Source organism: Teleopsis dalmanni, chromosome X (genome assembly GCF_002237135.1).
Source record: "Teleopsis dalmanni isolate 2A chromosome X, ASM223713v2, whole genome shotgun sequence".
NCBI lineage: Eukaryota > Metazoa > Arthropoda > Insecta > Diptera > Diopsidae > Teleopsis > Teleopsis dalmanni.
The window spans coordinates 6748782-6820870 of record NC_051848.1 but is presented as its reverse complement, the minus strand read 5'-3'; the positions used below and the strand labels follow the sequence as shown (position 1 = coordinate 6820870).

General features: G+C 28.3%; 1 protein-coding gene across 1 annotated transcript; it reads right to left on the bottom strand.

Annotated features, from left to right (window-relative positions):
- Positions 1-18689: 18689 nt before the first annotated feature.
- On the bottom strand, positions 18690-63283 carry LOC119661972 (rhoGEF domain-containing protein gxcI). The gene is made up of 2 exons (XM_038071500.1): positions 62958-63283; positions 18690-19931 (listed from the first exon to the last, which is right to left on the bottom strand). The coding sequence occupies exons 1-2, from the start codon at positions 63043-63045 to the stop codon at positions 18781-18783; spliced, it is 1239 nt and encodes a 412-aa protein (XP_037927428.1). The 5' UTR covers positions 63046-63283; the 3' UTR covers positions 18690-18780.
- Positions 63284-72089: the final 8806 nt, after the last annotated feature.

The following is a 72089-nucleotide window of genomic DNA, read 5'->3' as shown; positions in this document are numbered from 1 at the left end:
CATTTGTTTTTCCAAGTTAATTTTAAACTATTTTTTTTTGCAAATATTATAAAAGTCGTACCGGATAAGTTCCTTATGAATCCATATATCACAACTGCAATAATTTAGCGGTCTTGAACAACTTTCTTTCTTTCTAACAATTTTTCTATTATTTTTAATATTTTTACTTTAAAACATACAAATAAATTTATTTCATATAAAAGCAATAATTAATTTAATTATGCACAGCAAATTTGTTAGCTCATTGCTATCCGCCGATAGATGGACAGATCAATTGATTTATTAATACCTAATTAGTAACAAAAGTGTTAATATGCAACCCAGCGGCAAGCTCAAACTATTAAAAAAACAAAGGAGGGAGCATGTAAAACAGTCATTCTAAACGGTTATGGCGATGAAAATATTTTGTGGCTAGCACCAATGGAACGTGTTAACTTCCGAAAGCGACTGATACCGCTCTAAAGCAACTGAACGGGAGCGCAGCAATTAACACTTTTTGCTTTGATTTGTTTGCGGTGCCGTTTGGATTACTTTAAATTAGAGCTTCGCTTCGATGACGTTTGAGTCGCGCTTAATCACTGAAATATCTAAAGTCACAGAAATTAGCAATTCGCGCAACCCGTTTTAGATACATTGTGAGAAACACACACACACGTACTCACACATACCTCGCTTGGCTCAGAGACCTCAACTGCGCTCACAGACCTCATCCGGGCTCAATTGGATTACTTGAGACGCTCATAGGAGACAGGGGTCGTGTTAATACATTTTCAAGTGTTTTTGCTTTCTTCATGTTCAATGCTAAGCTTAACAGACTCGGACATGTTTTGCTTATATTGAGATACAATTTAAACAGTTGTGCTAATTTTTAATCAACGTTTAATGTAGAGCTGTGAAATAAAAAAGGCAGCTGGAAGATTGAATAGACATACAAAAAGTGCCAAAATGGTTAATGTAGATGGTTTTCGATTTTCATCTTAATTTTTTATTATATTTATTTATATTTTATATATTATTTATTTATTTAGTACGTGTGTTTTTAATGATTTTTTTGTTTTTTTTTTTTTGTTATTTGAGTTATTTGAAGAGACTCACATTTTTATTATTTGCTCATGTGATCGCTCACATTTATTTCATTTGTGATTTATTGATTTCACGCAGGTGTCTAGTTTATTGGACAACAAAAACCGAAACAAATTTGTTTAGGGCTTTAGAAGCGCTATGGAATTTGTTGCGTCTTAGGTCGAGAAATAAAAAAGAGAGAAGATTAGTTATTATGATAAGAACCAACAATTACAGAGAATTTCATAACTAAGCATTATAAGCATACTGGAAATATCTTTTCTTATATCTCTGATTAAGTGACAAAGTGGTATTAACAATTATGAATATCCTTGGGAAATACTTCTACCGAAAACTCCTTACTTACTTATTGGAGTTCAGCCTAGCGCAGCCCTCCTCTCCATGCATCTCTGCTGCGTGCGTTTCTTCTTCAGTCTAGTATATCGAACGTGTTTAGTGATCCTTCAACTTGATCATTTCACTAGAGACACAGTTTAACTTTAATATCTCTAGCTGCCTCTTTAAACATCTTTCTAGCTGGAGTGCAAAGAGATTATTATAGTATGAAGAAATTTACGAGCTTCAGGTTTCATAGCAAAGATGCAAAGCGTTTATTATCTTTTGCATTATTTCTAGATCCTTCACTAAATATGTACGAAGGTCATTATTTATATTTTGAACCTTAGCAACACTGATTGTTGTCAGATATCATGTGATATCATATTTACAGTGATTTCTAAATTAAATGTTCGCGAAAAAATGGAACTAACGCGAGAAGATTGTTGTACGATGATTTATTACGACTTTAGACGTCGACACGAATATCACGACAAGAGTACATTGATTAACTTACTTCCATATTTGACGATGAAGTGCAATGTCCATCGCTACTACAATGATTTTAATTGTGGCCGCCATTCGCTCACTGACCTCACTGAAATCCGTGAAGTTCGTTCATAATCAGTTGTAAGGTGTTGTACTAAAAACCATTGATGATGACAAAAACAGATATTCGTACTGCAAGATCATCATGCAACATACTCTGAGATTGTGGCATTATTTCAGCATACATCATCATATACGAGTATAGCCGTGACAAAGGTTTGTTCTCGTTGGATCCCTCCAACCCCCATAATAAGAGAATATTTCAAAAGATGCTCGTGACGATTGGTGTACACAATTACTCAAGAAGTACTCGCACTATGGCGATGCTTTAAAAGACGTACGAGTATATAAGATTGTAATAGGTGACGACAGCACCGACTGTATGAATATGGGTTGAATCAAGATGAACCAAATCCAACAAAAGGTGTTCGCGCGTAAAGCAGTTCGAAACTTATGGTTACTTGTTTTTTCGGCAAATCTGGTAATATGTCAACTTTACCATTACAGGAATATAAAACAGTCAATTCCAAATGATACTCGTGTATGACCATTTGTTTACCGGAAGTCTTCGATGAAATACGGAAAACAAATAAGACAATACAAGTGTTTACTCATCTCGTATAACAACAGACTAAGAGTATTTGAACCTTCAATAAATCAAATTGATGGGTCTTCTGCATGATGGGGACAGTCCCGATTTGGCACCCATTGCTTTCTTCTTGTTTCAAAACGTTAAGAGTAAATTACGTGGAAAACGATTTTTGTCGGCAGAAGCAAGCCATTGCAAAAGTGTACTAATCATAAAAGAGAATACTTCTAGAAACAATAAAGCAATTTTCGACAATAAATTAGTATATTTTCATTATTAGGCTCAAAATATAAATAGTGACTCTCGTAGATCATTACTTATATTAAAATTAATTCATTTGTATGACAATAAGCTCCCGGTTTCACAGTAAATGTGCAGACTTTTAATTATCTTTTGCATTTTCAGAAAAGGGATTAAGTATTGCACTAAAAAATTAAGCCCAATTTTTACAATTGCTATTATGTAAGAAATTTTAGAAAAAAAAAGAATTTAATAAATAAATAATAATAAATCAACTGACAAACAACAAAAACTTGAGTCAAGAAAATGTTAAACACAATTGGTCAAACAGTTGACATATCTTTCCGAAAATAATAACGATAATAAAACCGAGGGGAAAAAGAATATCCCATGCCAGGTTCATGCAAGTATTCTCAACTTTTTGCTCCTTTGGGTATTTTATATTTTTTTATTGTCTTATCCCTTTTCCACAAACCGACCTCGTAAGTGCTCCAAAAAACTTGTGTTCAGAAGAAAAAAAAATTTATTGTGCCAATTCCTTGGAAAAAGTGAACCGCGGCTGTCACGGCCGCTTTTATATTGCACAACTCTGATGCTCATGCACATCGTACCGCAAGCAGTAAGTTGGAACGGAGCGCTGGCGCAATTCCATTCTATCATTCCATTCATAAGTCGCAGCATTTTAATGTGAAAATAAATCTTTTTAATAACAGACCCCAATCCCGAGTACGTTGCGCTGTCAGAATATAAATTAGTTTGCTGCATTTTTAATGCGACCGAAAATTTATTTCATTAATTTTTGATGATCTTTTGATGATTGCATCAATTACGTTTGAAATATTTTATTAAAAATATATATGTTTATGCTCATATAACAGCGCCAAATTAAAAACTGCTAAGGCAGTACAGTTTCTGGATGGTCGCAGTCAGTTGTTGAAAAACTATCAGTTAGCGCCACTAGAACTCGACTTTCGAAATCAAAATATTCAAAATATTTGGAATTAATTAGTTATAAAGAACGAGTAACTCTTCTCAATGCACTGGTGAAAGGCATACAGAATATTTTCGTGCAAAATGTGAACCAATTTTTGATCGGTATATGTCGGATAATCACAATTCAATAACTTAGTCTATTCACACATGCTCTCCAGACACTCCTATTACGCGCTAATGTTCTATGTTAAACTCGCTGAATGATTTGTTAGTTTTCCTGTTTTATAGAACATGTCATAATAATAATATGTCCGATACATGACTGAAGTGTTTTAAAAACTATGATTATCACAAAAGTACAATAGCAAATTATTACCATTATTTTTATTAGGACCTGCTCATTAAAACAATTCCACATAAATCTAATGCTTAGTATGGGTATACAAACTTTAATCGTTTATCATCAAATAGAGTTTCTATGATAGATATTTCTGTTTCATTTTGTTACTTTCAATTTACTGAAACATGTTAAATGTCTCTTTGTAGATTGTTCTTCTTTACGTTATTCTGAACCACCCATTGTTTTTTCTATCATGCAGATTTCATAGCAGCATTGCACGTATTATCTCGTTACCATAATAATTCCTGGTTTTTTTGCATATAACTAATTTAATTTAATATTAAATTGATTTTTAATGTCCGCTCCTAAATTCTTAATATAGGCCATTGTTTTCAATAGAGAGGTATTGCGAACAATATTAAATTACAATATAATTTTTTATTATTTTATTAATTAATTGAATGTATGATCCGATATTGCCAAATACCCAACATCAATGGTCTTGGAATTATTTCTTACATTTAATTATTCGTTAATTATATTTTTTTTCTTTTGAGATTGCAAATATCAAGGGTTGAACTAGTGCCCTGTCAAATTTGAACCTCAGAGTCAGTGTTCATAAGCCAACTGATCCAAAGTCGTACTTGGCTTCTATGTTTAAACTTGGAGTTTTTTGTTAATTTGCTGTAAAAATTTATTAACAAATTTACTTACTATTTTATATTTAGATGACTCTATTTTTTATATTGTTATAAAGTAAAAATAATGTTATAAAGATAATAATAAAATAACCGACGTATTTTATTAAATGTTTTTTAATAACTAATATATGCGTATATTATATAGAAATTTTTTTTATTTTTCAATCGATTTATGAAACCATATTATACCATATATAAAACTTATATCGGAAAAAGAAAAAAAAACCGTAACATTGGTTCAATACTACAATTTATTAAGGAAGTAGGACACAATAGATCGTTAGGTTGCATTCTATTAACATAATAATATTAATAGTGAATGGTTTTATTAATACTGAATGTGAATAACGAATTCAGTCTAAGGTACATTGATCAAGGGCAGCTAAAAGAGTCATAATAGACGAAGTTTCATGGTTTATGCCTATACTTTACAATCACCGCTATATTGAAATTATAAATATTTATTTTTTTATTTTACTTAAAATAATAATAACAGAATATATAAAATTTGTTAAATAAAGTGCATATAGTGCTATTACTATGCAATAATATATATATTAAGAGCACTTAAATAAATTGTCAAGTATTTATAATTAACATTCTCATTAGTAATACTTATTTAATTTCGAGCTATCTTTTAATATTTTGTATTAATATTAAGTTTACAATAAACATGACAAAACAAAACAATTTTAATTGGAATTTAGATTTATAAAATATACAAAGTATGTATGATTACTCAAATATATATTTTACAGATCATCTTACAAAACTAGATACTTTCGAGAGAGTTCTTGTGACTTCTCGGTACAAGGGTGGCAAGAGCTTGGCCATAACTATACGAATGTGCATTTTCAAAGTTGCGAGAGTTCGAAGGTTGACCACATCAACACAATTCCTTGCATAATCCCACAAAAAACATAGAAAAACTCTAGTCAAGGCAAGTCGTGTAATCAAGTAGGCCAACTCACTTTCGGTATATTTTTCGCACAACAAAGACAAAACAGAACATATTGTAAGGCTTGTGACTTCCGGCACTAAAGTCTTATGGTGCGCCTTAACGCCACGCGTGTGTCTTTTTAATCATTCAACCATTACTTACTAACTTATTTGACCATAACAACCCGATACTGGGTTTTGACCTGACGGAGCATATCTCTCTAGATGTTCCAACTGCGTGCGGACCTTCTCCAGTCTAGTACATCAAGTCCGGTTAATGCTCCTTCAAATTGACTACACCGAAGACACGATCTACATCTACGCATTGTTTCTCCACCTACCGCTTCAAATACCTTTTTAGCTGGAGCATCTTCATCCATCCTTACGACATGACCAAGCCAGCGAAGCCGGTGGATGTTAGTTTGTTGAATTATATCAATTATAAAGCTCGTCCAATTCGCGGTTCATTTGGATGCGGTAATCTTCGCCAACTCGTAGAGAACCAAAGATTTTACGAAAAACTTTTCTCTGAAAAATTTCTAGTGAAAAACTTCATCATTCTGTGATAACGTTCATGCTTCTGCACTACGCAAAAGCATAGGCAGGATAATCGAACTAAAGAGCGTAAGTTTTGTTTGTCAAGAGAGAGCTCTATATTCCAATTGCCTACTGAGCTCATAGTGGCAATAGTGATTCTTCATCTAATCTCCAGGCTGACATCGTTGTTTTTTGTTGTGGATATAATCTTAGAATTTTTACCAGTATCCGACATAAACTTCGACATATAGATATCTTTCAGCTCACTTAGTCGAATACTAGTCAAGTGTTTGCATTAGAACTGTTATGAGATTTCAATTTATAACCCTAGGCGGCCTATTTGTATAACAGAAAATTAACATTTCTATGTACATTTAGTAAAGTGCTACTTTTCGAACCGTGAATAATTTTCTTTGATAAGAGGATATTAAATTCAAAAAACATTCATTACTCATATCTTAATTCAAAATGACTAAGCATGAATTGCTAATCGAAAATGTTATGAAGTAGTGGTATGATTTCCCTTAGTACTTCCCATTTGGAAAACCATAACTCGCTTAGCGCCACGACGTTAGTATGAAATTGATCAGGTAAACTAGTCATGCTTATTCGGCTGAAAAATAAACAAATTGCCAATATTTCGGTTATTTGAGATTTACACATAAACATTTAGTAGCATTTTTAATTATCGGCAATGAGCAAAATGTCTCGTTTATTGGTTTTCGACCATGACTCGAACAGTAACGGGTATGAAAGCCCAACGACAAGTCAAATATGATGCGAAATTGCTTCACTGAAGCTGTGCAATTAATTGCAAGTTTGCATTTGCACGGTGACATTCGATAGCTGCAATTGCAAGTTATTCTACTTCTGACAACCCGGGCGATTCGTGGGTAATTGAGCGGTCAGTGCATTGGAACGAATGCCTATTAGTCCATTTGAATAGCCGCCTGTCTAGTCGTCCGCTTTACTGTGTGATTGCATTTCGTGTATTCAGATGCAAGCATGCATACTTCGCACATTAAACATAATCGTTCACAGTTTCTTCAGGCGCTAATTCGACGTGAGTTTGCAAGTGCGTTGGACTTCAGTTCACTCCTTGAGATTGACTTCTGTTTTCATTTACTCGTGTCATTACAGACTTCATAAGACTATGAGATATTTGTGTGGACTCAAATAAACATTATACATATGTATATGAACAAATAATTATTTGGATTCAAATTTAAGTTTATATAATTTGCTGATGTAAATAGTTGATTTTATTGCATTTGTTTAATAATAAATTAATAAAATTATTTTGAATTCTTGGAAAAATGGAAAAATTTAAATGATTTGTTCTCGTTTTATAATCAGTAGCAAATTTTCATTATCGCATTTCAGTAATTAACATTTTCTTCTAACTGACAGAAATAATTCACATTGGAAAGCGATTTAAATTTTGGGCCCTGACCCGGTGCGCCATACTACATATACTTAAAATGGTTTTATTTAAAACGATAGATAAAGCATAAGTTACAGTTACTAACTTCTAATACTAATATTACTAATATATATATAAATATATATACATATATATATATATATATATATATATATATATATATATTCATGATCAGCACTCCGTGGCAAATCGATATAACACTTTTGGTCTAACTACTATCTGCCTCTTTATATACTGATTGTTTACTTATGTATATACTAACAGACTTATTTGTAATATTTATTTATATTGGGAGTTCTTTAATATAATTTCAATCGATTTCATTCACTTGTAAACGACCTATCTAAATTGTCAAAATTTCGTATTTACTGACATTGATAAATAGAATAGCTTTTCCTTGACAAACAAGTATATGTTTGTAGAGCATATGGGCCCTTCTTTTATAAATCGAGCATCTTTTTCAACTCATGACATTCGAGGTCCGGATATTTGATTTTGATAAGAATCTGCAACCTCTTCAGATTTCTTTAATTAGGTCGTTTTTATATTTTGGTGCTTTTTCTATCAACTTTGACGAATACGCAATCTTCTTTCCCAGGCATTATTTAACTGTTTTCATCACATTTAAAAAAGTTTGAAACCGCTTTGGTAACATGTTTTCCTAGCAATGATAGGTATTTGGATTTGGGTCTTTTAAGATTTCTTTTTCTGAAGCTTTCGTAACTGTAATCATACATTTTGTAGCGTTTGGGAAGTAAGTCGTGACCCTTTCGATCTGTTGTGCCATGAGTTCTATCTGTTGTGCCATTAATTTTTTCCAGAAGATTCTTAAAAATTAATGCGGGTCTTCATCGCTATTGCTGGAGTTACCGTAAGGAATATTGAAAATTTTAAATTCGTGATTTAAAAATAGAGATGATTATTTATTTAATAAAAATACTTCTGAGAAAAATAACGTCTTGAAAAGTTTAATTTTTATATAGAATTTAATGATAATTTCAATTCAGAAATAAAAAGTAAAAAATTTTGTATAATTTTTCTTGGAAAATTGATTTAATAGTATTATGGTGCGTATGAGTAACGTGAAGGACGCCTGACAAATTAATTTTTTTAATTACTTCTATAAGCAACATCACACTGGAAATATTTATTTTTTAATTTATTTATTGATTAATTTGAATAAAAAAGAAAAACTTGTGCGAAATATTCCTTTTTTTCTTTTACTGAAAAATCGTTGTTCTGTGAAGGATAAATTAATTTTTAAAAGTACTTCTAAGGACAATATCGTTCTGAGATTTTTGAATTTTATGTAGAATTATATTACTAATCGAAATCGAAAATATTATAAATGTAGCATATTCTTTGAAAACATTTTCAATGGAAATATAGTACGCATGTGCTTGATGTGTTTTGCGAAAGAAAAAATATATTAAAAAGTTTCAAAAAATAATTGTATCCCGAATATTTTTATTTCACAGTAAAATTTGAAATTAAATCTAAATAAAATATAAAAAATGAAAATTTACGGTATTGTTTAAACAATTTCTTAAGAATTCAATTAGTTTTCTTTAAATCGCAGTAAATTTGATATCCCTACCATTTATAGAACTTGAGATATAGCCATTTGAAAATGTGTCTACAATGCCCATGGGTCGATCTCCTAGGAAAAATTATATAAAATTTTTTCCCGAGATACGGGTCTTCTTATTTCATGAAAGTAGCTCTTTAAAATCGGAGATCATATTTTTTTAACTTTATAACATATTTCTTAACAAATTTGATATCGTATGTGTATTCTATACTATCAAAATATTACAATTTAAAGTTCAAAGCAACGGTCACCGAAAAAAAATTTTCCCAGATGTTGTTTCTCAAATCTCAAATTTTATTAAAAGATCTTGAATGTGATACCTAATATGTTGTAGTACTTAAGGGGATTGAGAAGTGATGGTGATTCAAAGTAAATTTTTTTTGGAAACTTCTCAATCAAATATAATTTTCTTTTATGATGGATATGCCGATATGTTATTTGTTTATAACATTTTACAATTAAGAACAAGAGATACATAAAATAATAATACCAAGACATTTCCAATAGTAGGTAATTATAATAACAAACAAATATATAAAATTTTGTATATAAAATCATATAACACTTTAAAACATATGACAGAGAAAAAAAAATATCAGTGAAGCTCATAATCACTGACACGATTATTTCGAAAAGGTGAAATAAATAAATAAACAAATAAACAGACTTTATATTTGATTGAAAATTTTTCAGGGCAGCTTGGCTTGCATCAATCGGTAATTTAATGTGACTATCAGAATAGATTGTAGTGCACTGCAGCGCTAATATACGAAATGCATTTAAATTGTTAATTCAATTATATTTTTACTAATTTGCAAACTAAATTGTTTATTCTCACTGCACTGAACAGTTAAATTAAGAATGAATTTAAATAAATCAGAAAAAAGTGAAAAGAAGTTCGTTGACCCTGTAGTCACAACAGGTGGCAGCAACTGTAAACCTTAATTGGTCGCCTATTGATTTATTAGTTCCAATATTGAAATAAAATAGAATTGCACTAATTTAATTACTAATAAAAAACTATAACATGCAATTTAAATGTTGTTAATGATATTGGCAAAATAATCACACAAATTATTTAGTTTTAAGTGGGATATATACACTATTGATTTCTGACACGACATCGAAGAATGTCAATTAAATTAATAGAATTATTTTGAAATAATAGAGAAGATTTGTCGTTTGGAGCAAAGAATAACAATTCTACTGATCAAGTCAAAATTTCGTTAGTGATAAATAAAGACAATAATTTTAAATTAACTTTAAAAACTCAGTTGTTGTTTTATATTTTCGTAATACCTAGCTTATAGTGGTATGAGTTTTACTGATATAACCTGTCGATATAAGAATATAGATCGGAAACATATTCTTTGCAGGATGATCTCTCTATAACTTTACATTGAGTCTAAGTATTTCTTGTATTCCATCGAAATTTATAGCAATTATATTATTTATATAAAGTTTTCAGCTGTGGCATTTTAGCCGTCTGCCGATAGATTGAATCTATATTCACCATTCACATTACCGATAGACTATGTAAATAACACCCAATCAAATAATGCACAGTCTACGAGAGAGATCCTAAAGAATTATTTTTTAAATCCTCTCAAAACACTTGTGGCCTATACATTAGTATTTTTTCTTCTGATTTAGTTTATTTATAGAATTATATATAATATATAATTAATAATATATATAATATTTGGAATTTATAGCGAATGCGTTATCTAGGCTTCCATGTTTTAATATCGAAGACTTTGGTATAATATGAGAGAGTAGGCTAGAAGCAAATTTTTTCATTTTATAGAGCATATGACAAGTTTCGCCTATACGCGTCAGTCAAGAGAATAATTGGTTAGTTTTATAGTATGAATAATTAGCGAAATAGTGTCCTCTCCTATGTGAGTAACGTAATAACAACGCTCTCCTACCATAAGCCCAGTCAAAAAAAATCTTAATTTTAAAATCTTCGTAGTTGATAAAGGAAACTGTTTTTAAAATTCTACTATTGGAATGTCCGCCAGGTTCAGTAGTTGTGTCCTCTCCTATGTGAGTAACGTAATAACAACGCTCTCTCACTATAAACCCAGTCCAAAAAAAACCTTAATTGTGAAATCTACGTAGTTGATAAAGGAAATTATTTTTAAAATTCTACTATTGGAATGTCCACCAGGTTTATTAGTTCCTAATCGTCTCTAGTGAAATGTCTCAATCTTGTCAGGCATTGGCGTTTGCAAAGAAAGTGCCCTTTTATATTTATTAAAGCTGTTTTTATGTACTGGTTGCGCCACAAGCAAGATTGATAAAATGATGAATGAGCGATGATCGTACACTAATATTTCTAGTCATGAGGAATAAAGCTACAGTTAGGAATTAGGAATATTAGGAATAAATATATGTTTATATAGTACTGTGTAGCAAATATCTTTATTATAATGTAAATTGAGCTAGGGCAGTTCTGAGGTACAAGAGGAGGGTGACTTCAACACATCATAGTACCGCTGAATATTTGATGCATTTTTTTTTCGTGATGCATAATAAATACTAATACTCCTTGTAAGTTCACATTTACAGTTCAAGTAATTAATAATTATGCATGATAAAACTCATACTCCATGCAAGTTCAGATTTACAGTTCAAGTAATTAATTATTAATTAATTAAATATTTAGATATAAATGAAAACTTGTAATAATAATTAATTAATTAGCTTTCAACAAAACTGTTGAACTAACACAGTTGATATGTTTATTGTAATGGCCGTGTATTTTCTATTTAAATAATCGGCATTTCACTGTCTCATTATGTGTAGAGCTAAACCTGCTTGAAATCGTTATTCATAAAATCATAAAACATTTTATTGCCTTGGGTTCACTTTCAGACAATTTACAGCATCAATGAAATATTTTTCACTACGATAACACGTGTTCAGGGTGTGTTCCACTTTACGAGGTTGTTACACCTACAAACCCAAATGCGTCTCTCATTTTATTAAATAACTTCTGTATACTCGTATATACTATATCATTTAAATTGATTAAAAATACATCAACTAAAGGCAGATTTTCCACTGTTCATACAAATAAATTACATTACTCGTAATTACAAGAATTAATCTGATAAGATATGCTGCAATCTCACACTGACATTTCATCAGTTTTGTTTCTTGTTAAGTAGCTGCTCGAGAGTATATGCGCCGTATGGCCACCCGAGAAACCCGTATATGGGACCTAGTAAGCAATAATCAATTACCTAAACTATAAAAGGTAAAAGAATTATAAAATGAAAACAAAAAAGTAATAAAATTAATAATTAAAAAATCAAAAACAAAACAGCCACACTTGAGTTTCTGAAGCAGGTGCTGTCTTATCTACCAGCAATTCAGCAATAGCTAGGCAAGGCCCCACCTTTAATGCACATTTCCCAGATATTTTGATATTTTTCTATTAGATAATTCAGAAATCAAATACCAAATACTTAACATGGTCATAATCAGACTAGAACATTCTAAAAAAAATCCAAAAATATTTTCGCAATTTTTTTCCGTTTCTAGTTTCTCGAAACTTCTATTAGGTTTTGCGGATCACTCCTAAAGAATCGAAAATTACGTTTAGTTTTTTGGTATGACTCGTAACTGATAAGCGAGAAACGTTCTATCCATGACTGATGCCACCTGTTCGCAGGTGCTTATGTACGGAGCACTGTTAAGGGTAATCACTTGCCGTCAGCTTGATAATTCACTAAACTCACCTAAGCTTTCGTACCGTTTACTCACTGATAAGATAAGGAACGTAAAATTATAATTATTATTTTTTTTTGGATGTAGACTACAGCCGTAAGTACGCAACAAATTCGAAACAGGTGAGCCATATTTCGGCATTATAAATTCTTAGATATAATTATTATTACTATTATTATTATTGTTCTTGTTGTTGGTGTTGATTTAGTTTTGGTTTTGGTTTTGTAGCACAAATAGTTCAAAAAGTACGCGTATATAAAACTTATATGGAATTGAGGTGCTTGATAATGTTGTGAAATTCTTCATTAAAATAAAAAAATACAATGAAAACCACAATGTTTAATTAATGAGAAGTTAATTGAATAGAACTGATTCAAAAATGTTAAGTCATTTGATATCTACTATGATATGCATATATATTGACTTAAAATAAACTAAACCAATAACAGTATATTTAAGCTATTAGAATAGCAGAGCACAACTTTTATTAAAATTTTCAAGGCCTTCATGCTTATGCCCTACTCACTGAAATATAGTCCATGTATGAGTAATATTTGATTTAACAGTTACAGTTCACACTAACATAATTAACTTGACAGGTTTGCTACGGGATGAGGTTCGATATTTGTAACCGTTATACCTAAGATATATATTGTGTATTTACCAAAATTCTTCTTAATGTAGTGCTTCAACAAAATCAATCGATTATTTGCCCAAAATTCTATGCAAAAGTTGAAAATAATGCCCTTACGTTTTTACATTCAAACATAGAAATCTTACCAACGTCTATCCAATGTAAACGCAGAGTTAGTTTACCGGCTGCCTTTGTGGCTTAAGCGAATTATATTCTGTAAGTTAATGTGGTTGTCATCTATGCACCGTTTAATTTTAAAGAAAATAATAGACTTCTTCTTTTTTTGTTGTCTTTCTTTGTTATATCAAGTATTAGTCTTCTAGTTATATAAAATCAATCCATGGTATCACAACGGGTCATTATTTGTACTTAAGTGGACTTTGTGTATAAGGTCGCTTCTTCAACCTTACATAATATTAAACCTAAAACTAATCTATGGTCCTCAGTGGCTGACGTTTAACAAGATTTTGCACAGAAACACAGTTCTTAACTAATACTTACAAATACTTATAGGCAGAAATCGGAAATCAAATAAAAAAAAGTTTACAAAAAACTTGAATTCTAAATTAACGGAAACTCTGACTCGGAAAGTAAACCAAAATCAGATTCTATGTCCGGAATTTTTGAATGAAAAAATAATTACAAAATTCATTTTCTTCTCTTTAAATTAGACCCCAGCGAGTATAATATATCTATATCAACGCTTCAAACAACCCAATCCATCATATGTACGTTCTTTGACCTAAATGATTTTGTAATACAACATTAAGGTGTGATGGCGTATAATATCGATTAGACAAAGTTATAGTTATATTATCAGCAGAAGCTATTATGTTGCAGCCTAAAGCCTCTTAAATTATTGGGGCCCATTGCTCTATAGCAATGGGGACAGAACTGTGATTGAGTGAACTGATTGATTGAGATTAAGTGTTTATTTCCTTTTTCAATGCAAAAAGGATAACAGCTTTGTCATAGCTTTGCATAGCGCCTTGAAGACTGATTGCACAATTATATTGAACCAATTCTTTCTTCTTTATAATAGTTTTGCATTAAGTCATTTATTAAACTCAGATATTGAATTTCACTATGTTCCTTTCGATGTAATCTTTGTGTACCCACACTTTGAATCCTTATTCTTTGTTGGACTTCATTTATCTTCAAACAACCTGAAGCAGCAAATCGCACTAAGTAATGACATGAAAACCAACAATTTAAGAAAATATTCTCTGTAAACCTCAAGAGAACGTAGTTTAAATTGTAAGTTCTATGTATGGTATTTTGTGAGTTATAAAGCCCCAAATAAAAATCATAAAAGTTATAAAGCCCGAAAATAAATATATGAGCCATAGATCGACTGTATGCTTTTGAACTACTCCCCTTAACTTTTGTATATACGATAAGGTTGAAAAGGCAATTAGTCAGACGGAATCTGCCAGTCATGCTATGACTTTTCATATTCTATGTAAAATTACACGTATTTGGTATCTAAAACACTAGGCCTTATCATTTAATGCCTTATCCGATATGTGCAAAAGTTCTATGAGGAGAAACTGAAAAGTTGCAAGCCCATGTATAATTCTTATTTGCGAAAAAATGTTTATCATTGTTGCGATTATAGAGTTCAATTGCACCAAAGATTCGAAGTAGAAATTTCGAACTTCAAAAATCGAATTTCGATTTTCGATTACGAAATTAATTTTGTTTTTGTTTAGTTTGCTTTATAGATATTTGTTTTTTTCACTATTTATTTTCCACTTTCAAATTGAACTTTACCTTTTATTAACCGGTGTACGCCAGCTATTAATATTTTGCTATGATAAGAATTCGAATGTAAAGGTTAAAGATGTTAAGTTGATATATATTTATAGATATTTAAATTTATGAACGTATAAAACCATATAAATCGTAATAATCTAATATTGAATAATTAAAACTTTAAATTTATAAAATATATAAATTTTTTATAAATATATTTTTAAGTATAGTATATAAATAATATATATTAACAATAACATAACATATATATGATATGGAAGATATGACTGTATATATATAAATATATAAACTATTATATGTAAAATAAAATTAAATATTATATATAGGAAAATATAAGATGAAATATTTTAAATATTGGGGCTCTCTGGTTCATGTGGAAGACTATTATGAAGTATAGACAATGTCCAAAATGATAGGCTCTTGATATTTTAGCATGCAATTACGTAGAATTGATTTCGGAGACCGTTAAACAATAATAAACTTTCCTTTCTCAATAAAAAATCGTCTTGGCTGTTGAAGTGATTTAAAAATGAGTCTTAGTTTCTTCTTTCTCTCTCTTTTAGAGTCATTTGTTGTTTTTCTTATTTTTTGGGATAAACTCTTATATTCGGAAAATATTGTCTTCAACCACTGAAAAGTTTTTCTAAAGAGAATTCCTTAGGACATAACACATTTATTTCCAGTTATTCAGTACTGATTTTCTTAAAATATTTTAAAAGTTATTTAGAAGATATCAGAGAGCATGTAAACATAATTATTTTTATTATAATTGAGAATTTAGGTTTGCACTACAACCTACGAAAATTATTTCTGCACCTTTCCAAGTTTAAGCATCTAATACAACAGCAATCTGCTGTTTCCTTGCCTTTATAGCAAAGGATCATCAGATTTTATCATTATTTTAATTTAGAAATAGTTTTTTATATTATTCTTTTAGTTTCTACCTTTATTTGTTGATTGACTGCCTGAAAAGATAAAGGTACGCCGGTGCATCAACATATATATTTTTTTAATTGATATCAGTAAAGCATAGACTTCAATTTTGAAGTCTACAAAAATAGCAGTCTGCAACATATTTTTTGAATCTCTGTTCAATTCTCCCAGCATTTGTTCTGCCGTTTTCTATTCTTAACCCATTGATCTATTCCATTTTTCCAGCATCTGCTCTGTCGTCTTCTATTTTAAACCAACGGGTATATCACATCTATGAGTTCCTTTTTGCAGTTATTATGTGATTGGATCTCATGCAGCGCAGTAGCTGAAAAAACATGCTAGTAATCCGTAGACGACTATTGTATGATAGTCATTTTGTGAGATCAAATTTTATGAATCAAACATCAGGTATGTCGGTCGAAGTGTTTTTCGTTTCTGCATATAGTCTTTAGAGTCCTATATACTTTTACTAATTTTATAATAAAATTAAATGTGCTTGTTTCATATTACATATAATCAAATGCCAAGTCATAGCAAAATATCACGTGAATTCACTCAAATTCTAATGGTAAGTAATTAAGATGTACATCAATCATCTAACTCTCATAAGAGTACCTATACTAAAAATTTTTAAAGAACCAGTCTAATCTAATACATTTTTAAAAATATAGATATAAATATATAATTTTGTAAACGGTTTGGTTTAATTAGATGAAATGCGAAAGAAATTACTACAAGCGCAATAATACGTATACCCGACAGGCCAACATATAGAGCTAGTTTGTTATTTTGTCCTACAAGAAGACTCCATTCCTTAGTCAGATAGAACTGTGATTATTAACCGACTATACAGGGGAATATCTTATGTTATGTGTGCCCGAAAGGCAATGAGGTTTTTAGACTCTCTAGTTTAGCTTTCTAATAGAAGGCAGATACTAACACATGAACTTCTATGCATATTTTATGTTAAAAAATCTTCAACGTGTAGATTATTCTTGCCTTCAGAAAGCTATAGTCTTTGTAGGATCCTTCTAATAAATAAAAAAAACAACATTAGTTTTGTTTATAATTCTGAAACACTTAAAAGCGTGTCATAATTTTTATTTTACATTTTTTATTTTTTAAAATTCCAACTGATTTTCATTAAAACTTTTTTTAAATATTTTTTTTTCATTTATGGCACTTTAGCTTATACACTAAAAACAATGAGATTACAATAAAAATTTGTTTATTTTACAATTACAATTTTTTGAGTTTTTGTTGTAATAATAATATATAATAAATAGTGAGTTTAAAGTAGTATAATAAATACAATTATTTGTACAAGCCAAATTGAAGTAAAGTAACTGCAGTTAGCATAAATAATATATACTCACATATATATATATTTATATATATATATATATATGTATATATGTATCTAGATGTATGTGTATATAGTTTAAAAATTTGAAAATATTTAATTTGATTTGATTTGATTTTATTTTATTTTAATTTATTTTATTACATTTTATTTTGGTTTTGTTGAGTTTAGTTTAGTTGAAAACTTTAAGTAGTTTTGTTGTTGTTTTTGTTTATAATTATTTGTAATTTATTGTCATTTAAAATTTTAGAGAGAAAAGTACGTCTATTTTTAATTAAAATGGTTTTTTTTTGTTTTTATTATTTATACATATATATAACATTTACACAATTATTGTCTTTAATTTGTTTTTAGGTTGAAGTTTGAAATTTGAAATTTGAAATTTTTGTGTGTAAATATTTTTTCCTTTTTCTTGACATATTTTGCTAATAACAAGGACTTGCTAGGATTTATATGGCAAAAAAGTTTTTAAAAGTTTTTTTTTTCACAATTCAAATTTCATTATTTTGCATTGCTCGTAGTGACGTCATTATACAGTATTACTTTCTTATTTTTTATTTTTGTACTCTGCAAATATATATCTGCCAAAACTGTTTTTGTAATATTTTTTTTAATATTTTTTGAATTGTAAATTAAATTGATTTTAATATATAAATTTTTATTAAGATTAACATCACATGTTATGGTAAAACAGTTTCTTTATTTAATATCATAAAAATTATTTATTTTATTTTTTTTCCATTGTAATACAAATACATATAAATTGAAAAACAAATTTAGTTTTAAAACATAGCAAAAAAAAAAAATTAAATAAAATTATTAAAGCTTTGCAATGCAAGTTTCTTAAGTAGACGAGGGTAGTAAGAAAATAAAGAAAAGAGTTGTGAAACTCAATTTTTTTATTAGTTTTTTTTTGCAAAATTTTTATTATTATTTAGTTTTCTCAAAAATTTTTATAAAATTCAGTCAAACTTGCAGCTAAACATTAAATATTAAAAGTAAAACTTAATAATTATACAAAAGTCTTAACAAACCACATAAAAAAATATTCAATATATAGACCACACCCCTTACTTTATTCGTCTTTCTTCTTTCTTATCTTGCCTTCAGTCTGTATGGTTGCTGTGACCGCATCGAAGCAAGAGGAAATCGAAGGTGCCGATTGATCCTCGCTATAGTCATAGCCGGCCATACGACTCAGAGTGAGTATGTAGGAACAGGCCACACGGAGCACCGACAGTTTGGAGAGTTTCTGTGTATTCGAATAGGATGGCACAGCCCGGCGCAGTGTCTCGTATGCAGCTGAAATGGTATGTACACGTGTACGCTCTCTGGCATTGGCCTCGATACGGCGTTCACGTGTCATATTCTTGTAGTTGCGTTGCTGAGGACGTCCATTGACCGTTGCTGCTACGCTGGCGGCTGTGGCATTGGGAGTGTTGCCAGTAGTGAGGTTAGTAACGTTATGCGCGCTTGCATTGGCAACTGTTGCGGCTATGGCCGAACGCTGTGCAATGCGTGCTTGTAACGCTGTTGTGGCTGTTTCGAGTGTACCCTGGAATTTCTCACTTTCCGCCAAGACACGTTGCATTTTCTTAGTTATATAAGTTTTGGTGGGACTGCCAGCAGTACCACTTACTGTACACTCTTGTGTTTTCTGTGTTTCTACATTATTGTTACTGTTGCTGTTGCTGTTATTGTTGTTGTTGTTGTTGTTGTTGCTGTTAGTGTTGTTGTTGTTGTTGTTTTGTGTGGGTTTCTTTAGCACTAATGCCAATGGTTCCTGCTGCTCAGCCATATCGTTAATTGGTGCTCTATGTAAAGTGGTAACGCCTGGATGTCGTACATAAACATGTGCTGGATTAGGCATCAGTTCGTGTGGTAAGACTTGACTAGCATCCCAGGGTTGTGGTGGAGGTGTCGCTGCTGCTGGTGGTGTTAGCACAACTGCAGAGTCTGTTGTTGATGTGTACCGTATGCGCTTCTTAAGCGGTGCTACTGCTGTTGTTGTAGTTTCTTCACGATTGCACACAACTTTTGATGGTTCGGTACTTTTACGTTTGTTACGCACCAAAGCAATAGGTGAGACCTTAACTTCAACTGAATCCTCGGAGGCGTCGGTTGGACTGCTCGGATCGAGCCGTGAGTGATCAATTGAAAAATCATCGCCACCTTCTGAACTGCCTGAACAAAAGCCGGCATCGCGATCGTTTGAATGGGGTGAACCTGAAAATAGTCAAGAGAAGAAAAAAAGAGTTGTTTTTTAGTTAAAGTGGCTAAATTTCGAGTAGAAATTTTAAAGCTATTAGCAATATTAGATTTGTTAAGAGAAGTAACGATAACGAATTTTTTTTTCTTAATATTTTGTATAACTTTTTCGTTTGTGTTTTGAAGCGTTTTGGAAGCGTTTTGAAGCTTAGAAAGTTAAATAGACAATTTAGACATTTTTCCTAGGAAATCTTAACAGGTTTTATTTAGTTTTTTCTTTATATGATTGTTTAACAAAATTAATGTTTATAATGAAAAATTCATGCAAATCTAATGCTTCGTGTTTAAATTTGCATATTAAAATTTGAAACCGTGCGAGCAAAAATCCCCGTTTGACACGTTTGAGAGCTCACCAGACGCGTAGGCGTCTGAGGTCTTCTTTTGTCATTTGCCATTTGCCATTTGTTGTTCGGTTGTTCGGTTGTATCTCGATGAGATACTATTTTGTAAACATGCGTTCGAATGCTTTTTATTGTTATTGTTTTTTTCGTGTGTATTTTGTTTAAACAAATTAAAATAACAATACGTACGAAGTGTCAATGAATTCCTCGAAAATATATCGCAGCTGACATATCTGCGCTACTCTAGACAGAAAACAAAAACAAAAACAAAAAATTTTGTAAGTCAGGGTTTGACTTTGAGACGCATGGCTAATTTATGTATAACCATTTGACAATACAAACTAGTAAACTAATAGCGCACAAATTTATTTTAATAAAAAATTATTATTTTTAAAATGAAAAATATATTAAAAACTAGTTAAAAAATAAATTTATAAAATTAATATTTTTTCTTTTTCCTAAAATTGTTTTTATTTTCAGTGTTGTATTTCGCGACACTGTCGGGGCTTCAAAAAAATGGCGCCACTGTTAAATGTGGGTGCGCATCCGTTATGAACTCAATCTTTGATAATATATTTTCAAGAAATTTAATTTAAATGTATATATAATATATATTTTTGTTCAAATTTTTTATAATATAATTGATTTAATTAATTTTTTATTATATGTCTCTTTTTAGTTAATTTAATTTCGGTTATTTTTAGCCTTGCTGCACTGTCGAGTGACTTTTTCTTTGAAACAAGTTTTGCTGGCTCAGTTTTTTAATAAATTCATAAGAAATTTATTAAATTTTTTAGCTACGGAAATATCTATAATAATGTCTTGACGTACAAATACCAAAAATAATTGTCAAAAAAAAAAAAAAATTTGTGAAAGTTTCAAAGTTTTGCGTAAACTCACTTGCACAAAAAAGAAATAAATTTCGCCTTGTTTTAGATTATAATTATTGAATGTCTCTGTATTTGCATAAATTATATTAAAAATAAATAATTTAATTTAAATCTTTTTGCCTTAAATAGCTATTATAAATTGTGTAGTCTTAAAATAAATAATTCCTGTTATACGATTAAATATATTATTATTATACATAAATAAATTTACCTTATAACTGAATTATATCTTTATAAGTTAACTTTTAAAATATATAAATTTTTTTTTTATTTTGTGAAAAATAATTTTTTTTCTATAAATATTTTAAATAAATATATTTTTTTATACAAATAATTTATTTTTTAAATAAATAAATTTTTTTTATATAAATAAAAAATAAATAAATTTATTATCTAAACAAATTTTTTATTCCATTATTATAAATATTTAACTTTACATAAAATATTTTTTTTAATGGAGTTCATTTATTTTTTAAAAAATATAAAATCTCATAACTTAAATAGGAAAAAAAATGAAATGTAAGTGAGCTCTCAGTGGACAAACTATAGGTAATGTATCCATACCTGTAAAATTTGGTTAACGGAACCATTTAAACCATCTCACCGACTACCGGTTGAGAAACACTCAAATATAGAATGTCGACAGTAAAAAATGCTCAACTTAGAAGGACCTCTTAAAATAACTATTATTAATAGTAAAACATATATTAATCAAGAAAGTCTTGTATTTGGTTTGTGAAAGTCAAAGCGACTAATTGGTCCAAATCAGTTCTTACTTGTACATCCAGTTGCTGTAGTAGGGACATGCGTAAATGAGAACTGTCGAAGGAAAGGTTCAACAATAGTAATACTGGGTATCACAAAATATACAAAATATACAAAAAATTTCTTGAAACATCAATTATTGTAGATGGAACATTTATTAAAGCTCAGTGATGGCATTAATTTTAGATCAATTGATTAGTGAGAATCAGTGTTCGCTGTCCAATCCTAAATATACTTAATATATAAGGATTTTTTTTAAAACACTTATTGTTACATATGGAACGGCACATACAATAAAACTTAAAGATAGCATTAAGTTGGGTTCCAAAAATAAATTGTCTAGATTAGTTCTAGCTGTGTAATTTAGTTGCTGTAGTGCCTGTACACTGTCTAATAGTTGAGCATATTAACCGATTAGTCATACTCTTACAATTGCCGTTGAAGTTATAGTTCCAAGGAGAAAGACGATTGTGTTACCCGTATGTTCTGCCACTGTTCGGTACTTATGAGTAGGCGTTCATCCACAATTAGAGAATCAGTAGCCTTTCACTTTTATTATTTGATTATTATATCGTCTTATGATCATAACAGCAAAAAATTTATATATTTCTTAATTAAAATTTTGTCTTAAGCCTGATTAATATGTTAATAAAGAAATTCTAGTTATTAAATTCTGGTTATTTAAAAACTTCACAAACTTGATATGAACTAAACTTTTACTTAACCAATACACTAATAGACAATACGAGTAAATACGTTTTTTCATTGTACGACTATGGCTTTTGATAGATTTAACTTCCTTAAGTGGTCTATTTTATATTCTCTATAGAAGTGCATTTAATCTATTTTTAATCTAGAAATTCTTTTTCGTACTATGACACTGAAATACACTAAATTAATGTTTAACTGACGTTTTCTTTCAAGATACAATCTGCCAGTAATATCTCTTCATCTATATTAGTTCGCAAGAGCGAAAAACAACTTAATAACCCGAAAAAATTATGTGGACCTCGTGAAAATGATCTGCAGTGTATAAGGACTGCCATTAATATATCTCGAATTATATAATTTTTCATAGCACACAAATTGCAATTAAATCGCACTTTTCACACAAAGAAAAAAAAAAAGATGCATATACAGCACATGCCATACTTTAATGGCCCTTTCAGATACTTTTTTTTTGACTTTCTGGCTTATTTTTTTTCACTGTCCGTTGATGGCTGTTAATTTTGCCGAAAATTGCTTATGAAAAGGTGTAACATAAAATTGTTGATTGCTTTAAAAAAAGTAAATAAATATGAAAATTATTTTTTACCCAAAAATGGATGAAATACTGAAAAACTGCATGTAAAACAAATTAAAACATTAAACTTGCTTCCGCATATTAATGACTTGCAGCAAGTTAAACTTGTAACACAAAAAAAAATATTAAAAAAATTATGAGAAAAAAAATAAATTAAATAAAAATAAAAACAGCAGACAAAAAAAAGTATTTCAACTGAAAAATATAATTTCAAGTTCAAAAGCACAAGCCAATAACCTAAAAAGATATAAGTTTTTTGAGCACAAAAATTAAATAATAAAATTTTTTTTGGTAATATAAAATTGCTATAATAAAAAATTCAAACAATGAAAAATTTTGTTATATTAAACACAATTTAAAAAAAAATTATAACAAAAAAAAATCAATTAATAAAGATACACTAACACAAATATTTTGCGTACGACAAGTGCAGCAGCAACTTCTCGCCGTAACAAAATTATACTACGGCAACGCAATTAAGGATAATTTAAAAAATATGCAAATTTCTTTTGAGATACTTTTCGGTTGTTATTATAAATACCGAAAAAAAAACGTCAATGGAAAATAAAAAGTGAAATACTTATTAAAAGGTGACTTATTTGCATATAAAAAATATATGTCAAAAAAGCAATCATAAAAGTGAGAGGCCATTGTGAGCAGCTGTTTGTGGTTTAATTTGATTTTATCAAAAAATTTTATTTTAATTTTAATTTTAATTTCTTATTTTTCTCTAAAAACTCTAAGCACAGATTAAAATACATTATTTCCAGTTTCTTTTGCTTTTTTTTTTTTTGAACTCGCTAAATTGAAGTGAATTACGCTTAAATAAGAACATTCCATTTTAATAATTATGCAAATTAATATATTTTTTTTCTTATAAGTGATGAAATATATTGGAAATGCTCAATTATTATTTTCTACTTTTAGATACATATTTAAAAAAATGTTAGAATATCTTTATAAAATAACTATTGTTATAACAATTTTACAAAATTAATTAATTTATACGTCAGAAGGATTCAAACAGTAATGAAGAAAAAACAACAAAAATTTTAATCAATTTATTGAAAATTGACAATGTTATACTTGTACCTATCATCAGTGATCTTACGAAATATTCGAGTATTTATTTAATTAGTTTATAGTGTGTATGGTATATAATTTATTGGACTGCAAATGCTAGACTTAGAGTTCGTGCCTTTAGTTAATTTAATTGTCTCCAAGGCAATGCATCACACTTGCACTCTTTATAACCCACACAGAGATGTTTTTTTTTTGCTTACTGGCTTGAATCTAATACACAAAATTTTTCTAAGTTATTAGAGGCTTCAGAGGCTTATTAATTTAAAATATTTTTTCTAAAAAGCTTAAGTAAATATTGTTCTCTCACTGAAGAAGTGTTTTAACTATGTCAAAATAGATCAATTATAGACTGATTGCAAATTATAAATTATCTATCTGTGATTTTAAAGTTTCCTACAAAGGAAGTTTAAAATGTACATTTCCATTCTTACTCTCAGACCAGTTGCAAATAGAAAAATGAGTGTGACATGCGTATAATGAGAGCTATTTCTGTAATAATTCTTTTAAATACAAGAGAATGCACGATTTTCTTGTGTGAAAACGTAAGAAGCTTTTTCGTGTGTTCTTGCGCCAGAAAGTAGTGAGTAGAGAGTAGCGAAAAAGTAGAGAGTTTTTAATTAAGAAACCCGTATACAACAACAATAACATCAATAGGTTGAGAAGTAAGTGTGTATTAACTCGCGTAATATGAAGTGTTTATACCTCAAAAGGTTGAACCTCTTCTTTACTAAAATTCTTTAACTTTATCGTGCGCTCATATGTATATAATCAATGGTTTGTCTATTTAAGATCTTTTCTCTTAAATTACCTGAGCAACATGTATAAGCCTTTCTAAGTCAATTCTTACACTTTATCGACAGACAATATCTTGTGCATGCCACCAGAAGCGCATGTCATATTAACACAAATTTAATCCACATATCGCAATTTACTTCTGTCGTGTGAATAGTTTATAAGCTAGTTTAATACATCTATTGATATACATACATTGATATAATAAGTAAGTATAATAAGTGTTTACGAATCCTACGAAGATTTAAAAACGTTATATCTTTATAAGAGTTAATCATTAATTTTGTATATCTGTAAGTTTTAAATTTAATATGAAATTCTTAAATGAAAACATAATAAGGAAGCAAAGTTACATTCAAAAGAACCGAACATCGCTTGCCTACACATTCTGAACAGTTCACTTTTTAAGTGGTTTTCAAAATTTTTGGCATTTCCCATGCCCATCAACAACAATAATTTCGGTATATATAATATTTAAGCCACTTTTCGGTCGGGTTCGTTAAAAATGCATTAAGCATAAATTGTGTCCTCATATGCGTTTATACATAATCGCTGACGTACATACACACATACGTAGAAGTGCCTTAAACAGCCTCCTTTGCCGTTTCAACCAAAGGCGAAAAAATATATTTAAAAATAAATGAAAAAAAATATTTTTTAAAACAAAAACACAATCACTTTGCCACTTGGCTACAAATATTAAATATCAAAAAAAAAAAACTCAAAATAAAATATTATGCTACCTTCTTTATAAGCCACACATTTATATATACATATGTATGTATATGCATACACGTATTTATCAGCTAAAAATTGTGTGTGTGCATATGTTAATGCCAACATGTCCTTCCGAAAAGGTGAACCAAACTTAAATGCAAAGCTTTATAACCATTTTTTTTTTTGGGTATTTATTTTTTTTTTAGTTTTGTGTGGCAACTTCATTTGCTGAAATTTATTTTTAAAATGTTGTTTGCCTTAAGCACAATTTATATTGTAAACATTTAAAAAAATTTTAAATATGTGTTAATTTTTTTTAAATATATTTTTTATTTATTTTTTATAATATATTTTTTAAAATATTTATATTATATTTATATTAAATTTTTAACATTATTTATGTTGAAGCTAGTTGAGCCAGTGCACTTGAACACTTTTACTCTCTATTAACTGCGAGATAGCTTCAAAACCCCTATTTACGCCTTGACTGGATTATTGGATTATCACTTCATCAGACTAAGCAATAATTGAACTCAGATCTGCATACCTCCCTTAGGTGCCTGTAACCATTCTGAGATTCGATAACGCGGTGTTGGTCAATCTGCCAGTTTTCATAAATAATTTCAAGGCTCTATCCATCATGTGTTACTTTTTTATTAAAAAATTTTTACAAACCATTTTTTAATAGAATGGAATAGAATTAATACTTATATATGTAAAATACTTGTCATATAAATTTAATTTTTTATTTAATTGCACCCTAAAGATAAAGAAAGATACTAGCTCGGAATTTTAGGATTAATAAAATATAATTTTTATTAAATAGTTTAAAAAAGTGTATATTATTTAAACACAATGTATTTTTAATATTATAATATTTTGAATATATATCTTTACTATACTTTTAATAAACACAATATCCCTAGCTTGAAATATTAGAGATAATAACATATAATTTTTTTTAAAAAGAGTGAAAAATTGTGTATTATTTAAACACAATATATTTTAATATTCTATTATTATAATATTTTTAAAATATATTTTTAATATGCATTTTTTTAATGTATATTTTTAAAATATTTTTTTAATATATATATTTATTACATTTTTAATAAACACGATAGCCCATTCGAAATTACATATCTTAATTTTGTTTAATAAAATGATATATGTATTTAGAGTTATTTAATACTATATATAACAATATAAAAACTATATTCCTTCATATAGATTTATAAGCCACAAATATAAATAATAAATATAATATAAATTTTGAAAGTAATACACATTGTTATATACATATAAATAGTTTTTATATAATTTATAATTTATAATTATAATTTATCATTTTTTTAACTTGGCTAGAAAAGTTTAGATATAAACGTGAGTATGCTAGACACAAAGGAGCACCAATAGGTCCTTTCTGTTACCTTAGAACACTTGTCTTCACTCGTTTCAGAACGTTTAATTTTATTTTTTAATAATTATTCTGAATGATTATAAGTTTTTTTCTTACCATTTATTAATAATAATTATTTACTTTCATAATGTTTGTATGGATGTCAATATTTAGTGTGAATCGAAGTCCGTAAGAGACTTTATATAAACTACCGATGGATCTTTTGCGTTCTCGAAGGGCTCTTGTTTAAAGATAACTTCGTTTTCTGTAAATTTTTTAAACAAATTTTTTTAATAATTTTTATAATTAATTAAGACTTTATTTATAAATTTTATTATAACAATTTATAAAGTTTTTTATAATTATATAAGATTTTTATTATAAATTTTATTATAACCCTTTATAAAGTTTTTGCATTATTAATATAGTGCATTTGTTGTTATTAGTTTATATTGTTTATCATACTTTTCTAATATTTCTATTTATAAATACTATATATATTATTAATTTTCAGTAAAATAATCTTAACACAAAGCAGTTTTTTCATATATGTTATTAATATATTAACATATATTAATTATTAATATATATTAATTATTAACGTATATTATTATTTATTAATATATTTAAATATTAACATTATTAATACATGTTATTATTTTTGCAAGTATCATATTAAAAAAATTTAAAAATTCATATATTTATATTTTAAATAATTTAATTATATTTTAAAATTCTTTTTTTTAAATCGTCAGTATGTAAGCATTATTTATTTATTATTATTTTGACCTATATTTCAATAAAATTTAATTATAATTTATTAACAATCCGGTTAAATTAAATTTTATTATTTATTTATTTAATTTAAAATACGAGTACATATATATAGCAGTTTATAATAAGTGTGTTATACAGAAAGTAAATTAAAAAATTGTTTATATATTTAATTTTATAAATTTATATAAAAAAAGTGTTAAAATGAATTTATGTATAATGTATGCTAAATTATAATTTGTAAATTTGTATTTTTAATAAATACAAACATATTTATTTTTAAGCTAAAATGGTATATATAAATTGTAGAAATAAAGATTTGAGGAAACTCTTTTACCTTTTATTACAAATGAAATTTTTCAAATAAAATTATTATGCCGCACCTCATCCCCACAACAATTTCTCTCTATTCTATATTCATATAAAAATGAAGGTATAGGATAAAATGTTGACATTTTCCAGAAAAATTTTTACTCTTAACAAAAATGTAATTTCATTTGAAAATATAAAATATGCACATAATTCGGTTAAATTTTCCCAGCTATACAAAGCCAATAAAAAATTATAAAAAAAAAAATATAATTTTTTTTACGTATAAAAATTTATAATAACTCTTAACATTTTCTTCCAACCGCACGTAATTTCACTGACCCCTAAAAATATTGTTACAACACGACGGCACAGAGTGAGGGAAAGGCATAGAAAACACCTGTAAGGGATCAAGTCACGTCATCTTATTGAAATATTATGTGAAAATAACGCAAATGTCACAGCTTCTTAAAATTTTGTTAAAAGGAATTTCTTGGCTAAAGCCAAAGAAAGCAAACGATAACAAAGTACGAGTACAAGCGACCAAAGAATCAACCAACCCACAACTACTACAGATACTACAGGTACTATAGATACTATAGATACAACAGATACGAATTGAAAAAAAAAAATGATAGCAGATATAAAGAACAAGCAATCATAATGAAATATGCTGTAAGGCAAAAAAAAAAGAAAACATATTGAATGTAAGAATAATAATAATGATAATAATAATACGAGTGATAATAAAAGTAACACTGCAGTGAAAAAACTTTAACTGGAAAAGAGAATTTCAAAAGAAATTTTCCGCGTTTAATTATTTTTTTTTCTTTCACTCAGTCAAAAATTTTCCTTAGATTTTCCATAAAAATGCAACACATGTGCATATGATACTCACTACCTAATCCACCTGGTCAAATCCTACAATGTACGATAACGAGCAGCACCCAAAGACCAACCAGGAAAGAATAATAAATAAAGAAGGAAAATAAACTATTAAATGGAAATCAAACAAAAAAAAAAAAGAATAAAACGATATAATAACAAAAAAAAAAAGAACGGGAGAAAAATCTTATAAAAAATAAAAGATCTTTTTTTAATAAGTGGAGGATATAATATTCCCACCTCAAAACTGTATACGTGTTTGTCTGGAGTAACTGAAAGATGCTGCATTCAAAGGGAGGCACGGCACTTTGAATGCAACAATGCATCAGCAATAGCAACAGCAACAACAACAACGTTAGCAACAACTGTAGCCAAGTAAAGCTGCTAAGCGCATTTCTGTTCCCGTACATTTGCTTATACGCTTGATTGGTTTGTTAGCTGAAAAACTATCTGAATGACTCTCCGTCCAACTGGTTGACTAACTGAATGAGGGACGGAGTGACGGACTGACTGCTTATGACCTTACGGTTATTGCTGCCGCTATTATTACTACTGTTGCTGCTACCTGCTGCTCCTGTGGTACCTTCCTTTCAACAGGTTTCATTATTTCTTAACATAAAGTGCCTAACCACCACTCTCTGGCATGTGTGTGCACCCAAAAGATATAAGATACACAATCGGCGCGGTGCATTTGTTGCATTTGACTTTCCCGCACTTCTTTAATTTAGATTTTATTGCATTTTAATCTTTATTCATGAAAGGTTTTGTGAGATGTACGATGTACATACCAATATATTACATACTATATATGTACTATGTACTATGTACAAATATAAAAACAAAACCAAATAAATGTACGGATTAGTGGAAATTTGGGGAACTTTATTTTTGAAGATTCTTTTAAGTCGGCGGGTATCTGTAAATGCACTTGCAATCATCTGATTGGTTTTTTATATTAGAAAATTGTTGTTGTTTTCAATTATTTATAATATATTATTCTAAAATTAATAAAGTGCTATATATGTTAATTCTTTTATATTTTAAATTATAAAAAAATATGGTTCACCATAACAACTGCATTTTTACTTCTAAAATTCATACTTTTATTTATATAATTTTTTTATTTATGTTTGTTATTATTATTATAATTATTTATTTTTATATATGTAGTATAAATTATAATAAAATGTGTTTTTGCTTTCTAATTCATGTTTTTGTTATTCATTTATTATTATTATTATTTATTTGAATATATCATAGATTATAAATTTATAATAAATTATTTTAATACTAATTTTAATATTTTTATATATTAGAATATAAATATTCTCAAAAAAAACTATGTTTTTGTTTTAAAGTTTAATATTAATAGTGAGATTTCGAAAAGAAGTGAACTACAACAACAAAAATTTTTATATATTATTTTAATTAATTGAATTTTTGGCTAAAGTTTAATATAAATACAATATTATTTACTGAATACTAATAATACTAATATAATGTTATATAGTTTAATACCAAAAATAAACAGAATTTTTATTTATATAGAAAACTGTATTAACTATTACAATATCAGCAATCCCAATCTTAAATGTAAGTGTCATTCAGTACTCAGATGATGCAATTTTTTATGCACTACATTTGAGATCAATGAATAACCGAAAAGAATTATAGAAGTCATGGTGCTCTAACTGCAACTTTGACAATTGTTATAGTTTTTGTTAAACGACCTCGTTTAAGATATAAGTCACTCATGTGTGGAAATCTTATTGTTTTCATTTCTTTTTTTTTTTTTTGATTTTAATCTCTTATTTAAAAATTCTAACAATAGATTTTTACCTTTTTGTGTTTTTACTTGTCGTTATTGGTACATTGTTGTTAAAAAAATTGGGTGTGTCAAGTAAAATAATTCAAATCCATCAATAGTGCTATGCATTCCATTTAAGATTAATAAGGATGTGTTATAATTGTAACCATTAAAAAACTATGTATACCTGTTATGTTAAGAGTTGAGAAGATATATAATCGCACATTATTAAATCTTTCTTAGATATTTCTTACATATTAATTTTACACATACATTTTTTAATGTATTAAAATTATGGTTTTAAATTTCACTTTTTTTTTTCTTTGAAATTAAATGTATGTTTACTCAATTTTCCATTTCCCGAGGTACTGTCGAGTATTGCTCCTCTCTAGTTTTTTAGATGTAGAGTTTTTGAGTTTCCGAGCGATTTTTTCATTAATTCAATGTATTAATCCAATATTTTCCTGGCGAATCTCAATATAACATCCCATATACAAATCTCATGTAATTTTATTATTTAAGGTTTGAGAAAATAAAAAGATTTGTTTTAACATAAACAAAATTCAAAATCAGTGCTAAATCTTTTTTTTTCTATTTTCATAAACAATTCTCCTAAGAACGGCTTCCGATTGAGCTATTTACGGCCTATATTTTTCACTAAAGTATTTTAGTTTAGCTGATATTAGTCCTAAATCATCGTTCTCCTTATACATCAATGCATTCTATGAGAACTCTTTATGATTGAACTATTTAGAGCCCAGCTTTCACACTAATATGAAGCTATTTACTGTTAATAACTAAGAGTATAGTTAGAATTTCTACTAAATCTTCATCCTCCATTTGCATTAACGGGTACTTTGGGAACTCTTTTTGATAGATCTGCTTACCGCTTAGGTTTCACACTAATATGAAGCTATTTATCGCTAGTTTAGTTATTTTAGCTTGTATTAACATTATTAATTTAAAAATTAAATTTATATTTCATTAACTACATATGTTTGTTATTCTTTTATCATTTAAAATTAAAATAAAAATATTACATAAATAATATATGAACTTATTATTACTACTACTTGTTAGTTTTTTTTTTCTTTCTTTAAACTATAAATAAATATAATTATTCTTATATTAGAAATACTACCACATTATATCTGTTTCTAATGGATCTCAAAGCATTATTAAAAAATATGAAATATCACAATATACATATACGGTCACTGATAAACTAGTATTACTTTCCCTTATTAATAATATTTTTTAATCGTTCTCTTTTATATGGCTATAGAAAAAGTGTTTGTTTATAACAATTACAAAGTTTATATGACATTTATGCCAAATTCAAGCTCATGTTAACATCAATCAAATGAAAACTACTTCACTAATTAACAGTCGCCAATCAAAAAGTATCTTGAAACTGCAATCTCACTTGCCTGGGAGTTGCCTGCAGTTTTCTTAGCTGTAAATGGTGTCGTTAAATAAAAATTACTGTTTTTTTTTGCTGTTGTAAAATAACGTATAAATTAAAATCAAGAGTTCAATTTAAAATAAGTAAGTAAATAAATAAGTGCTATTAATAAAGCAATTAATTTAATTAACATAACAACGATTTGTTGTATTTGCGATTATAATTACGACATCTCAATCTCAATCCCAAACTCAAGCTCAACTAAGGCAGAGATTGCGGTAAACTGCATCTGTGTACGAGTGATTGCAACTGAGTTGGATGTGTGTGACAGACTCTGATTTGCACATTGACATAGCAAATATTTGTTAATAATTTTATTAATAATACTACATATTTATACATGAAGTATTTTTCCTTTTATTTATTTTTTTTTCAAATCATTCCGTTTAAGTACCTTTAAAATGTCATACAATGTCTTCCAAGCTGTTGTAGTCAACATCTATTTACATTGGTTTAAAATAGAATTAAATAATGAATTACTTAATTAAGTGCAAATTCATATTATAATTAAAAAATTAAAAAATTTTTTATAATTAAAAAATAAGTTTTTCAAAATATTTAAAAATATTTCTTAATTAAAAATTTTTTTTTCGTATTGCAAAATATTAGTTTTCAGTAATTAAAAGACGTTTTATGGCAGATTACTAGCAAAACCGCTTCTTTACTCTGCTCTTCGTAATTAATAGTATACCTATTATCGCATATAATATACGTGCCTTGACTTCACATATTTCTGGTATTTGGCCATAAAATTGTACTTAATTTCTAATCTGAGTTAGCTTAAAATCAAGTTAAGCCTAGCAAAGTTGACAACTGTAACTGTGTCTTCTTTCGCTTCGGTGACGTTCTCTCATGGATTGACTGACATCTGAGGTGTCGTAATTCCCAAAGTGTGAAGCAGTTGAAGTGGAGATGTTGCAATAATTGTCACAAATCTACAAATTAGTTTTTAGTTTATGTTACGAAACTTCATTTGAAATAAAAGAATTAACTATTTTTCAATTAAACATAAGTTAATTTCGAGACAAATAAGAGTATAGATGGATCTATTGAAAATAAAAAAATTAACAGAAATCAACTCAAGTACTTGGTATTTTTCTGTTATACTTGGTATATTAAGTACTTGGTATTATAATATATAGAGTAACTTGGAGATTCAAATAACACACGTATTTTACAATAATCTATTAAAATAATTAATATATAAAATGATATATAAAATTAACAAATCTGTGGCATAACAAAAAGTATTAACCTTATTATATTCCATATTACTTTATATTATACGAGGAAGATATATCAATTAGACAAGAAATTAGTCAAGAAAGTCATTTGATTTCACATTCCTCAGGAATATAGAACGAGTCGAACGCATTGATAAGTGTAATTGTCTGGTTAATACTAAGGTTCAAAATATTACCGAGTGTACCAAAAAATGAGGCATCAAATAGTGGAAGCCTGGACATAAATACAACAGATGCTACTGTGCATCCCCTTTAAGCATCAGCAGACATGTACTACAGGAAATTTAACAAGGCAAGCTCCACGGCTTATAGTCAAGTGTTCCGTTAGAACATTTATTAACCTAGTTATTTCTTCTATGTACCAAGTCGCAGCTTCTACATTTGGCGCCTAGGGGCAATATAGCTCTTGATCTGACTGCTAAGAAAATATGAGCCGAATTTCTATGCTATATGTAATATACCATAGTATACGAAGTATATTATAATATATGATATATGCAATCAACTTAAATGTACTATTTAATATTGCAAACATTTTATAAAGTACATAACAGTGTATAGCCTACACCTAAATATTTATAGGCATATATGTACAACTTACTTGTTTATAGTTTTGTATGATAAATTCAATGACTTGTGATTAGGTAAGTGTGTTTAGATTTATCTCTCTGTAACTAATTGCAAATTGTAAAAATTAGCATTATAAATACACTTCAGCACTTGCAACTATTAAAAAGCCATAACTCAATTAATCTTAAATATATAAGTATAAAAATATGTATATAAATCTATTGATATTACTGATGTCAAGCACAAAGTATCTTGTAAATATATAAAGTTAAATTATTTTAGTAAATAAAGTTTTGTTTTTCTTGTCATATGGAGAGGATGGTTAAGGAAGAAGACGTAGAAAGGGAAAGAGAGAAAGAGAGAGCAAATAGGCAATTCAATAAGTTTTAAAAAATTTTTTTTTATATTTCCAGCTTATAATTATTTTAGTTTGTTGTTTTATTAGCAATTATTTTTATAATATTTTTCTTTTATTGTATTTTATTTTTATTTTTAATTTTAATTTTAATTTTTTCTTACTAAGATTTATTTTTATTGGAAATTTGTTTTCTAAAATTATAATTAAGTCATATAATATAAATGATTTACTATATGTAAATTTTTATAAAAATAAATTTTCTAATGAAATTTCTTTTCTATTAATCACTTTTCTATATAAAGCAGATACAGTTACAAAGCAGTTCATTGGACATAAAATGTTTATTTCTAAATTTTTTTTTTTTAATTATTAATTTTTTTTTCTTTAAATTTTTTTTTTATGTATTATTTTTAATAGTTTTTGATATAACTTGTTTTGTATTATTTTTAATATTCTTTTTTATTTTTATTGAATTTTTATTAAAAACGTGCATGAAAATTATAGTATCTTGAATATTTCAAGTGAAAATATCTTTAATCATGAAATTTTCAAATCTAATACCGAGTATCAGCTCAGAGGCGTATAGTATTTTGGTGTGAAAAAGGTTATCAATTGTGAGTTATTTTTTTTGTGTCTAACACGTTTCTCAGCTTCATGACTTATAGATAATTTTGTTTTTTTTTTACTATAAATTTACAGAGCATGTGTTCCTCTCATTATACAATCTGACTGAACGGCAAGACAGGCTTGAATTCTTGTACGTACTTCAATACATTATACATATAGAGTATATTACAATCTTATCAGTCTGGGAATTTCTGAAACGTATTTTTTTATAGTAATTGTACAATATTTTAATTTTAATTTTACTCAATTATTAGAATTATTTATGAATGAAATTAGCTGCGCATTTCGATTATGAAACACACTAGAAATCAATGCCAACGACTAAAGTTCGAAGTTCTTCTACCCAAGTTTATATTCTCAATTTCATATTAAAATAAATTTCAAACTATGAGTTTAAAATTCCGAGCAAGTTCAAGTACTTAAACTTAATTTCTAAATGACATAATAAAAGATGGCAGCTAACTCACCATTGAGCATTATTATTAGAATAGGTATATCACTTTGTGTTTAGTTTAGTCTGTGATTTCATGACCAGCGAATTCCTAGTAACACAGATTAGTGCGAGTATCTCTGCAAGTCATATCTTAAGTATTGCACCACAACAGGGCATTCTCGAAATTCTTCACATCTCATATTCCGCAATCTACAGCAATCTACAGCTCAATTTAGCAATCAAGTAAGTTTAAGCAACTTAAGTTTTAATTAATTTTCAAATGTGCAGATGACTTCGCTGTCACAAGTGTCGCAACTACCGCAGCGGCCACAATAGCCGCAGCTCTCCAATATCCACAAAGTTTAAATTCAAATAAATTATGGTTGGCGCCAAAGCTATTGACAGTTTTAATTGATTTTACTGCTGTTACTATTATTTATTGTAATCGTATCTGTATCTCGTGGCGCATGCAAATGTAAGGTAATTGAACAATAAAGAAATCAAAAGTGCAAAGCACCACAAAAAAAATCGAAACATATACTCTCAAATATATAATGAAATTCTAGAATAAAAAACAAAATCGTAAGAAAAGTATTTTACTTAAGAAGTAAAAGCATTTGCACATGGTGCCTATGAACTTATGCCGAGTTTTAGTCACAATTGTAGATACAGATACAGATACACTTTTCTATTGAACTGCTTAATTGCCTTCGTTGTGTTTGTATGCAGATGGCGACAATTTTTTATTAATTGAAATTTAGTTTAGACTTTAACCTTTCATATATTATGAGTAAGAGAACTTCTTGCGAGTTTAGGTGGCTCTCAGATTTCTTCATTCGCCATATCAGTCAATGAATAATATTCACACACTTATTTATTTATAACAAATGAATCTCGGAAAAACCAATTTACAAATTAACATTTGTTTAAATATGAAAAATGGTTTTTTTTTCGGAAATATCAAAGAGATTTATTATACTCGTATTAATAAAAAAAATTTAAACAAAACTTAAAATTAAAGAAAGTATTTATTGGGAACCATACTAATGGAAGCTATGTACAACTAGGATAACTAGGATATGAAAAACTCACCATAAAGACCACAGTCTATGCTGTGGAATACCATGGACAATAGAATATTAAAAGTGAAACTATAGCGTCCTGATTTAGCTATAGTTTTGCGATCTGCTGTTGATATCTTATGTGGATGTGAATTTGTGTATCACCGTGCCATACGCGTCGACATAACAGATATTGTGATTTAAAAATTTGATATACAAAAAAAGAATTATTAGGGTCTACGCTGTGGAAAGCTATGTACGATAGAGAACTGAAAGGGAAAGTATGGTATGAGCATGGTATTAACGAATGGGGCCTACGCTGTAGAATATCATGTGCAATCGAATACTTAAACTTTCTGTTTAAGAGTATCTATCTCTCTTATAGATAGTTAGTTACTATATATTTGCTACCGATATAGTGGTGAAAGTGATAGTAGACAAGCGCGACTTAACTATGTATACGTTTTACATTTATTTTATATAATTGGTAACTGATTTTGATAGTATAATAAATTGAATAATAATAATAAATTGAAAAAAAATTAAAAAAATATTTAAAAAAAATATTTTAAATAATTAAAGTATTTTAATTAAATTAAAGTATTTTTTTATAATAATACATTTAAAGAAATTTTAATTAATTTTAGTTTTATTTGTCATATCTTTTGTCATCTCATATTAAACGCATTTTGGAAAAAATATCTTTACTATTCAGTATAAACATTAAGAGAAAAAAGATTGAAATTACCTATTAAAATCTTAATATTTCTCATTTAAAAAAAAAAGCGAAAAATTCTTTGCTTCCTTCAAATTGTTGACAAAAGACATTATCAGCAACATCAACATCAACATCAACAACAGCAACAACAACGGCAGAAACAAAAACAACAGTAACAGCAGCAACAGCAGCAGTAATAGCAATGTTGCTCATGTCAGTATATTTGCTGCTGTTGTTGGTTGGTTGTAAGAGTTCGTTGCGATAAACTGATTGCAAAGTCAAGTCAGTCAAGTCAGTCAAATTGACATATTGAATCGTTTCACTTCTTGTAGTTTTGAGATTGCGAACAGCAGTTGTTTTTTGTATATTTTGTTCTTTGGACTTTCTGTTTTCGGTTTCGACGTCTTTATCAAACAGATGTGCAAATGTTTCATTTTGTTTCGTTGCCACAAAAAAAAAATCCAAAAAAAACACTTAATTTTTTATATTTAAAACAATTTTTCATTTTTTGTTGGTTTTGTGTTTTTTTTTCGTTTTTTGTGAATTTATATGAAATATGAATTATTATGGTTATGCGAAGTCAGAACTGTCAGAAGGGGAAACGGAACAGATTGAGAGACAGCACACACTCATACACACGTACATCGCAGAAACTGAGTCTACATATGTTTTATGTATGTGCAAATTATGTGCATCATTAATCTTTTTGGCACAGAAGTTGAAAAGTTCAACTAACAAAAAAAGCTTTAAAAACCAAAAACAATAATTGACAATAAATTAATCATTAAATTAGTAAATTAAAATTTGCTAACAGTAAATATATATGTTATATATAAAGTCAAGTTAATTTATTAACTTTAACTTGAAAAAGTTTTTACCAGTTTTTACTTGCAACAACTGTTCAGCTCATAACGTATTATAAATTGACATTTTGTCGAAGAGTCGACAGTTGTGCGTAATTTGTGCGTCTACTGATTCATTTGTTGAAGTTTGGAGAGTTGAAGAATAAAATATTTTTAAAAATAATTGCTACGTAAAAATTTTTCAATATTCAGTATTTGTTTAAATAATATTCACTTATTTTTTTGTGTCTGAAATGACATTGTAAATTATTAATTCATTATAAATTAATTTTATTTTGTTTAAACGTTTATATTATTATTTATAAAATAACTGATATTTTAATTGTTATTAAAACAAAACAAAATTGCAATTAATACAATTTAAACAACAATTTACATGCATATATTTACATGCATATAATTGAATTTCTCCTTCACACTCCACACATTTCTCCTTACTACACCATAGTAGAGCAATTGACTAAACATACATCAAGAAGTATGACAATGTATTACAGAAAGAAATTAACCCCAACACTGTAACTAACATATAAAGAAAACAAAATGCATACAAGCAAAAACAAAAACAAAAACAACTATGAAATAACATTAGTAGTAATAATAACTATAAAAACCGCAAAAACATAGCAACAGCATTAACAACAACAACAACCACCACAACAAGAACAATTAGGGCATTAAGCTGTAGTGTAAAGTAACATTTTCATTAAAATGATGGCACGTACTCTAGTTACAATTACACTCGTTGTTGTTTTAAATGTTGTTATTGTTGTTATTTTGGTTTAAGCTTTTTCAGTTGAAGAGTGTTTCTTGTTTTTGTTGTTAGTGTAATAAATTCGCTTGCAATTGAAAGAGTTGGAGCGAAATACCAAATCTTACCAAAGCTATGTGCATTGCAATGATATAAACAACAATGACAACGACAACAACAACAATATGAACTCTGCTGTAAGCTCTACTTCATACTTTTGCCCTACGCAATATTATTTCTGTTAATGCTGTTGCTGTTGTTGTCATAATAGCTGTTGGTATTGGTATTATTGGTGTTATTGTTGTTGTTGTTGTTGCTGTTATTGTTGTTGTTAGCTGATTTACAAAATATGTCTATGTCTATGCGTCTCGGTATGGAATTGAATCTTAATTATGTGTGGCGCTTATAATTAATTTGGAAAAATGTCTGCCGCAGAGTTAACGTGGTTATCGATTTATTGTTGTTGTTGTGGTTGTTGTGGTTGTTGTTATTGCTGCTTCAATTGTTGTTTGCTTCTGTGCTTCTTCTCATAACAAGGCAATAATTGATTTCATTATTGTTGTATTAAAATTTGCATTACAGCCAGCCTGTATGCAAGTTGCTAATTGATAGGTTTATTGCCAATAAAGCTGGTAAATTTGAAGAGGCGGCAAAACGCGGCAATTTCAAGGAATTATGCAGAGATTGTAATGAAGTTGAGGAGAGTAGGCATGGAGAATGCTAAATTGTTTGCCGTCTGTCTATTGATGTGTTGCTTCTTCTATTCATTGTTTTGTTTTGTTGGTAATTTGCAATGATTATGTGTTTACGTATGCCAAATTAATAAGAAATGAAATTTTTTTTTTGTTTTAAAATGGCAAGGGAATCGTTGAATCGTTTACATATGTAATATGTTTTTTATTATAATTTTTCTTAAAAAAAATTTTATTGAATTTTTTTTATTTCAATAAAATTAAACTCAAAATATATATTAAATTTTAGAATAATATATGTAAATATTTATTTAAATATTTATATAAATTTTTAAATTAAATTTTTTACTACAATTTATTTAGTTTTAATAAATAGTAATATTTTTTAATTATTTTAATAAATTTAATTATTATTTTTGTTTTACTTAATTTTTATTTTTATTCATTTTTTGTTTTTGTTTGTTTTATTATAATTACTGGTCAAAATTAGTTAACATTTATAATTAATTATTTTTTTTAAATAAATATTTTAATAAATTCTAATTTACATGCATATATTCTACACATATAATTAAAAAGATTGTATTTCCTTATAATTATTTTTTCTTATAAAATTGATTTTATTTATAATTCTTACTTACTTAATTATTTTTAATATATGACGAAATTTTTTTATTTCATTTTTTATTTTTAATTATTCTAATATTTAAAAAAATAATTATTTTATATTATTATTTTAATAAATAAAAAATTGTTAAATAAATTATATTTATAATTAATTATTTTTTTAATTAAATTTTTAATAAATAATGAATGTTTTATTTTATTTGCTTGATTTTTATTTTTAAATGTGGCTCATTCATAAATTACTCATACGTAATGCATACAAGTTAATAGCTGTTAACTTTGAAAAACAGTTATTGTAACTAATAACGCACTGTAAAGCTACCGCTGTTATTGATCTGTTATTGTGCGACTGTAAAGTATGTTAATATACATGAAATTTATTTATTTTTTTTTATTTAATTTAAATTTGAAGTATATTTCGTTTAAGAATATTTAGACATTTTTCAATTTTTTAGTTAACAGTATTTAAAACCTGATCATATACAATTTAGGTAATTCTATGGAGAGCTACTCTTTTTTCTAAATTAAGATTTTATTCTAATATACATATATGAAATGAATAAACTTTCTTAATGCTTATTCATTTCTTTATACAATTATGTAATTATTAGTTTTTACTGTATTTAAAAACGCCTCAGAATTACTTATTCATTTGTACCTGATGAGATATTCTATGCCTAAATTAAATACTTTCAAATTTATCGAAACTAGGTTAAGGATCTTAAATTTCTCAACCAATTTAGTTACTTGTATGGTATAACCTTATACTAAAAATAGAATTGTGAATTATACAGCTGTTAACTTTCCATATAAATGCTAAAAATAATAAAAACTGTGATAATAATATATTTTACTTAATAATACAGTATAAACTTAACTTGCTTAGCACTTTAAACTTTACCGTATATTTATTTTTGTTAAGAAATTTCGCAACGCTTTGTTTTTCAAGCTGTAATGTAAATGTTAAATCAAAAAGAGTGCATTATTTTACTATTAATGTAAAAGTGTATATGTACATAACATAAGTAATAAATAACATTATTTTAAATGTAAATGTGCATAGCATAAATAATTAATAATAAATTATTAATAATAAATTTCGCTTGTATATATTTTGATTTAAACATGTTGAAATTAAACAAAATAACATTTTTTATAGTTATCTGTAGGAATTAAAAGATAATTTAGATAGAACGTTTATTAAACGTTTCTATCTACAAAAGTTTTAACAAATTTTTTTTAAATATTACAATTATTTTCAATCTTCAAATATATTTAATTATATAAATTAAATATTTTCATAAATAAATTTCGTATATATTTAAATTGACCGAAATATAAATATCTAATTCAGCAATTTCTCAAAAAATCATTTTCATTATATATAAGTTTGTAATTATAATGATAAAGGAAAATCTGTAAAATATAGATTTCTTATTCAAAAATTCTTCAAAAATGCATTTGTCGGCAATTTATGTGTAAATACTCGTATATTTATTAAGGAAAATTTGTGAAATATTAAAATGGTTTCAATTTTAAAAATATGGAATATTAAAAACAAATTCTTGGAAACAAATTTTTTGCCAATTATAGTAAATGAAAAGTTTTAACTTTAATTAAATATATAAAATCATATTTCTTTGATACAGTAAAATCTTTAAAAACAAATTCTTGGAAACAAATCTTTTGCCAATTATAGTAAATGAAAAGTTTTGACTTTAATTAAATATATAAAATCATATTTCTTTGATACAGTAATATCCTTAAAATACATACAATTTGATAGCTAATGGCATACTATTACCCCTACCCATACCCATAAAATCAATATTAGTTAAAACGATAACAATGTTTCCCATTACAAATACATATAAAATAAGCCCAAGAAAAAGGAATGAATTTCTTAACAGTAAAAGGAACTAACACCTATTTGCTTTAATTCAATAACACAAAAAAACAATAGCAAAAACAAAAGTAAAGCCAACTAACTACATATAACAATTTATAGATAATACATACCACACGCACATTAGCACACACACTAGGCGCACACACTGTTGTGCATATGTACACATGTAGTTGAGGAAAAATCAATTTCCATTTAAGCTTTTAGGCAACACAATTCACATATCGTTTTGCAACAGTGGCACACAGTGTGGCGCCTTGATTGCAACTCCTTTTAATTTAATGCCACCGTGACCATTGGGGCTACTGCCACTGTCAGCACTTCACACACGCACTATGTACCGTACATACATTTATATGTGTGTGTGCTTGTGTGCTTTCAATATGCTCATTTACACAACAATCTATTAAAGTTTAAACAGTAGGAAGCATGAACTTATAAAAAGGCCATACCCAAAGTAAGCGAGCGTGTAAAGTGCATAAATAGACAGAGAGACAAACAGACATAAGCCATATTTATAGCCTTTTTTTGTGTTTATTCTTTTGTTTTTTATTTTCATTTGTATAAGCGAAGCATTTAAAACTTTATTTTATCGTACGAGCTGTGTATTTACAAATATATATGAGTGTGTGTATGTGTTTGTGCAAATGTATTATTCCTAGGACAGAGAGAGCCAGTTAATATACATTTTTGCCTTATTTAATTGTAAATGGAATTTTATGTTGCACCATATTGGAAAAATGGGCACATTCCTTAAGCTGTTGTATTGGCACTGTCAATGTTCAGTTACTGCTGTTGCTGTTAATGTCACTGCTTTGCTCCTGTTATTGCTACTGTTGCTATTGCTATTGCTATTAATTTTATTGTTGCTATTTCTGTTAATATTGTGCTATGCTGTTGTTGTTGCTGTTATTGTTGCGATTGCATTTTTACTACTACTTTATATGAGACTGATTTGTTTGCTTTTTAAATGTTTTTTTTTTATATAAATTTTATGCCAATATTGGGAATTATGAGTTACAAGTTATTATATTGCATTTAAAAATAAATTGCATAAACTTTTGTTGTTGTTGAAAAGTTTATTAATATTGTTGTCTATTTTATATGTCAGTTATTAGCAATGATTTGTGGACAGAGCTTATAGGTTTCATGTTAAACATCATTGCATGTTTTATTCATATTTCACTGACTACTAGTTACTCGTTTGATTACTTCTTTAACGAGCATTTAATATGGGTATTTGGTGGTTTAATTCATTTTTCTAGATGTTTGGTTAAAAATATGTATAGAACGTGGCAATATTTATGTGTTGGGAAACATCTGTTGTGGCATTTTCAAATGCCTAAATATAGAGTATATATACTGGAATACTAGTTAAAATGCAGAATCGATTAGTTTTTGAAAATATATTGAGCAAAACTTAACAGTTATATAATTTTATACAAAATAATGGAACATTTTTTTTATATATTTTTTAGTTATTTAATATTATTATCATAATATTTTTTTTTTGAGTTGACCACTGTGAGTTCCCAGCTTACATAAACTTAACTCCTTCCTTTCATTTCAAGAGACCTTGCTCTACATCTGGACTAAGTTAGTATTACTTCAGGTCAGGATCCCTAATAGTAATTCAAGCACTGGTTCAGATGGCTATTCCTTTACTTTGTCTTTGTGAGCAGTTATTGCTTGCGCCAGCTGACTTCTACTCAGATCTACTTTATTCAGCCTTATTACGCTCTTGTCATATACCCGTTTTAGTAATAATTTTAATAAAAGCAAACTGATAAGCTAAACAATAGGTTCATCCTAACAATTACAAATATAGTATTGTTTTTTCTAATAATTTAAGCTTAATTAACTCCTAGACTAAAGATCTAGCTGGGTCTTACAACTACAAAATGTAAAGAAAGTCATCTTTATTTACTAGAACAAATTCAAGGTTGCTGGCAGGCCAGCTAAGAACGATCTATAGTGACGGAATATTATCTGCACTTGAAAGAAGCTAACATAATAGCTCTACTATAGTCAAAGTGTTCCGCTCCTCAATCAACTGTTCGACTAATAAATTAGTTTGATTTCACAACTTCAATAAGTGGCTTTTACTTACCAAAACAGAGTCGTCGTTTCTGATATATACACTGAGATCGATCTGAGGTAGCAAAATATCATAACTGCTTGAAAGTAGCTAATATGATACTTCAACTGTAGTCCATAGCTCTACTGTGATATCAAAACCTAGTAAATTTTACACTATTCTAACTGTCAAACAAGAATAAATTACTCGCTATACACAAACAACTCGCAATTCATTATAAGCCATCAACTTTTTTATTACTAAACCACATAAGTGCTATAAATTCATACATAAAAAATTGCACAGATTTTACACAAATCTGTAATGTTTGTCGCTTTGTACATTTGTTCGTTGGTTCATTTACTCGGTACTTAAACTATTTCAAAACGCCAATCACATTTATTATTAAAAACGCACAGCTGCTCAAATCAAATAAGAAACCAACCATTTCGTTCGATACTACTTAACACGCCTTCCCACAACAACATGCCATACATAATTTTTTAACTTTCATATCTTTTTTTTCCATAATTCATGGAGCTATCAGTGGCAAACATCTTTATACGAGTACTGCACATTCCACGAGTAACGAGTAACTCGAACTCTTCAAGTCTAAATCACAAAACAATAGAGAGCACAGAAAAAAATCAGATGCTTTTAGAATGGGAAAAAAATTATAGCTATTCTGACAGGAATGAATTTATCAAGCCATAGCTAAGCTAAGCGTGAATCACACATTAATAAAAGAAAAATATAGCAAAACGAGAAAAACAAAAAAGAAAATGAATGGTTTTGCATAGGAAAGTAGTAACTTTGCGTTGGATTTTTATCGAACAGATGGCGCCAAAATCCACAAAAAAAACCCAAACCCACACATAAATGCGCCGGGCAAATTGTGGAAAACTCAAATGCTAAGGAGGTACTTACCCAACACCAACACTAACACCAGCAGACATCACTACAGTATCTTCACTACATACACTAAAAAAAATAATATGCAAGATATAAAATTTGCAAAAAAAAAAATATTCCAAAAGGAAAAAAAAAACAAATAAGAATATTTCTTGAGAACAATGCAAAACCAAACTAAAAAAAAATCTACGTAAGTAACTAAACCCACTAACTGACACGACTCAGACATAACGACTTTTAGACCCGCACATAATAAAGGCTCCGCCGGATTGTGTATTATTACACTGTGTACGAATACTAGCTACTGTAGTTATTTGTAGGGGTAAAAGGAAAAAAATTTGCAAAAATTTATATAAAAAAATAAACAAAAAGAAAAAAAAATGGAGTAGAAACGACCAACTCAACGAGCATTAAACAGCAGCAGCTGCTGCCATTTAAACTTAAAGAAGATAGTAGAGAGATATCGCATAAAGCACACAAATCACTTACATAGCACAGAACGAGCCAACGAGTAGCACAACTAGCAACCGCACAAAACCACATTACACACCACACACCACACACCACACACCACAACACACCATACAGTACCATACCATACCATATCAAACCAAATAACCAACCGATTGTCCATATACTTCTCGTATTTAGCTTTGAATTGTACTGCGGATCCATGACGATGCTTGTAATCGCATGGATATTTTCATGCGTCTCCAAGCGCAAAACAAAAACCCCAACTAATGTGATTGCCAAATGGCGCCCAAAACGCAATCATTTTCTGACGTTTTTTTATTCGATTTATATCTTTTTTTTTTGTTTTGATGTCTTCGCTCTAAAAAGAGACACTGACTTCTGTTGACGTTAGAAGTAAACATTGCCATAACCTCAAAATTGTACACACCACCACTGCTGTAACCAAGTAAATATTAGACACTGGCGTATTAAATGGGAATATTAAATATGAAAATATATTGTTTAATTGTTTATATTTAACAAGATCTAATCCAATAATATATGTAAAATAGCATAACATTATGGCGATTAGTTAGAGCTAGAAAGCGATAACCAACTTATGAGTTTTTTCCATATTACTTTCGGAGATATATAAAAAAATATTTGTGCAAATATGTAGGGATAGCTAAGTTAAATAATCACGAAAAGATAAAGCCACTATTTACAACTACAAAAGAAATAAGAAGTTAAGAATTCTTTTAAAATTTATACCCTCAGATCTTTTAGTCGCTGTCCTAGTTTTTATGAAATTAACAAAAAGCATTTAGAACATTATTTTCTAGAGAATTAGATAAAGATGTGAACTTATACTAATTGAAAAGATTTGTAGGACTTGACAAATGGTTAAGCAAATACCATATTGGTCATGTCGTGCTAGTCTGGTTATATCGTGCAAATTTCTTGCATTTGCTTCGACTAGAAAGGTGTTTGGTGCAGTACCCGCTGGTGGAACCCACGGCAGAAAATGTTTGCATCTTTGGTGGAAGGTCTAGGTTATAAAGAAGCGCCTAGAAGAGATATGCTGAGACTGTAAGTATATATAAAGTAATGGTAGAAGTCATATGCCCTATTGGGAGAAGACGATAGCCATAGTGAAAATTAAGTAATCTCTAAACTTTATAAAATTCAAAATTAACATCGTTTTTTGCAACATATTATATTGATTTTATGAAATAACTATTAGTTATACTAAAGATTATAGCAATACCTTATATATTGTTTTGTACCGTTAGCGAATAACAAATTTTGAAATTTTCTTCACATGTTATCTTGACTTAGGTTTTTGACAACAACTCTGAAGATGCATTTCCATGAATTGACATTTAGAACAACTAATCGTTGATGCCACACAGTTTGCATATCCCCTTTAAGATTAACTAGTAACGCACGCTATTGACTTCAATAACAAATACAAAATACAAAAAACAAAAACAAGAACAAAAAATTTTGACAACCAGTAAAATACATCATCAGTAGCAATTCAAGCGAAATGACAAAGAGACTTTATGGCAGACGGAAGCAAGAAATTTGTTTTTGAAATCAAACCAAATAAAAAAAACAACAACGACGTCAAGTAAAGTACAACCAAAAAGGATAGCGCAAGCACAATCTACAAATAAACAAACAACTAAAACAAACAAACACACACACGCACACACAAATATACACGCAGACAAATATTTATAATGCAAAATGTGAAGCTGATGAATTGATATATAAACTTCATTCAAATGCCTTAGTACATTAGTACACACATACACACACACGTATATACGAGCATAATAGCAATGTACGCGTAACAACCGAACCCGCAGTGGATTTTTTTTTTGCTGTGAGTTTCAAGTGGGTGGAAAGAGGGAGAAGATTGTTAATAAAGTTGATGATGCAAATGTATAACTGTAACCGTACTTTCTTGTTTGCCTTCCTTCATTGATGTTGTTGTTGTTGTTGTTGTTGTTGTTGTGTGGTTGTTATAACCATACTTGTACCCATATTGATACCCAAAACCTTATCCGCATTGTAATCATGCATATCCAATGTATAATTGTGCTACAACAATACAGACCAACCGACGAGTGTCATTGATTGCTTGTACAGCTGTGATATGCGACGACTGCGACGACGATGACGGCGACGACGACGACAATATATTCATCCGCAAGGGAAATACCATTAAGTGTTTTAACGGGTGGGCAGAAGTGTACTATAGTCTGTAGTACAATGTTGCCTTTTGTATTTGTGCGTTTCGATGAGTTCACTTTGTGTGCAAGTTTATTTGGGTGCTTTTCTTGTATATATAAATGTAAGTGTGTGTGTGTATGTTTGTGGGTATTTTAAAAAAGGGGTGGCAGGCGTACATAAAAATAATTTGTAATTTTTTCCTTCAGTCATTCATACATTTATGTAAATGTGTATGTGGATGTTGTGTATAGTTTTCGTAATGTTTTTTTTTGTCAGTTTTATTCAGCCTTTATTTGAGTCGTTTTTCCTGCTGGAGTGTTTGTTTTTTTTTTTTTGATTTTCATGCTTATTCAAAAGAAATGCAGAACTTTTGCACGATAAAATGCAATAAACACAACTTAAACAAACAGCAACAAAGGATGCGCTCGCCTCGTTCACTCAAAGTGATATTTTAATAGTTGTTTCCTTTGTGTTGTTATTATTATTATATTTGTTTTTGTTGTTGTTGTTAATAGTGTTGCACTTTAAGGTTTCTGAAAAACACTTGAAAAAATGTATTTTTTTTAATGAAAAGCGTGTAGTCGCCGTGCTGTAGTTTTTTATGGTAGAAGTTTCGATTTTTGATCATTTTCGATTTTTATTTTTGCTTTTTGCAAGGATGTAGGTTATAAGATAAAATACAATTATATAGAAAAGAAAGGTGTGTATAGAAAGGGGTAACCCTTGTCAAAAAAATTTATACCCCCCATGGGTTTGTTTGTCACGTGTATTTGCTTTATTCCCAATCCGCAAAACAAAAAAAAAACGTTTTTCTTTTTAAAATTCATAAGTGTGTAAATCCGTAAAAATTAAGTCTTTTGCTAAAGTCCCTTGCTGAAGTCTCTTACTGAAGTCTCTTGCTGAAATCTCTAGCTGAAGTCTTCTGTTGAAGTTAATTACTGAAATTTTTTGCTGAAGTCTCTTGGTGAAGTCTCTTACTGAAGTCTCTTGCTGAAGTCTCTAGCTGAAGTCTTTTGTTAAAGTTAATTACTGAAATTTTTTGCTGAAGTCTCTTGCTGTAGTCTCTTGCTAAAGTCCCTTGTAGGAGACTCTTGCTGAAGTATCATGCTAAAGCCTCTTGCTAAAGTCTCTTGCTGAAGTCCCTTGCTAAAATCTCTTACTGAAGTCTCTTGCTAAAGTCCCTTGCTGAAGTTTCTTGCTAAGGTTTCTAAATTGTACGCAAACCGCGGAACAAAAAGTTACCACAGCGATACGCGTTCCATTGGAATTTTTATCAAATATTCCAGTGATCTTTTAAAAGTTACTTTCAAACAACTTATTACCGAGTTTCGGCCTGATGCAGCTCATATATTTAATCGGTCATTATACTTTCTAATAATAATTAGGACTTAGAAGTCGTTAAAAAGATTTAGATGTCTAAATAGTATTTACATTCTTATGGGTTTATTGTAAGAATCTATAGGTATATTTACAAAACGTTCTATTGTATTGTGTTGTGAAATTAACAATGGCATGCTCACTTAATTGAAACTTTCGAACTCCATCCGGAAGATCAAATTTTCTAACCAATTAAATAGTAGTAGTTGTAGTAATAGCATTCGATGGGCTCGAACATTGTTACGTTCGTAATACTGAATCCTTTGATGGACTATTGTGTCTTGTCGTAATAGTATGTACTGGCATATATGGTATTTATCATTCAGTCGTTATTTTTATTATATATTACAAGTAAAAAAATTTAAATTGCAAACAATTTATTGACAAAATATACAGCAGATTGTTTGTTGTTGTTTTTATTTGTACTTTAATTTATAGCCTTCTAATTTTATACTAGAAATGCAAATGCTTTTAGATAGACTATATAAATAATCATACATTTATAGTGGGTATTTTTGCAAAAGAGCGGAGAATGAAATGCAAATAAATCAAGGATAAAAAAAAAGTACACAAACTCCAACTGAACGTTGTGAATAAATATGATATGGCGCCGACAATATTGTTGAATCACTGATTTCAGATAAAATCTCAAATAGTGTAGTACAAACGAATAGAAAAATGTATATTGTATCTGTATACGTATACAGTACACATATACATATACATATATAAATAATAAATTATAAAAATCTGCAACAATGGCAAAAAAAAAACTTTATGCTTTGACACTAGCACATTGTCGCACTCCCTGCTCCACTCGACTCGACAGCGTGTAGAAAAATGTTGCACGCCCACACCATATGGATGCCAGGCGCTACTAAACACTAACCTACACACACACAAACACACACACACAATAGGAAAAATGACAGTAGGAAAAGAAAACATGATGATGATAATAATGCAGACAAATGAACTGAAATAGTAACTGATGACAATAGCCATACATACTTGCGAATACTAGGAAGGAGTAGTGAAATAAATAACAAAAAATGGTACAAAAAAGCAATATAAAACCCTAAAAAAAAAGTGGTTAAGAAAACTAGCAGCTGCAGTAGTGTAATGAGTTGTTTGGTTGTATGGGGAAATGTCGGCAGAGCAACAACTATTGTTAATTGTGACTAAATTTGTTAGATGCTGTTATCAACATAAGTGCATGTTGTTGATGGGCACGGAGCGCACACTTGTAAATATTTAAAGTGCAACATTGGCGGCACTTCAATGTTACGTTGTTGTTGTTGTTGTTGTTCTTATTAAAAAAGCTTCTCCTTTTTTATTGATGCTGTGATTTGTATAAAAAGAAAAAAATCTTATTTGCTTTGCTGCAAATTAAATAAAATTTGTTTGTTAATTTTTATTTTTATTGTTGTAGTTGAATTACTTATTTATTTTTTTTTTTATATATTTTTTTACTTTTAATGTGCATGAGATGATGACGATGATGTCGTCAATGATTTTCTATTAAAATATGCAAACTCACACGAACAATTTTTTTATTTATTTATTAAGAGCAAGTAGTTATTTGTTTGCTAGTGATTTGTTGTTGATCTGTGTGTGTGAGTGTGTGTGTGTGCTTTTATTTGTTTGTGTGTTTATTTGTATACGTGATTTGTTATATTTCCATACACTCGTAAATTGTGGCATTGTGGCATTTGGCGCTTCACATACACTGTGGGTGGTTTATATGGGCTATAGATGATAACTTGCACTATGCGTTTGTTTGATTATGTGCGGATGTGCGTATGTGTGAATGTGTAGATGTTTAGATGTGTGGATATGTGTTTGTGTAGTAGTAGCAGAACTTGTAAAGGACAATTGCTATAGACAGGCGACAAATAGTTGTGCGAGCTTCATTTGATTTGTACGCTTGGTTGAAATTTTATGGACAGACACATCGGTTAGTGCGATGGCAACTGAGCACACACAAACTGAGCAGTGTTTGGGGTTGGCATTATGGTAACTCTGGTTAACAAAATTCCACCTACACATGCATATATGTGTATGCGTATATTTACGTTGTATTTTACTGTCATCAGTTGTTTTGATAGCATTAATTTCTTAAATCCACTTTCATTTCTCAATATAATATATTTTTTTTTTGTAGAATCAATTTTGTTTTTTTTATACTATTTAATCCTTTAAAAATTTTTGGTTTAGGGTTTGCGCAATGCTGTTTTTAAAGTGAACACGTATTTGCAGGACTTGAACGAAATGAATTTCATATGAAGTCGGATTTTATGCGGTGTTTGTTTTTTTGTGAAATATAAAATATATATTATATTTTTTTTTATTGTTGATTTTTTTTACTAAGCTTATTAGTTGGAAATTGTGTCAGCTGTTACTGGGTGCACGATTTAAAATTAATAAATTCAATTTCAGTTGAAAACTTATTTTCCATATTTGGGTAAGGCATTTTTTGTCTTGTATTTTAGGGTTAAAGTGCACTTGACACAATTTGTTACAGTCTTAGACTATGAAGGGTAGTTTTCGTGTAATCAAATTAGTTTTATCATCTCTTTGAAGATCCAAATAGCTTAGCACTGAGTTGAGAGTTTATTGGAAAATTGAATAAGGAAGTAAGTAAATTAGCATTTTATACTTTATTGGGTTTAGGAAGTCATGACTTTAGTGATACGAAACATTTGTGCAGCTATTTGTAGTTAGACCATTGCTTGGCAAGCGCAGAAGATAACTAACTATGAGGAAAAGTTTGTAGATGAAAATTATTTTCAAAGTTATGAAAATAATGAAATTATAAAGGCTGATATTAAAGGTTTTACTCAATAACAATATTTTATATTTTTGTAAAAAAGATTAACATTTTTAATATGATATATTTTTATAATTTAAGATAATAATAATATAATTATAATATTTAAGTATACGTAATTATTATATTGAAGCTCTTTGAGGTAGTGCACTTGAGTACTTTTACTCTTTCTTAACTCGAGGTATTTTCAAAACCCCGCTTTACGTTTTGACTGGATTATTGTTTAACACTTCATGAGACTAAGCAATAAATGACCTCAGATCTGCATACCTCCCCGAGGAGCCTGTAAACATTCTGAGATTCGATAACGCGGTGTTAGTAAATCTGTCAGTTTTCATAAATAATTTCAGGGCTCTATCCTTTATGTATTTTTTGATGGGATCAATCTTGTGGTCCCTGAGTCATTCGTCCTAATGTACCATAGTAATATTTTACTATTTATTAATAAATATAGATGTATATATATATTTATTTATTTATAAACAATATTTATATTTTATATTTATATTTTTTTATTTAAATATATATTAATATTATTTTATTTAAATATATATTATATTATATATACATATACATACATATAGACTCATAAAGATATTATATGTATTTTTAAAAATTTTATTTGCTTATTTAAAATATTTCACAAATCAAGTTTGTCATATATATTGTATAGGTATATACAGTATAAAACAAATATTTAAAATAAGTAAAAAAAATATTATAGAACGTGCTTTTTGATTCATAAAATATATTTTAAATAATCCTCATTCACTTAATACATTTCACATAAAAATAATCTTTTCTAAACCCTAAAACATTGTCGACCATTTGCGGATTAAAATTTTATTTTGCAAAAATTTATGTTTCAAACAGAAAATTTAAAACTATTTTTTCATAAAAAAATAAAAACTTGCATGAATAATTAAAAATAATTAAAATTTTTCAAATCGAACTATACTACGCAATAAATATGAATATCGTAAACACCCACCTAAAAAATGAACACCATACACCATATTTTTCTGTTTATAAGCACTAATAATTATATATGTAATTAAAATAAATAATCAAAAAATGCAGTAAAAAATTTTTTTATTTATATTTTAAGTCTCATAAAAATGGAGTTAAATATAGTTACTAAAAACCCATACAAAATTTTTCTGAGCAATTAGCTAAAATATACAATAGCGACCTTAGAAATTGAAAGTCTGTCCGTAGTAGACATATGGTTTCTATATCATATGCTAGAACTATTAGTAAAAATAAATTAGAATTAAGCGACTTACAGATACAGCATTGAAGCAGATTACCAATATCAGGTACCTTATAAAATATTTCAGTACTGCGAGTACATTATTTATTAAACACCAACGATTCCGAAAATTGAATCAAACAAGTACTAAACCTATTAGTAGTAAGTATGGGAACCGAGTCGGAAATGTCACTTTTGTGTAAAAAGAAGTAAAAATGCTACTTAAAACAAATGTTTTGTTCTCAAATCAAGAAATCTTTTATTATAATTATAAGGATTCTCAACAATCGAGTAGCTTATGTGGTATTTCACTCTTATATTAATTATTGAATACACTCAAGATACAACCTAAACATTAGTATATATATTGTCTGTGCAGAGCTATGTTTGGAAACCGAGTCCATAATGTTACTATATACATAAGTTCCATTTTCATCTCAAGAAATATAATTTTTAAGGTTCTCACAAGGAAGGTTAATCTTCAAAATTTTTTCGAACATGGGGGTAGCAAAATGACGGTTATGTGCTGGTCAAACAAAAGAGACTCTGTTATCGTCACAACTAGCGACACAATCATTAATTAATCATCATTTGATATTTATATATTATTTTTTTCAAACGGGTTTAGAGTAATTATATAAATGTTGAATTATCCCTACTGCTCTTATATATGAGTATTATATATATGTTAGAATAATAATAAGAACTAGAGTCTCTTTCAATCGCTTAGAGACTAACTATTTTAATATAAAATACAAAATTATTATAAAATGTAATAAGAATTCATTATAATATCTAACATAACTAAACTGGATATAAGGATTAGTTCACTCTACTCTACTGAAAGCTTAGAACCTTATTATTTCATTTTATAGTCTATCAATATTCTAATGATATTTTGTGTCTACTGCATTTAATTTGACTATTATTATTACTATTACTCATAACCAATGGGGACTACCACAATATGTTATAATAATTATTTTTATTACTCATAACCTATCAACTCCACTGACAACGTGTGGGAGTCTGATTAATGTAACAACGTTCAGCAATTAAAATCATTTAAATATATAAACAATAGAAATATATTTCAAAAAAATACTCATATTCGATTGTGTGTGATATATCTTTCACACCAGCAATCAACAAATCGGCGGCATATAGCTCAGAACGATAATGAAACAGATGTTATGCTGATGTGACCATGAGTAAGTGCCCGTGTCTACTTTTAGTAGGAAGCGAAAATTCTTTTGATATTAAACATACAAAAATATTTTTGTTGTTTAATTTTTTTTTTATTTTTGGATTGGTTTTGTAAACAAAGTTAAATATTTAATAAATTTTTCATTTTGTTTTTTTTTTATTTACAAAAATTAACAAAAAAAAAAATAAATGAAAACAATAACAATAAAATTGTTTCTAAATCATCTTTTCCATTATGAATCCAGAAAAGCGGAAACTACCAACCAACAAGAAGCCACTGAGATCCAAACAACCGTCGGAACTGTTAAAACTGTTGAAACGTATGAAAGTGTTAAAATGATTGAAACACTGAAAATAATGAGAACGTTGGAAATGTTGAATGTAGCTGAACAGTGGTAAATGAAACAAATTATATGAGATTCATTGAACAGGTGTAAATTTGATTCAAATAAACAATTTTTCTTAAACATTTATTATTGTTATTGTTGTTGTTGTTGTTTGAGTATTATTCAAGCATTGAAATTGCGCGTTCCTTTCCGAAATATACACATACATGCATTCATACATGTGCATGCATACATACATACAGACATAATGGCATGTATAAAGACGTATGTATCGTTAAGAATAATTTGTGTTCTGTTAATTGAAATTGAATTCAATTTATATTTTTATGATGACAACAACAACAACAACAACAGCAATAACAATAACAACAAATTCGAAAATTTAAAAAATAAAAAGATTTGTGTTTATTTTTGGTTGGATTTTTGCACATTTTTACGGCAATTGAATTTGGATTTTTGCATATGAATCGATACGAAACTTTGTCGTTTAATGACCCAAAAACATACACAAAACAAGCATATAAATTTATATAACATTTTTTTTTTTGCCATTATAAAACAAAAAAAATTTCTTTTGTACTTTAACCTTAGCACAGGTTAAAAAAAAAATGATTTAATTCTTTTATTAATTCGAAAATTCGAAGAAAAAAAAATTAATTTAATTAATGAAAAAAATGCATTTGTTACACATTTTGTTCCGTTGAAGAAGAATTTTTTTATTTTTTATTTTTCTTTTAATAATTATATTTAAATAATCAAAACAAAATAAAAGCAAAGGTCAGTTTTTTGTGTGTTTACTCTACTTTCAGTTTCATATTTCTTTTACAAAAAAAAAACAAACAAAAAGAAATACTAAATAAATTGTTTTAATATTATTTTTTAAATATTTAAATTTTTTTTTTTTCAAACTAATAGTCTTCATACTGGTCGCGTAACAGTTTAATACAATATACAAATTTTTGGAATTATGAAACAAAAAAAAATTAAAATAAATAAAATAAATAAAAGAATAAATAAATAAATGCAAGTGGTTCAACGCAGCCTATAATCTGACTGACTAAGCAATTTTTTTTTATTATTAGCAATTTTTATATATGCATGCATTCGCTTTCATATTACAAGTTCAACTATTGAAACTCGTAACGCTTATTCAACAATAGCGATTAGTTAGAAAGTATCGAATTACGCTTTATTCGCTTTGTTCTTTGTCAAAGTCAAGGAAAAGTGCATTGCATATAGAAACAGAGCAACTCGTTTGACTCGTTGCAAAAGTCGATTATCAAAAAATGGTGCATGGTAGATAATTTAGTTTTCAGCAAAGAATACTCGTAAGATTATTCTATACTTAATGGTGTATTTTATATTCAATCTTTAATCCTATTAAAACATTTAATGAGATGTGCCCGGTTTTAAGAATAATGTAGCAAACATTTTAAGAAAAATGAAATTGACGGTTAAAATAATCTAGATGTCTTCGAAAAAAATTATATATTATATAAATTATATATTATATAAATTATACACACATATTCTAATTAAAAAGATTTCGAAATTTATATATTGTTATAATTTATAGAACATTGTTTTGTGTTACTATGTGAAATTCCAGCAACATCTTTTACACAACATGTTGACATTAGCTGTTATTAATGAAGTGAACTCAAGGCCCAATCTTAATGAAATGTCCATGAATTAAAAATAATCCATGAATAACTTTTGAACTGTAATAATTAGGAACTGAATCAAAAATAAAATACGAACAATAAATCAATAGGCCATACCACCAATAGGTAAGGTTAGGTTAGGTTGGAGTGACAGCCTTGTGCCAAAAGCTCACTTAATGATTAATCCAAGAGTTTACTACATTAATAATAAAAGGTTTGGACTTAAGGAATACCTCTGTGGTAATTTACGATCTAATCAAAGACAGTTTTCTGGTAATAGGATATACAATTTTTCAACAGAAGCGTTCAATAAGTTGTATTGCATCAGGAGAGGTTGGGGTTTATATAACATAAAATGGAGAAAAAAGCACTTTGCTTGGTATTTTTAAAAAAATACATTGAGGAAGTCTTTAAAATCTTTAGATAGTTTAATGAAAGGCCTCGGCAGTGAATATACTTTCTACACATATATATAAAAAGTTATATATATAAGTTATATATATTGTTATATATTGTTATTTGTAAATAATTATGTGTAAGTGAAAATAATTCATGTGAACAGTTTGTAGTGCCAGGTACCTCTCTTTTGTAAGTGTGACTTTTTTATATTATATTTTTTTCACACTTTCTTGAAATTATTCTCTGTTTTACAAAATTTACAATTTTCATTACTTAAACGTTATTGACATTTACCCTCAAAATTATACACACATATATGTAAATATGTACTTAAATTATTGTTTTAAAACGCAAACAAAGTAAATAAATTAAAAAAACAGAAAAATCGTAAGATTTAAAATACTGACTTAGCTGGAATACGAGAAGTCAATGTGCCAATTCGATTGCATTTAAATGTATTTTAACAGAACAAAAAAAAAAAAATAATAATAATAATAAAGAAAAAGAAACTGAAATAAACCTTTAATTATTGTACAATATATTTTATATAAATATAAAATGCAACATTCTTGAATTTAAGGCAAAATTAATTTACAAATTTTTTTTATTTATTTTTTTATTTTTTTGGTAGGCTAAGGTGCCAACAGGTGGCAGCCATAAAAGGCCTTAACTGCTGCCTGAAATTTGACGTGAGCACTTTTGCTCGAACTCAAAGGCGCCCATACACGAGTGCGAACATTTTTGACCCTAAAAGTAGAAAGTTAAAAATATTATCTCGCTTACTTAACAGAATTCGTGTAATTTGATATTTTGCATTTTATTTAAAAAAATGACTTAGCCACCAACAAAAAAAAACATGACATTTAAAAAAAAATTGAAAAACAAAACTTTTTAAAAAAATTTCAAAAAATAAGAATTTTAAAAATAAAGAATTATTTACAAAACAAAAAATAAATAATTAAAAAAAAAAAGGAGAAGAAGTCACAAGAATTTGGAAAGCAAACTTTGCCTCTCGATTTTCTGAATGCAACAAAGTTTGCCAAAAACAAAAAACCCCGAAAGGGTTAAAGTTTTGTTCGTTCTGAAGCAACAAGTTTATTAGTCAAGAAAAAGAAAAAATACGACAAAATTTTTCAAGGAGTATGCAAAAAGTAAAATAAAAAAATTAGTTTAGCAGGTTTTATGCATTTTGCACAGATTTGCAAAAATTGTGGCTGACAGGTTTCAGAATTTATTGGCATGTGCGGTTGCCATATTTCTTAAACTTCTTAAACTTCTGCTTACCGAATTATTTTCTTCCTTACTAAATGCTATTACTTCGGTTAATGGCAAATATTGTGATTATTTCACTTAATAACAAAAATACCTCTTAAGATATTTGTATTCCACTCTAATTACTTTTATGACAGACATTGGATATATATATCTGTCAGTTATATGAGATATATCTCTACACCAACGACTAATTCCACTAAATGAAACTAGTGTTTACACCACTTGTTACACAATAGTGACAAGTTCCTCAGTCTAAATAGACTTAGATTTAGATCTATGTAAACTAATGTACTTTGATCTACATGTATTTCACTCTAATTACTTTTATGACAGACATTGGATATATATATCTGTCAGTTATATGAGATATATCTCTACACCAACGACTAATTCCACTAAATGAAACTAGTGTTTACACCACTTGTTACACAATAGTGACAAGTTCCTCAGTCTAAATAGACTTAGATTTAGATCTATGTAAACTAATGTACTTTGATCTACATGTATTTCACTCTAATTACTTTTATGACAGACATTGGATATATATATCTGTCAGTTATATGAGATATATCTCTACACCAACGACTAATTCCACTAAATGAAACTAGTGTTTACACCACTTGTTACACAATAGTGACAAGTTCCTCAGTCTAAATAGACTTAGATTCATATCTATGTAACCTAAAGGTTGTTCACCTATAGCGTAAATTCTTTAGCCGTGTTTAATATTTGTACTCACTCTGCGATTGTTGGAAAATGAATTGGATACATCCATGTGACTTTTATTATACAGAATGTATACTGGTATCTTGAACCACGAAATATTCTTGAAATAAATGAATAATGTCACTCTCTCCAGGTTAAATTAGGATCTCATTAAAACTTTCTGCAGAGAACGCACAATGGAACACATAACCTGTAGAGTACAACTGTCTCTTCCGGTAGCATAAACAAAACTATGCCAAGGAATTGAATATAATATGGGGAATTTGTTTTTTGGCACTATACTATCTGTAGTTTACATTGATATGTAAAATATGTGCCTAAATAACTTACAGTCCAGCTGTTTATAACTTTTATTCTGTTAGATTAAAAACATATCTATTATAGCGCATTTTGCATTTACAAAATGTATCTAAAACAAAATGGAAGACTAATTATAATTAATATTAATTTGAATTATGTTGTAAAACAAATAGCAATTTTTATATGTTTATAAACATAAATACATAAACTAAAAATAAAAAATTTAAATTTAAAAATAAGTTTAAAATACATATACATTTTTTTATATTATATTATATATTTATACAAATATATTTTATATTCGATATATATATTTTTTTATATATATTTAATTTAATTTAATTAATTTATTTTATTTTATAAATAAAATATTTGAAACAAACTAATAAGTGTAATTTTTTTATCATTTCTATGTGTTAAACATACGACCCGTTAAAAAAGAAATTTTTTTATATATGATTTTGTACCGTTATATAATTAATTTTATAGGCTTATCATTACATAACAAGCAGCTACTGTAATGTCTGTCCGTCCGCTATGGACATTTGTACGTCTTGAAAACCCGTTATTTTTGCGATTTTTGAAATAATTTATTGGGCTTACGTTTTAAATTAATATATATTGCATTCCTTTCAATTTTACATAAATTTTATTAATATTATAAAAACTTTATTTTATATTATATAAAGCCAATATATATAAATATGATTTATATATATCAAATTATTAAAAAATTTACATATAATATTTAAATATTCGTTATTAACTAAGTTTAATTAACTAGTATAAGTACGCTAGTCATGCTTTATTGTATATAATAATGCAATCAAAAGCGAATATAGAGGTCTAATTCACAGTTCATATAAAAAATCATTAAATCGGGTTTAAAACCCCCAATTCTACCCTCGTATACGCCACTGAATGTAATGAAAATTAAATAAATATAGATTGCAAATGTGACGATAACAAAAGTAGAAAGTAAGTCTATGAATAGATTGCATCCAATATATCATTTACAAAAGTTAATCAAGCGATATTCGAGATAGTGACAAAAAACTAATAAATTATTTTAATTAAAGAAAAATATTAAATTTTATATTAATATTTTAAACGTATTTTAAAGTTTATATTAAAACAAGAACATTTACTACTGCATATACCATACATTGCACTAAAACAATATTAACTTTTTAACTTTGCGCAAAATACTTAGACTTTTTAGTGTTGTAACGCGTTTTAGTTTGCTTAATTAGAGCACTATTTTCAGCAGAGTTAGCATTTCACTAATGCTAAGACTCAACTTACAATTGAATCTTAGTCCCATAAATGCTCTAAGTAATAAGAATCCTTAAACAGATGAAAATATTTAAGGGTATTCAAATTTAGATTCTACTTTGCTAAAGCTACAATAGACTATGCAATAGATATAATAGAATAGAATATAATGAAAAACGTTATAAACTTAAGTTTCTATTGAAACAAAGCATTGCTATGGAATATCTCCTGTGTTAACATCTAACACTGAAACGCATAAGTGCCATGCAGACTTTCAGACGAAGACCAGAATATATCTCGTTGAGAAATTTTTGATTTTTAAAAAATTTTCTTTATTTAAATGTTATTATTTGCTGAATATAATGTATACTATTACTGACTTTACTTCTACAGCCGTCTTCTTTCTAGAAATTCTGTAAAAAATTATACATTTTGTTCTTCTCGTAACTTTTTTTATAATTTTTTTAAAATTCTGTAACTTTCGGGTTCGCTTTATAAACACATTTCAAACGTTGTTTAGTATTTAGAAGAAGACTGAACCCAGTTTAGTGTTCAGTTCAGAACCCTTCATATCATTATCATTTGTTTTAATATGTTGAAAATATTTCTAAGTCTCAAAAGACGATTTATAGAATTATTTCTGGGTACTTGAGTTACTAAAAATCTCAGAGCAGTGACAATATTTACCTAATAATGTCAGTACTTCAGCTTCTGGGGTACTCTACCTTACCTTATTGAAGTAAGAAATAGGTAATAGATTGTAAAAACTTCCGGTTGAAATCGGATTATAGTAATCAGGGAGTTTCAAACATATAGTTTATAGTTTAATCAAATTATTTGAAAAAGTTTAAAGTTTAGAAAATTACAAAAATTTTTTATGTATTGACGTTCCTAAGAGAATAATAAATATTTTTCTTCCATCAATAAAATCTTAGTGGAACATATGGTCCCGAAGTCATACTTAAATTAGATTTGAAACATTGAAAATTGGAGAAATTCTTCTAATTTATTTCAAGAAGTCTAAATGGATTCTAGAGAATTTCTTTGTATTATAATTGAAACTGAAGACGTTAAATTAAGCATTTAATTTTCTTTTCAATTCTTAAAAAAATATTTGTAATAATTTCTTTAATTTAACTAAAATTAAAATTTTTTGTATATCAAGTTTAATAAAAATTTTAAATTTTAAATATTTTTAATTTTAAATATTTTTAATATTAAATATTTTTAGTTTTAGATATTTTTAATTTAAAAATTTTTAATTTTAAATATTTTCAATTTTAAATATTTGCAATTTTAATTATGTTTTATTCAAAAATGTTCAGTTTTTAATATTTGCATTTTTAAATATTTTTAATTTTAAATATTTTTAATATTAAATATTTTTAGTATTAGATATTTTTAATTTAAAATTTTTTAGTTTTAAATATTTTCAATTTTAAATATTTGCAATTTTAATTATGTTTAATTCAAAGTTTTCAGTTTTTAATATTTGCATTTTTAAATATTTTTAACTTTGAATATATTTAATTTAAAAACTTTCAATTTTAGATATTTTCATTTTAAAAACTTTCAATTTTAATTTAAGATCTTAAAATAAAAATTCTAAGTACAAAAATTTAATAATAAAAATTGTTTATTAAAAATGTAATAATAAAAATTTTCCAATATTTTTAAAATTAATAAATATAATTTTAATTTTGTAATTATTAAATTTAATTTCAAAAATATAAAATTTTCAAAAATTTGAATAGAAATTAAATTTTTTAAAATATAAATTTGAGAAAAAATTCCTTTTCTTAATTTTATTTTGTTCTATTGATTATTTTCACAAATTCAATATGATATATATTCAATATATAACGACTTAATTTTTTTTTTGTATGGATGAATATTTTTTTATTAGATTGGAGCTTTACTTATCAAACAATTATATATCTTATAAGAAGATTTACGCATTAATGAACGTCTCTTAAGTGTGTTCGTTAATATTTACGTCTATTCTAAGGCCAATTTACTTCCACTTTTGTTTTTTGTTTAATAAAATTTTTAATTAATCTATTATATAAAATAATTTATAGTTATTTATTATTGTTATTAAACGAGAAGACGACAAACTGATTGCGTTAGAATCGATTAAAAACACGCTTCGAAATTAAGCTTACCAGTTACGGAATAAGTACGAAAGTATGTATGTGTGTAAGTAAGTAAGTAATTATGTAGGTAAGTAAATAATTAAGTAAGTTAAGTAAATAAGTAAGTAAGCTCACCTTTCATGATGATGGCAGTCAGTTCCGACGTGTTCAATTGCATATAAAGATTTTCCGTTTTATTATTTTCGGATTTTGTATTGGCCATGGCGAGGTTAAATTGTTTGTAACTTGTCACAAATGAAACAAGTTAATTCAGTTAAGTTTTAATAACTAATTTATTAAATTTTTCTTTATTTTAGTAACACTTGAGATGAGCTCTGTAAGCCGAATGTTTATACACAAAGCCAAGGAAATCCTTTAATGATAATCCGCGCTTGAAGGCTCCAAGCAAAATGTTTACAATATATTTTTTTAAAGTTCACAATTTTATTCTTAAATTTATTAAAATTTAAGTTTGATTTTTTAGGAAATTTCTATTTAAAAAATATTTTTTTTTTAATTTGACAGAATATTTTTTTTAAAATTTTTTAAATTTTACTGCAATGTAATAATTTCAATTTGTTTCATTTAAAAAACGCACTTTGCAATAATTTTTTTTTTTATTTTAATTAACACTTCTATTTGTTTTGTATTTTCTGAATTATTTTATTTTTGTCAAAAGTTGTTTTCTTTTAGAATATAAAAAAAAATTTATTTATTATTTATAATAAAATTTCGTAATATTTGTTTGTTTATTTTTGTGATGACAAAATTGTATAGCAATGACAAACTCTTTTTACACATTAAATCAGCATTTTATCAATGCCCTTCCAGTAGCTTAGCACTCGAGCACTTTCAACACTGATAAGATACTCGTACTGTGAGATACTTTCATATGGCGTTTATCTGCTTAAAGCGAAATGCAATTGTTGCATTTGCATTGAACAGGCAAAATTCACTAAACACACAATTTCTCTTGTTAAATTTAAATAATTTTTTATATAATTTGATTAAATAAATGAGTTTTTAAAATTTTTTAAATTTGTTTACACTTTCTTAAAATCTTTTTCTCATAAGCGTAACTATATTTCAATGTTATCTTTTAGTACATTTTACTTATTTTGCTCTACTATATTTATTCGCTTTCCGTTCTTACATCCGCCAGCAAGCAAAGTCGTTTCCTGACTGAATAAAAGCCGCTTGTCATGCGAACATAACTCAAAAATGTTGTTGGTGGTGCTAATAAAAATGATGGTTCTGCTGTATTTTTGTTATGTTGTTGTTGGCCCGATGACGACTACGGTATTGGTCATGTAGTAAGTAAGCAGACAATACAACCAACAACAACAACAAACACTAGCCATATCTCAAACAATTAAAGTATAATTGTATAAAACGTAAGCCGGTTGCAACCTTCTCAAACAAAAACAACACGCGACCATACCAATATTGTAGCTTATAAACACATTCGAACATGTCTGTGTTGTCGCACATTAAATTATCTTCTTAAATGAATTTTTTCTCTTCATAATTCTTTTGGAATGCTTCGTAACCTGATGCATTCGAGTTTCGATTCGAACATGTGTGCCGCGCACTCACACTCAGCGTACAACCAACACAGCCGAGCCAGCAAAGCCAGCACAGCACAGCACAACACAAAACAATTTTATGCAATTTTTATTTAAATATTTTCACTTCACTTGTTTAATGTTGTTGTTGTTGCTGTTGTTGCTATTGTTGCTGTTGTTGCTGTTTGGTTTTGACTTTTACAATAATTGGCGCCTTAAACTAAGGAGGCAAGTAAGCTGTGTGTCCTACGTTACGTGTAGCTTTGCTTGCCGATTTTATGAATGAACTTGTGTTTGGGGTGCACGTCACCAATATTTTTTATCGCATGCTATAAGTTTGTCGGTGCTGTAAGTTCAGGCGCACTTTTGCTTCCAATTTGTTGATTAGATAAATGTGTTGTGTTTGTTTATTGAAAAACACAATTAAGCAATTTTAAAAATAGTTTATAATATTATATTGCCTTTTAGCAGCATAATGCAATTAATTATTGTACATTCAAGTAATTTAAATTATCTTAATTTTTTTTTTTATTTTGTTTCATTCTATATATTCTAATTTATTTTGTTGTATTTCATTTTACTTTATTCTATTCTATTCTTTCTATTTTATTTGATTATATTTTATGACGTTTTATTCTATTCTTTATATTTTATTTCGTTTTACTGTATTCTTTCTATTTTATTTCATTTGGTTTTTATTTGTTTCATTCTATTTATTCTATTTTATTTTGTTTTATTTTATTTTGTTTTATATTATTTTACTTTGTTTCATTTTTTTTGCTTTACCTTATTTTATTTTACGTTATTTTATTTTGTTTCAGTCTATCCTATTTAACATTTTATTTTTTATAGAATGAAGTAAGGCTTTTTATTCTTTATATTGTATTTTATTTCACTTTGCTCTATTCTTCTTATTTTATTTTGTTTTCTCTTATTTTATTTTATTTTATTTTATTTTATTTTATTTATTATATTTTATTTAACTGAATCTATTTTATTTTATTTTACTTAATCTCAATTTATTTTATTTTGTTTTAGTTCACTTTATTTTATTTTACTTTATTCTCTTTTATTTATTTATTTTTTTTATTGAGATTTTAAAAACTCATTTAAAATAATTTCTTTAAAATAAAAAAACTAAATTTTTTTTTCCATTGAATATTCCAGTAAATTTCTTATATTATTAATATATAGCGATTCAATATTTTTTGGTATAATGAAATATTTTTTTATAAAATTAATATATCACTTTATTTAATTTTATTTTATAGACATTATTTATTTTTAATAAACTTCATATACAACCTATCAACAGGCGATAACATATATTTACTATATAACTTGGCATATGAGCCAAGCAACGAGAAAGAATCCGTAATTTATGTTATTGTCGAAATCTTCTTTAAATAGTTCCATAATTACCGTGGAAGTTACAAAGTGTTCAGAAAATTGAAAACAAAAACCTGTTCAATATATATTTGATATCCAACTCTATTGACGGTACTTAAGAACTATTACCGAATTACGTCACCACTGCATAAATCACACCGAAGAATGGATTTTTATACGAGTATAGGTAGCTGATGGATCACTATTAGTTTACTGTAACATCAAATAAGACAAATTTTAGGTATTGTGAAAGTCACTTAAGCAGAAGTGATCTCATCGTTAAACAAAAAAGTGGATCGCCTTCTAATCGATAATCATGTGGACTTAATTCTTTCATCAATTAGGTCTTGAAATCTTGTAATCACGTAAGCCAAGATCTTTCTGCTATATCTTCTACAGTATCCATATCTGTTAAATAAATTGTGTCATTCTAAACACTGCCCTGAATAAATATGACTGTCTTATTTATGAGTACCTTCTGTTCTATTGCCGACGAATTGGCATCTGAGAATGCTTAAAAACGAAACCAATTAGTAAATTAGGTTGAGAATGATTTTAATAATTTACATTTTAAAAAACAAGAGGATTTTCATAATTCTTCAGTATGAAGTGCGGATGAAAGAATTGAAGATCAATTAGAGTTATATCATTAAAGAGAGTATGAACAATAATCTTTGCTTAATTGATAAACAGACGAACAAGACATAGAATAGAAAGCTTAGGCTTTTATATATAATGTCCCTACAGTGCCACCTTTGTATTCGATTTTAACCGTTGTTAATGGTAGGAAAGAGTCTTCCGACTGATTGATTTGATTTCATTTTCGTTTCGAATTCGTTTCTTAACTATAATACTTGGAATTTCTTTCTGTTTTTTTTGTTCCCTAATTGAAACTAAATCGCCAATTGCAATAAGGCAGTGTAAACGCTTACTTTCAATTGTGCAAGTATAGGTAATTAAGGTTCGCTTATTATAAAAACGCATATGATTTAAAATCCGATCAAATTTTTATTTTAATACATTGTTTGAACACTGCTATTAGGTAATGAATGCGGACATAAGAGAGACATGCATTACAGTACCTCTTGACTTTTCGGATATTCGTTTGTTAAATAGTTTATTAAAATGTTAATAGCAGATTGTCTGCATGACACTACATAACTGAAAACCCAAGTAGTGACAATTTTCATGAGCTTGGCATGCGACACACATAATCAAAATGTAAAATTACATACCCGGAAGATTTCTTACGCAACAAAGCTAAAACAAAAACACTGTCCTATTAAAAATATCTTCCATATCCAATCAGAATTGACAGTTTGTATCAAACCCTATCACATCTCCACATCATATACCAGCAGCAAACTGCGACTTTTTGTAGGTGTGTTGTTGATTTGTAATATATCAGATGAAATAATTCTTTTTATTAATTATTTTATGATTATATTATTAATTTTATTATAATTTTTATTATTAAGTGAAAAATTCATCAAGTGAAAAATTAGTCTCAAAGTCTCACATCCATTAAGCAAGTTTTCATGATTTAACAATGCTCAGCGGTTGTTAAACAGTCCATACTTCAATATGACAAGTTTTAAACTTAATATTTAATGCTTGGATGACAATTATATTTTATAAATGTTACTGAAACAGTAGTGACAAATCAGGACCACGAAATGAATAGGCCCTTGTAATATAATGAAACTACATTTTGTTCCTTAAATATTGCTTCACAATTTTCGAATCTATCTGGCAACTTTGTGAATACTATTTCAATATGGAGTCAAGTTTTAGTCCAAAAGTGTAAGATTCCAATGGCTTTCCCCTTATGTAAGTAAAACTTTGTTAGACTCAGAAGCAGCAGGAACTGCTCCCGCAGCTCAGGTGTCCAGAAAATCACCTTCGGCACCGAAAACATGATTTGCATGACTGCATGCTTAACGTGCAGCGCTGAGTCCGGCATCTCTAAATGCCAATAAGCAAATCCACAAATTTAAGGCTCATTTAAATCAGTTGCTAATCTCAAAGCACATGAGTATGAGTGTGTGTATGTCCATGTCTCGTCATATGTGAGCATTGAGTGTTTGTATGTGTGTGTATGTAAAGCATGGTGTCGTAAATAAGCAAAAACAAATAAAGAAGCAAAGTAAAACATAATAACAATATTGAGAAAAATTTAGCCGTAAAATGTGTGAAGAAGCATTGAGATAACAATCACAGAAATTGGCTAAGGAAGGACAACGGAAAGGTGAGGTGAAACAATCAGCAAAAGCAGCGGCTTAAATAGCGCTACAACAACAAAAGCTCATGATAAAGACTAGCGCCTTTAACAAATACAATTTGCATGACTTTGCATGAATAGAACGCGCTGCCAGCAGCTTGAAATACAAAAACACAACAAAGGAGTCCCCTCATGAGCTTTTTAGTAACACACGGTTTACCTCGGTTGGGAAGCACTGAGCTATGCTTACGACTGGCGGTCAAGCAAGCGCCCTTTTGTACTTTTTATGCATCATTATACAATAGCGCACTCAGTGTGCTGTCTTACGTTTCTACAGATGCAATCTTTGTTGTTGTTTTTTTGCTGTTTTTTGTTGTTGTTATTGTGGTGTATTATACTGCAATTGAAGGAGTATGACAACAGCATTACGAAGTAGGGCAATCAAACGTAGTGTAATCGTACCCTTCCGTGTCGGGTGTCGGGAGTCGGGTGCCGGGCGTATGAGTACCACTAAAAAAACATTAAAAAAATTATATAACTAAAACAAAAAAAAAAACTGACAAAAAATATTCAATTCAAAAAAAAAATTTATTCTTAAAAATAATAAAATTGAATTGAATTGAATTGAATTGAATCCATGTGAATTTTTTCTTTTGGTGACTACCATTTTTATCTGCAAAGCGCACTCAATTCAATTCAATTGTATTCAATATCATATGTGAATGTTGCCATTATACAAATCCCCAAGTGCCGCTGTTATATGTCTGACTACTACACGCTGATGTCTGTCTACCCACCACCAACAATGCCACTACAATCGGCCAAACGGCCAAACGGCAGCAACATAAACTCCATTACTACGCATACGACACGTACGTCGAAGCAAACACATACGGCATCAGCTTAAACACATGCCACGTATTCAAGTACGAACACACAAACACACACACACACACACATGCTTAACAACGAACAAATCCTCATGCTCAAGTTCAACCTTTGATAAAACCTTATGCAGCTCATGTGACACTGGAGGGCAACAAGCAAGCAAGCAAGCAAGCAAGCAAAGTAATACAGCAGTAAATATAGCAGTCCTAGCAATGGCGCAGCATCAACATCAACAACAGCAACAGCAGCAACAGTAAAAGCTTTTGCAAGTGCTGAATGCGCGCAAAGCACGTTTAAAATGCAAACACAAGCACACACACACAGAGAAATGAACACACAAAATTTCGCATCAAACCAAACAGAAAAGTAGAATCATACAAAATACCACCAACAACAACAATACCAACAACAATAGGAACAGTTCCATATTGTAAATACAAAACTATATTGCTTTTATTGTTATTGTTATTTTTGTTGTTTTTGTTGTTGTTATTTTTTGGTGCGGTCAACCATGCCAGTAGTGGCCAAATGCTGCCACTACAGCAAATAAAAAATAAAAAAAAAAAAATAGCACAAAACAGAAAGAAAAAAATAAGGACAGTAAAACATAAAATAACTTCAATAACAATGTGAACCACAGTTGGCAATGGTCCGCACGGCGCCAGTTGTGTCATATATATATTTTTTTCTTTTTTTGATTGTTTTGTTTGTTGTTTTATTAAAGCTTTCTTATTATTTTTATTAGTGTTATTTTATTATTTTTGTTATCTGGCCATTTGGAATGTGTACTGTTCCTTATACCAATAACGAGACGTCAACTTGCAGAAATAACAACAACAACAACAAGAACGTAATAACAACAATAACAGCAATAATAACCAACCGTACAACAAACTAACAAACAAATGAACAGAAAAAAGCATAAAGATAAATAAAGCATCCAAAAAACAAAAAAAAAAACGAAACGAAAATCAGAAGCTGCCACGACGAATGCAAACGAAGCACTTCGCACATACATATGTATGTATGTATTTACTGCAAGTGAAATGAATTTCGCAACAACAACAACAATGTGCACAAATGAAATAGTGTTGCACATTCATTTTCCTGTATTCATATGAGCTTACGCCTTCTACCCTACCTGCCCGAAAGCTGAGAAGCACAACCAGCATTGCATGACACATTTCTTCATCATAAGCGGCAATGGTGACGACGGCGGCGGCGGTGGCAACGGCGGCGGCATTTTTAAAAGTACAAGCAACGTTTGGAGTTTCTGCGTGGCATAGCTCTACGCTTTTTGTTGTTGTTGTTGTTGTTGTTGAATTGAGTTGGCTGCTGCTGCTGCTGCTGTTTGAATTGCATGAACTGTGTAAATTGCCATTAAGCCAAAGAAAAATGTTGATAGCAGCAGACGTAGTCGCGGCATAATGTGGTTGCATCTTCCACTTGAACAGATATGAAAGCATCGAAGTGATGTGGAACAATATGCAACTCGGAACAGTTGTGGAACTTTAAAAATCTTATTTTGTTTTTGTTTTTTTATTTTTATTTTTATATTCGTTTTTGGCGTACTTTACTTGAAGTTGATATGCAAAAGTCTTTAATTAATTTTAATGCCAGAACGTGTGGGCTTTATGACCCAATTTAGTACCCTCGGCATTTTAAAGAGGAAACGGCATTTACTCGCGGAGTAACGGAACGAATGTAATTGCACTAGGGCACTACTCCATAAAAAGTAATGGTATGAGACTTGTTAGTAATGGTCAAATATTTTTGAAATCTTATGTTAAGTACACAAGGCATTATTAAAAGAATCAAGGGGCCATTATATAGTTAACTTATTTAATAGAAGAATTTTTGAAACTTAATTAGATTGGAGTTGACGAGGTAGTGTCCATCAGTGATGTGAGTATGTCACTAATTAATTGTGGTTAATTGTGGAGCATAGTTCGGAGTAAAGCATTGGTTTTTTTCACTATACGTTCGTTCACTTTCATATAACTTAATTTTCAGCTAGATTTATGCGATCTCTAACCCACATACTCTCTAACAAAGTATTCCAGAAATCTATATATAGTATTCAATGGCACTAAATTCAAACAAACTGATTCTAGTGAAACACTAATAAAAAATAGTTGCAAGAAGATTACTACTTTTAAAGCTGAATCTCAACTAGTTGAATTATAACAACAACTATCAATTAGTTTGACATCAGCTCCAAAAATATCTAGACGGGGTTAACAAACACTAACACCTCCATATTATGCGAATTTCAGAGTCAATTGGTTAATCTAATACTAACTATCAAATTTGAAAGACACGATCAAATGACACTGATACCTGCCGATTCTGCAAAATGAATGGTGATACGTCCAACCAAATTATATGTCCATACCCTCTGATTGCCGGGATACATGTCCAGTATATTCATTAGACTTCCAATGAATCGAATGAGGTCTGGTATAGAAAACTAAAAGACAATATAAGATTTGTCAACAGCTTTATTTTATTTAGGTCAACTATAGCGACTCACAACAGGATGGAACAATAATACTTACAGATCACAATAGATTATTGTCTCTCTTAATAATTATATACTAAGTCGATATATGTTGCCAATGCGTACACGACTATTTGTGACATATTGTTGAGGCTAATGTTCCACATAGTACAACAAAGTTGATAAAGAGTAAGTATCGTTTGATGAAAGAGTGCTTTATATAAGATATGAAATATGAATCTTCTCAATAAGATAGCCCAAAGTAGCTTCTTTTCGAAAAAGTGATTTTCCGTTCTCTAAGCTCTAAGCTGACGTTATGTTTGGTGTCTATGATAATTTGTAGCTAAGCAAAGTATTTCACAACTTTGAGTGTGTAGTTGCCAACAGCGACTAGCTACTTGATTTAAAATTGTGTATGAACGCCGTTAATTAAAATTGAGTGTGAACGCCATCTATAGTAACTATTTTATTTACAATATAATTGATTAGAAGTTAATTAAAGATTGTATTATTGTAAAAGTTGAAAACTAACTATTTTTGTATAAATGGACTTTAAATCTGCATTTAATCCCAAAAATTATAGGAACATAAAATTGTTCATTTGGCGATCTAGTCTGCGTGTTTCAACAAATCGTTAAGAACTCCATCTGAAACGTTTACTTTCTGCTTATTCTGAGGCTTAAAGCTTTTTATAACAAAACTTT

What these genes read in the sequence shown, in the direction of transcription:
- LOC119661972 (XM_038071500.1), bottom strand. Translation starts at nt 63,045, where the DNA reads ATGGCCAATACAAAATCCGAAAATAATAAAACGGAAAATCTTTATATG. An exon ending in GACTGCCATCATCATGAAAG is followed by an intron (nt 19,932 to 62,957) that starts GTGAGCTTACTT and finishes GACTATTTTCAG; the next exon opens with GTTCACCCCATTCAAACGAT.